The 55,209-nt window shown below is 43.9% G+C and overlaps 1 protein-coding gene across 6 annotated transcripts; it reads right to left on the bottom strand.

Moving 5' to 3' along the window:
- Nucleotides 1-5,763: 5,763 nt before the first annotated feature.
- Marf1 (meiosis regulator and mRNA stability factor 1) lies at nt 5,764-54,018 on the bottom strand. 6 transcript variants are annotated; one of them, XM_006983868.4, is made up of 28 exons: nt 53,667-53,796; nt 48,367-48,564; nt 47,076-47,225; nt 46,536-46,568; nt 45,643-45,814; nt 43,975-44,201; nt 41,695-41,812; nt 40,924-41,096; nt 38,367-38,789; nt 37,568-37,725; nt 37,325-37,483; nt 36,042-36,231; nt 34,627-34,805; nt 33,325-33,405; nt 30,018-30,254; nt 29,810-29,929; nt 29,140-29,315; nt 27,505-27,725; nt 26,627-26,769; nt 26,314-26,447; nt 24,953-25,155; nt 23,924-24,151; nt 15,819-16,049; nt 14,116-14,328; nt 11,954-12,014; nt 11,749-11,865; nt 10,303-10,473; nt 5,764-8,268 (listed from the first exon to the last, which is right to left on the bottom strand). In XM_006983868.4, exons 2-28 carry the CDS (start codon nt 48,505-48,507, stop codon nt 8,021-8,023), a joined length of 4,707 nt encoding a protein of 1,568 aa, XP_006983930.1. In that variant the 5' UTR covers nt 48,508-48,564; nt 53,667-53,796; the 3' UTR covers nt 5,764-8,020. The 6 variants fall into 6 exon arrangements, with proteins under 6 accessions (XP_006983930.1, XP_015857896.1, XP_076433927.1 ...); XM_016002410.3 differs by lacking the exon at nt 53,667-53,796 and adding an exon at nt 53,894-54,018 and having other exon boundaries at nt 46,536-47,225; XM_076577812.1 differs by having other exon boundaries at nt 46,536-47,225; nt 53,758-53,812.
- Between the last annotated feature and the right edge of the window lie 1,191 nt (nt 54,019-55,209).

Genomic DNA, 55,209 nt, shown 5'->3' with positions numbered 1-55,209 from the left:
AAGCTTAACCAGCCAAATGCTTAACCAGCCAAATGCCTCTAGTTTCTGGTCCTCACGCCTTATATACCTTTCTACTTTCTACCACCACTCCCTGGGATTAAAGGCATGATGAGTCACCATGCCTGTCTGTATCCTTGAACACATGGATTTCTGCCTCTGGAATGCTAGGATTAAAGGCATGTGCTATCACTGCCTATCTGTTATGTTTAATATTGTGGCTGCTCTGTCTCTGACCCCAGGTAAGTTTATTAGAATGCACAATATTTGGGGGAATACAATACCACAAGCCAATCTTCCAGAATGTCTATGAAAGTAGAAGGGTTTCTACCATGGCCACCTACCTGGAAAGAGACTGACCGTGAATTAGATTTCCTTTCTCCAACAGTTCTGCCACCTTCCCCGTCCTCACCCACTCCAATTTCCTTCCTGCTTAATTAGAACACTCGAGAGAAGTGGTTCTCAACCTTCGTATTGCTGTGACCCTTTAATATAGTTCACGTTGTGGTGATCCCCCCCCAGCATAAAATGATTTCATTGCTACTTTAGAACTGTAATTTTGATACTGTTATGAATCATAATGCAAATATCTAATATATGACCCTCAAAGGGATTGACAACTCAAGGCTCCCTCTTGATTTCTCTCTTCCTTCCTCCTTATGGGCCATATAGCTATGTAACACTTGGGGTATCATGGGTTGTTTTCCCTAGTCCTGCTGTGGAACTAGAAGGTGCAGAGGCAGTAGGAATGTGGAAGGAGACCTTACATTCTAGAGTTCAGATTTTCTGTGGAAGGAATGATAGGAATGAGAAGCTGAGGGTAGGTACTTTGTACACACACACACATGCACACAAGCACGCACATACAGGCTAGAGGTCAAAATTAGGTGTCTAATTACACTCTACTTTAGTTTTTGAGACAGAGTTTCTTAAAGAACTTGGACCTTACCTATGGCTAGACTGGCTGGCCAGTGAGCTTGAGGACTCTGCTTGTCTCGGCCTGGCTGCCAAGCCTAGCACTGTAGGTGTGTGCTGGGGACTGAAGTCAGGTTCTCATGCTTGTGCAGTCGACACCAGATCCACTGAGTCATCTCTCCAACTCCCTCAACTTTTTCTGCAAACTTTGCTATGGTGAAAGGTATTTTGAAGGCACTGCCCAGTGGTCGTTTGGAGCTTGTAACACTGAATTTCCCATACACTACACCCACTGAGAAGCAACTTGTCTCTTTCTTCCCAAGGGGGTAGAGGTGGGGATGGAGTGGGGACTCCATAGCTGAACCCGTGAAGGAAGTCCTTCCATCCCAGACTTGTTTATTGGGAAGGCAAGCTTGCCAGGAAGCACAAACCAGACATACAGGAAGTATATGTCTCCAAGAAAGAACATAGAATCCATCCTGGCTCTAAATGAAAGGCTCTCCTCCACACAAGGAACAGGAAGCAGGGCTGGAAAATGCAGGTTGTATTCACATGGAACCAACAGCCCAGCCACATGCCTAAGCCCCCAGCAACCCTTAAATGCCACACCATCTCACCTGATGCATTCCAGACTCAGTTTGCTATACAGCTGACACAACTTTCCTATCCTCTTGACAAATGATTTATATGTTATTGGGAATAGAATCCAGGGCTTTATGAATGGTAAGCAAGCATTCTACCAACAGGGCTACCCACATCTCCAACTTGTACACTTAACATTTCAGGAGGAGTGAAAAACTGAGGCCACTGGTGTAAGGTGACTGGTGTAAGGCCCTCAAGCCACAAGTGGTCAGGCCCTTCCCTCGAGGACCTCCAACTGCCAGGTTCCATCCACAGAACACTCTTAACTGCCCTAACTGCTGGACACAGCGCCCCCTGCCCCCAACCCTACAGACTAAAAAGCCAAAGCTCTGGATGATCCCACCAATGTCTACACTGGAAAGCTCCACTGCCCTGTAGCCTGTTCAGTTTGCTGCTCTTTCTCACCTGAGCAGAGGCAGCCACCCTCCTGGGTTTTTTTGGTTTTTTTTTTTTTTTTTTTTTTTTTTTTTTACCTCCCAGCAAATCTCACATGAGGTTTGTTTGCAGTGTGACTTTGTGGTATTTCCTGACTCCTGAATGCCAGGATACCTTTTCATCTGAGTTGTAATGGTTACATTTGGATAGGTACCACTAGTGCCTGCATTTCCCCTCATTGTCTAAGCTGCATTGTGACCCTATCCCTCATCTCCAGTTCACCAGCAACAGACTCACATTCCTGCTCATTGATTGCTCAGCACTCCATCCACCAGCAGCAATTAGGTAAGTTTCCCCTCTGGTTAGTATAAACATTTCCCTGAGTTCAAGGAAGTAACAGGTACCCCTCTGGAATTCTTTCTTGGAGGTGGAGGCACCCCTAGCCATGGTCTTTAAGGCTATGGCTAGCCTTCTTAACCTGACCCCATCCCCTCACACTTGGAGTTGCAATCCTACAGTTTTCTTAGGCTAAACCAGGCTATTGTGTCTGTTCCTGCCCATTTCTCCCATCTTCCCCACAAAGCAAATGGCAGAGCAGAGCACAGGACACAGAACAGAGCACAGGGCACAGAACAGAACACAGAACACAACACAGAGCACAGAACACAGCACAGAGCACAGAACACAGAACAGAGCACAGAACACACAACACAGAACACAGAGCACAGAACACAGAACAGAGCACAAAGCACAGAAGAGAGCACAGAGCACAGAACACAGAACAGAGCACAAAGCACAGAAGAGAGCACAGAGCAGAACCCAGAGCAGAGCACAGAGCACAGAACACAGAAGAGAGCACAGAGCAGAACACAGAGAACAGAGCAGAACACAGAGCAGAGCACAGAACACAGAACAGAGCACAAGACACAGAACAGAGGACAGAGCACAGAACACAGAACAGAGAACAGGGCACATAACAGAGCACAGGGCACAGAACAGAGCACAGGGCACAGAACACAGAACAGAGCACAGAAGAGAGCACAGAGCAGAACACAGAGCAGAGCACAGAACACAGAACATAGAACACAGAGCACAGAACAGAGTGCAGAGCACAGAGCACAGCCCACAGAACACAGAACATAGAACACAGAGCACAGCCCACAGAACACAGAACATAGAACACAGAGCACAGAACACACAACAGAGCAATCAACAGCTTTTGCCAGAGCAGAACTGAGGGAACTCCCCCACCCCACTCCTGGAATGGAGCTGTAGCACTTCTGTTGGGAAAGCCTTCCCTTCAGCAGATCTGGCTGGTCTTCACAAGGCCACCCTTAAAACGGTAAATTATGAAAAAATCCAAGAGGTCATCCAGGACAAACATGATAACCTCTCAATTACTAGACTACCTTACAAAGGCCCTCTTACAATACAGCAATCTGGATTCCAAGACCCCAGATGGAAAGCAACTCCGGATGACCTACTTCTTCTCCCAGTTTCCCTGATATTAGGGCTAATCTTAAATGTCTAGAGAAAGGACCCCTGACTCCATAGGCAGAAGTCTTAGCAACGGCCTTTAAGGTATAACATGGGAAAGATGAAAGACTCTGAAAACAAAAATACCTGGTGCTAGTGAAGGCCTTTCAACTGGCCATAGCAACTGCCCAGGCTCTTTGATGTCCCAAAGCCTGAGAACCTTTGAGTTCCTGTTTCAAAAGCAGTCAGGAGGTTAACTGGGCCTGGGCCTGTCTGATCCCTTATAAATCATCCAGACTATGTCCAAGGTGCCATCAAGGGCAATGGAGTGTTGACTGCCCCCAGGATCCTCATGGTGTGGGGATATCAAGCCTAAATGGACCTTCAGCCGACCTCCTAGGTCTGGCCATGGACGACTAACCACTGCCATCTCTCACTGGGAGCCTCAGGTAGACATCACAGTATCAGGGCGATCTCTCTCCTTCTGGACACTGAGGTCACCTATTAAGTCCTGACAGTTTGAGAGACCTACATCTTCTTGTTCCCCTATTGTCAGGGTAGGGTGATGACTTTATCAGCCTCACCAAACCCCATCAAATATATCACATCCAGACTCAATACCCACACTCCCTCTACAGCCTCAGGGGACTTAAGCCTCTTATCTCTGACCTCTTACGGTTCTTCGATCTTTCCTTGCCCCCTTTCTCTTGGAGCTACCCGCGCTCTCTCTCTCGTACTGGGCCTATGTTTCAACTCTCCTTGCCTTCCAAAAGGAGCTGCCTGCTAAGTCCCACACTTAAAACCTTCTGGGCCTCTGAGAACTTGGCCCTCTTGCCTCATTTCCATCCTGGAACTCTCACAGCTTCTCGATGCCCTCCTGGGCTTGTGCCTCTCAGCTCCCATTTGGAGTTTATACAAGCTCCCTCCAGCAGAGTTCGTTTTCAGCGGAGTTCATTTAGTGACCCTTCCTCTTCCCCCACTAACTCAGATTTTATTAAAGCCTCACTTTGTTAGTACAAACAGAAGCGAGTGGAGGCCTTTCTCTATTCCGCAGGGAGGAATGCTTCTCTGTTAACCAGTCAGGTACAGCAAAAGACAAGATCGGACAATTCTAGATGGATCTCCAAAAATGTAAAGATAGCCTGAGGCCAATGGCTCACTGACAGTCCAATATGGAATTGGACACTACCCTTCTCAACCCCCTTCTCCTTTTCTTAATCCTATGAGTCAAACCCTGCTTTATAAACTTGTCTAGATTTTTTCAATAACAGATTCAAAAGATTTCTAACCAGACTTTTAATCAGTTGCTATTATAGGATTACTGGCTCCCAGCTACAGAGTCAGAGGCCAGTTGACTCCTGATTATACCTATGGTGAAAATCAAATTTGCCCAAAGGACTTCGATGTCCCTACTTAGCAGGAAGTAGTTTAAGAACATCACCCCTCTTTCCTGTGACCTGTTTATCAATAATAAGTGAGGGAGAAGATGTAAGCCCCTCAAACCACATGAGTGGCCAGGCCCATCCCCCAAAGACCTACATTGCCAGGTTCCACCCACAGAACACTCTAACTGCTGGACCCAGGCCCCATCCTACAGAGTAAAAAGACAAATCTCTAGACATGAAATCCCACTAATCTCTAGCCTGGAAAGCTCCACCCCCCCACTCCCTGAGAAACTCTATATAAGCCTTGTATCCTGTCAAGTTTGCTGCTGTTTCTCAGTTGAGGAGAGGCAGCCACCTGTTATGGGATATTATTTTAAGGTGTATTACTTTTGTTTATGTTGCATTTGTTTAACTCTGAAGCTGTGTTACTTTGCCTGTCTAAAACACCTGATGGTCTAATAAACGGCCAACAGCAAAGCAGGAGAAAGGATAGGTGGTGCTGGCAGGCAGAGAGACCATACAGGAGAAATCTGGGAAAGAAAAGGATCGAGAGAAGGAGGATGCAAGGGGCCAGATACCTAGCTAGCCACAGAGTAAGAGTAAGATTTACAGAAGTAAGAGAATGGGGAAAAAAAAAAAAACAGAGGAAAAAGGTAGCTGGGATAATTTAAGGAAAGCTGGCAAGAAACAAGCCAAGCTAAAGCCAGGCATTTAAAAGTAAGAATAAACCTCCCTGAGTCATTTATTTGGGAGCTGGGAAGGTCCCTAAAGAGGCAAAGAGAAAAAACAACCAACATCAGCCACCCTCCTGGTTTTTTCCAGCCCAATAAATCTCATGTGATGTTGGTTGTGCAGTGTGACTTTGTGGTACCCCCTGACTCTGACTGCCAGGACACCTTTTCATCCAAGCTGTAATGCTTACAATTGGACTGTTTTTTAACCCAGCCCCACCAACAAAAGCACTCATAACAGATGCTTGCTCATAAAGTTTATTGACAACTGTTTGGTCCCAACACACAAACAGCACTTGAACCACGGGGGCGGGGGAGGGGGGGCGGGGGGGGGTGTTCAACAAAATAGTTAAGAAAAACATCTTGTCCCCAAAGCCTGATCAAAAGAAACAGTGCAGGATGGGAAAGGGAATTTTGGTGATAACTTTTTTCTTTTTTTACAGATAAATCTAATCTGGTACACTTTCTAGCCAGAAAGAGTGTCTCATCATCTCCATGTGCATCATCATCTAAGCATCATCATAGCATCATCATTTAAGCCTCTGGATAAAGAAGGAGTGATTAGACTGGTCACTGTGGGCACATCACAGACTCAATGCGCTTTCACTGAATTTTCATATCTTTAAACTGCAATGGTTAGCTACACTAATCCCAGAAGCATGGGCAACTCCAGCAAGTGGCAAAGAAACATCCATTCACTGTACACAACTATTCTCTGTTGCCCACAGAATAAACTGATCTTTGAGATGGCTCCAAGTGACTTTAGTGACACCTGGTGTTTTCAAAGTCCATAATCCCTTCTACGCTTGCAAACCTTAAGTCTAAGCAAGCAAGCTTATCCTCCGGATGTCTGTGAATAAGGCAACTCATGTTCTCAACACTATTACATTGCTTAAAAGCCTTAAAGAAATTGCACACGTGCCACCTTACTTCCTATGTACTAATCTGTAGAGGAAGTGCCATGAGGCCTTGAAGAGGAAGTGCCTGCAGGATTTGCACAGTGTGGCAAGCCTGCAGAGCACTTCCAGTGCAGCTCCATTTTGGGCAGGTCATGTGCTAAGAACTGGGAATCACTGGCTTCATTTAAAAGATTTTGGCAACAAAAATCCAAGTGGTAAAAAAATCCCTCTAGTGTCTTTAATTTTGTGACATTTTTTCAAAATGCTGGCTATGGAATAAAAATCCATTTTCTGGCTTTCTAGAAAAAACCAAATATAAACATTTCCCACCAAAGAAACTATCAAACTAGTGGAAGACTGTGTGCCAACAGGTTTTTTCTGCTCTATGAATGGATCTGCCTTTTTTGCCCAACAAATACAACCCATTGTAAATGTCAGGTCTCTCCAGCAGAAGTGAGAGGCCACTCATGAGCGGACACCTCAGGCACTCAGAGAGAAAGTCATTCCACAGGGTGGTGTCCACAAAGGCTGGCTTTTCCTAAATACCAACATCAGACACCACAAAAAAACAAAAACAAAAAACGATCCCAAATGTGTTTCCAATAGTGAGAAGTAACAGAAAAACCAGACATTATTAAAAGATGACAAGATGAACTAACACGGACACATTGTCACATGGAGAACTTCCCAGCTTTATAGCCAACTTTAAAGTCACAAAAACAAAAGGTTAGGTTGATTAATCTTGGCCTTCACATTACAGATAGAACTCCAGTCTCTTCCTATAGTGGAAATAGTATCAAACCCACTCTTTTTGAAGCACCTTGCCACTCAGCTGATTTACAATCTATGCGTTTGATGCATAGTTAATCAGACTCTTTCCAATACCACCTCTCAACACATTAGTAATGTGTGCCATCATTCAAACACTGACTTTAAATTCATGACACCGAGACCATCTCCTTTCCTTAACTTGATCCTTAGCAAACTGGGACAGACAGAGTAAGGAAGCGTGAAACAACTTTACAGAAAGCTCCTAAATGGAATCCCTAAATGGAAACACTTAAAAATTGAGATGAAGCCACATTGGTCAACCACAGACATAGTTAAACAAAAAACAAGGCACACCAACAAGTCACCTGGAAACCAGGAACCCTCCTATGTCAGTCTGAAAATGGCCCTCCTGACGCTCACTCATTCCCTAGTGTGTGACCCACAGGCTCACAGACGTGCTTGGCTTTTCCAAAATCACAACAACATTTGCTTAAGCAAAAGACAAAGATTGCTCAATGGGAGTTAAGCCACTTCCTGCTGAGTGATCAATCACTGCTTACTCCCTCCCACCCACATTTCATAATAGTTTAGAAACATTTGGTAAATATATTATGGATTCCTTAACGAAGGCCAGAGTTCTTTTGAATTACTGAGAGAAATAAAGGAAAAAAAAGTTCATCTGAAAGTTCAAAAGGAACATTGCCCTATGGACCATCTATAAAAGTGGCTTCTGGGGTCAAGACAGAAAATGAGGTTTTTAAGCCCATTTCTGTGTGTAGAGTCAGCTTCCCCCTCCCCATCCTAACTTAATTCTGTGTTTAAATGGGAGTTAAAGCTTAGTTATAGGTGCAAAAGAAAAGTTGGCTGCCAATCTGACTCTTTTTTTGGGCTGCTTTTTGGCTGGGCTTTCCACTGTGTCCTTGATGAACAGTGGTGTGGGAGCTTCCAAGGAGGGACTGGGAGGAGCAGGGGCAGGTGCTGGGCTGCAAGGTGAGCAGGAGTCACAGGGCAGTGTCCCCCCCTCCTTCACTGGTACTGGTATTTCAGTTTTTTCTTCTTGGTTTAAAACTACAATTCCTAGAAAGACAGAAAAGTAAATAGATTTAGTTCTAGGTCTCATAAGAAGCACTGGTTTTCAGTCCTTCTGTATTTAAAAAACAAAAACAAGCTTATAAAACCCTACCAGAACCAGGTGTGATAGGTGGCTTGTTATTCCAGCCCTCAGGAACTGAGGCAGGATTACCACAGTACCAGGTCAGTCTTGGCTACACGTCAAGATACTGTCTAAAAACACAACAAAACAAGCTAGTCATGGTGGCAAACGCCTTTGATCCTAGCACTCTGGAGGCAGAGGCAGGCAGATCTCTGAGTCTGCAGCCAGCCTGGTCTACAGAGCGAGTTCCAGGACAGTCAGAGATATACAGAGAAGCCCTGTCTCAAAAAACAAAAACAAAAACAAAAAAAAAAACCAAAAAAACAAAACAAAAAAAAACCCAAAAAACAAACTAACAAAACAAACCAACAACCAAAATGTCATATTTATGTCACAATTTAGATATTAGCTACATGGTCAATAGTCAAATATTTATAAATGACAGATCACCTCTCTTTGGATTACAAATTTTAGATAGGTCATATTTGGCTACCTATCAAAGGTTAGTTTTTCTTCCTCAGACTCTTTGCTTCTTCATTTCTTTGTTTGGTGACCAAAGACTCATAGGCCTCACGTGAACTTTCAGAGGCAGCAGGGACCTTTGTGTAAGTGAGCACCTGCCCATTCTTCTTACAGAGGCCACATGCTCACCATGGTGTTGACACCAGGGACAAGAGGAGAGCCACATGGAACCATGGCTACTTTAGAAGGTCAGCTGTCTTAGAGCACATGTAACCCACATATGTTTGAGAAAGACAGACCACTGTGCCTTAGATGCCTTCTGTGTGTAGCAAGGGACCCCTAATGCCAATGACACAGGCCAAGTGATGGTGACAGAGTCCCAGCTTCTCTTCAGGAGATGGGCAGAGAACTGTGTTCCTTAGGTTCTTGTTCTCCTCTGTCACAAGCATTTGGAAGAGCTCCTGTGTACATGTGCCAGAGCCCCATGAAGAAGCAACTCTCCAGCTCTACCACCCCTAAGCCCTCATTTCAGAGAAGCACCATGAGCCTGTGCTCTTACTGTCTTTCCATGTCAGAACAAACACTCTCCAGGCCCTGTCTAGGGTCACAAGTGTCAAACCCTGCCTTAAAAAGACTATGGACAGTGGAAGCCTCGAGTAGAGAAGAAAGTATGGGCAGAAAAAGGAATAGTCAGAATATAGTGACAAAGAGGGGAAAGTGAAGGGTCTTGAAGAGCAGCTGGGACTCCTCAAAGAAGGCACAATGACAGACTGACAAGAGGCCTTAGTCACTTAACCTGTGGAGGTGGATGCCCCACGTGGCTTGCATAGAATTCCAGTGTCCATTAGCCCCAACACCTGACACCAGGCTAGCACTAAGTTAGGATGTTAAGAGGTCAGCTTTCAGCCAGGCATGATGGCACACACCTTGAATCCTCACACTCAGGAGGCAGAGGCAGGTGGATCTCTGTGAGTTCAAAGCCAGCCTGGTATACAGAGTGAGTTCCAGGACAGCCAGAATTACAGTGAGACCCTGTCTTGAAAAAACCCAAAACCAACAACAACAAAAAGGCCAGTCAGCTTTCTTGGCTTTCAGGTCACAGGGCCTCAGACCAGCTTCCTAAAGCCCTAGCATCCACTGGACCCAAAGCAAAGGTTTGTGTAGCAGGTGACAGGTGTTGCCTAAGCAGCAGCTGAACCTCGACACGGTGGGAAGGCCAGAAGTCCCAGACGACCTAAGACATGACTCACTACTCAAAGGCTCTTCCACAGCCTGGTGACATTGGCCCCCAACTTCAGATTATACTTAATATATAAGTTAAATTTGTTAGTTGAAACCCCCATAAGGAAAGAAAGAGTCTGAATAATCAGCACAAGTACTTTTATACCTGAAACAGTGTCATTTTTCCCTTTGTCCATCAGACACCTTCTACACTGGCATCATGGGTCATTTGTTAAACCAACAGACAAGTGACCAGCATACACGGTGTGACCTACCCAGAGGCTCTTGAGGGTATTCCTCAAACTGAATGAGATCCGTGGCTTGCAGGATGACGGGATCTGGTCTTAGCTGAGGGGATGGCAGGCATGAAGGGACAGGAGCACAGAGGAGGTCAACAGGGGAGCTGTTGGTCAGGTGCAGGAGCTCCTGCTCCATCTGGCTGGGCCCTGCACAGGGAAGGCAGGCGGCTACATTCAGCACAGGCACAAAGGTCTGCTCCTGCAGCTTTCTTCAGCCCCAGAAATCAGCATGAAGTACTCAAGCACTCGTTATGTGTGTATATAATATATATAATAAACAAAAACAAAGCCATTATCAGAATACTCCTGGAAAACAATATCTGCTGAAGACTTGTGTTCTTAAGAATACTGGTCTCTGAAGAGGCCCCAAAAAGAAGAGCCTTTGGAAGGGAAACCAAACTGCCGAGGATTGGGGCAGTAGAAGGAGCCAGGGCAAAGAATCTTCAGCAATGTCAGATGCTGGAAATAGCTTTTCTCAAAGCACAAGGCACAGTAATCCTTCTATACACTCGTGATGTTGTATGAAGACCGCTCTTACATTTAATGATGGAGTTCAAGTCTATAGGATGCTGGAGTTGCTTCTGTGATACAGAGCTGGCTCTACATAAAGCCTGTGACTCAGTAGTTACCTGGAGGAGCACTTTGGACCACTGTATGTCACGCCCCATGTCAGGTCCCTGAGCCCTTTTCCTCATGGGGCATGTATGTGCTGTCTCCTTTCCACATCTAGTCTAGCAATGACCCAGCTCAGCATAGCCCATCAACCTTGGTACCTACTCACCCTGACCAGGCTTTAGCAGAACTCTATTAGACTATCAGCACAACAAATTCACCTACCCTTCCATCCACCTCTGTTTAGCCTTCCTGGCACTCTGTCCCTAGGTCTTTGAGGCTAGGCTTTCTTTCCTTCTATCACCACAGTTTTAAACAGTTATTTAGTAAACACCAAAACACACCTGATATTGGGGTATTCTTTAAGGGTCTTACTTAGCCAGTCACTCAATACTACCACATATAGACCTGTTAAACTACACACCAAATTGTACTAGGAAAAAAAAATTAATGTTTAGGTCTGGAGAGATGGCTCAACAGTTAAAAGCACATGTTGCTCTTGCAAAGAACCTGGATTTGGTTCCCAGAAACCACATAGTGGCTCACAACCATCCATAATTCCTGTTCCAGGAGATCCAATGCCCTCTTCTGACCTCCTCAGTAACCAGGCAGGTGTACACATGGTGCACAGATACATGCAGGCAAAACACTCATACACATAAAAATGAAATACATCTAATTTTTTAATGAATGCTTAACCTTAATTAAATTGCCCACTGTCCTCTTTCCTCCAAGTGTCTCACCCCAAGCCTCCTCCTGGAACTTTAAGGCTTTAACCTACTTTGTTGCTTTTCCTCTAGTACCCAGTACCTGTTCTGAGCTGGAGTTCTGATGCTATTCGAGATTCTGAGACCTCCAGGATCTGTCTGCTAACTGCAGGCTGGTCTTCATCACTGGCAGGGAACAGGCCAAGGGAGCTTAGTTGGTCTAGAAGAAAAGATCACCCATCAGAGAGAAAGGTCAGTGAGAGAGAGAATCACAATTGAGTTAAGAGAGGGGAATGGGGCTTACTTACTTTTCATGTCATTTTTTAACACTACAATTCTCTTATAACCATGTCCCTTTATCCAGACGACCTGTGTAAAGACATACCATCTGGTTAAGCAGTAGAAAAGGAGGCGAAAGTACACTAACATTCAGGTGAGTGGGGCTTCTGTGCCTGCTTCTCATACACCAGAATCAGAACTCAGTAAATGCCAACAACTTTTCTATGTCCTTTCTTTAGCTTAACAGATAGCAGAGGATAGAAATACCCTCCCTCTGCCCCCAGAAAAAGCTGAGCAACCAGAATCACAAGACACAGTATAAAAAGTACTTATGACTCTTTAATAATGTCTACTGTAGCTTTGGGACTTAAATCCATAAACTTCCCACATCAGAGTACCTACCATTTCTAATAGAAACTGAACTCAACCTCAAAGGACAGCATCTCCCAGACTCTACAACTAACTGCTGATCCTGACAGTAAAACAGCAGCCCTGACCTGGTGGCACTGCTCTCCACCTTCAGCCAGGTCAGGGTGGGAGTATGCTTTGGTTCCCAGGGGTCTCCACCACAGATCTATCACCAAATTCCTGTCTTCAGTTTCCAGGCATTCTACTGTTTCATCAGAGGCTGAGCATCCTATGTCTCAAAAGCTTGGAATCAGAGGGGTTTTGGATTTGGGACTATTTGCATATACCTAATGAGATAATTTGTGGTCTGGGTGCATTTAAACTAGAAATTCATCTATTATCATCTCATAAGCACTGTATACACATAGCCTGAAGGCACTTTAGATGTATTTTTCCTTGTTTTTATAGTAAAAAAGTGTCTTGACTGCAATTCATCACAGGTGGTCAGGGTAGACTTTCCACTGTGGTGTCATGTTGCTTCCAGAATTTTTGGAATATTTTGGGTTTTAGAATTTGACTACAGGTGCTCCCATGTGTTTCAACCCAGCTCACCTCCTTCACTGATACTTTCTAGGGCCTTGGCATCGATGTCAGGACCCTGCATAAGTTCTCTCCTCCACTCTAATTTCTCTTAGTTTTTCTGTGGACAGCAGTGATGCTTTTCCAAAGGTAAAACTAAGCTTTCCTGCCTTCCCCACAGCAAAGGGAAGCTCTTACCTGGAGGAGAAAGGCCCTCAGAACAGCTCCTACTCTAGCAGAGGCTCTAGCATTCTTGCATTTTTTCATTTCTATTTTTTGGAGTACTGAGGATCAACTCAAAGCCTTGCTGTAAGCCCCTTGAGCCACTGGAGTGGCCAGGCCCCTCCCACAAGGACCTCTTAACTGCCAGATTCCACCCACAGAATACTCTAACTTCCCTAACTGATGGACTCTGCTCCCACACTGCAGGAGTGGCCAAGTTCCTCCCCCACCACCCCAGGACCTCTGCCAGGTTCCACTCACAGAATACTCTAACTGCCCTAACTGCTGCCCCCCACCCTGCAGAGCAAAAAGCCCAATCTCTGGACATGAAATCCCACTGATCTCTACCCCGAAAAGTTCTAATCCCTTCCCAAGAAGCTCTGTATAAGCTCTCTATCCTGTTCAGTTTGCTGCTGTTTCTTGCTCAAGCAGAGGCAGCCATCCTCCTGGCTTTTTCCCTCCCAATAAATATCTTGTGTAAGGCTTGTTGTGTAGTGTGACTTTGTGGCATTCCTTGGCTTGTAGCTGCCAGGATACCTTTCCATCTAAGCTGCAATGCTTACACTTGCCATGCAGCTAAGCAAGCACTCTCACAATAGATTCTCTTCCTCTCACAGCTACTGGCTGTTCATCTGTGCATGCCACCTTACCTACCACAACAGCCTGTGCATACTCCTTGCCACACGGTAACTCAGACATCTGTGATGCTGCCCTTCCAGGATCCCTATGCTCAGGAAGTGGGCCCTGCCTGGGCCATTGTCCCCCTCACTGGGGACATAGCTATGCTGTTCTAGCCACAATCTACTTAGGACATCTGCTTAAGTGTCCTATCTGGTTACACAACCACTGAGCACACTTCTAGGAAGGATGGCCTGCAACTTACTTAGCTGGCACACAAGAATAAAAGTTTAGAAAATCATGAGAAACACTAAAGTCATTCATCTTATCTGGCAGCACTCTGATGGCACCTTATATCTCTGATCAGGAGTCAGTGATGGCTCTTCAGGAAGACACTTTCTCGGAAGCTGAGGAAAACACCTACCTGTGGGATGGCTCCCAATAGCTCCTCCACACTACTGTAGCCGTATGTTTTGGGCTGCAGTGTTTCTCCAACATACTTGGTATAGGCCATGGAAAATTCATGAAGGAAAATCTGCTGGTAGTGATAGGTGTGAAGCAAAGACCGCACATTCTTTGCAAACAAGTATAGGCTTGTGAGCTTTACACACTCTTCTGCCTTATCATTTGTAAACACCTGGCCCAGAAGAGAGAGAAGGATTAGAAACTTCCTGAGTGACCACCTCTGTCCCCTCTGGTTGAAGGCCTTCTGGCCAAGAACACTCTGAAGGCCCCAAATCAACTTGGTTTCTAGGAGGGGCTCACAGAAGGGTCTCCCAGGGCCCTAGGAGGGGTTCATGGCAAGGCCTTCCAGGCAGGCTAAACAACCCAGGGCAACTTTGATTTCTCTGCAGTGTAATCCTGTCAAGTTTGAAGAAACTGTGTGAGCAGGGAAGGAAAGCAGGGAACTTGCAATCCCAAAGCAAGCAGACAGGAAAGATGACACAATCTCAAGAGATACACACAGTGGCTGTGGCCACTAGCTCTCATCTCCCAGAAATAATGTGAGGCAGAACAATGGTGGCTATCCTTGCAAACACACACAAAACTCCTGTGTCTTCTGGTACCCAGCTTGTGTCTTCTGGTACCCAGCTTTTGAAACTATATGTGGAGACTGAAAAACAAAAACAAAAAAAAAAAAACCCAAAAAAACAAAACAAAAACCTAGCAGTATAAAAATGTTTCTGAATCCCAACAATCAAAAATTAGTTGGAAAGCCAAACTCATAATGAACCCAAGGTGTGTTTCCACAGCACTTCTCCACACTGTATCACACTCTCAGCGTCACCCATGCTGTCCTGCCGTGCAACACCAACAAATGCTACCTGAATGACCTCAGTCAGATTTGCATCTACAGTATGCTATTAATGTAGCGTTTTTACTGCTCACTTCAACTTGCTATTATTTAACTCTGAAAAACATCAAAGACGCTCCAGGTCCTACAGTTTCAAGATTCAGCCAAGATTCTTTTACATGAAAGCAAACAAGTACATCCATCTCAATATGCAGATCTGTTCTTTTGTAAATGGTAAAAACCGTACGCATACCAATCAGTTATTCTCCAGTTCCATGAGCTCCAAAGCCTTTTTCTGACTTCTGTGGGCACCAGGCATGCATTTGGTGCACATATATAAATGCAAGCAAAACATTCATACACATAAAATAAATCAATCTAACAGTAAATAAATAAATGCAATTTTTTTTTTTTAAAAAAAAAAGAGGCCATGAATTTGAGAGAGAGCAAGAAGGGGGTGTATGAGAGGGGATGGGAGAGGAAATGGAAGGGGGAAATGATGTGATTCTATTTTAATTTCAAAAGATAAAAAATTACTAAAAGAGGTGGGCAATGGTGGTACACGCTTTTAATCCCAGCACTTGGGAGGCAGAGGCAGGCAGATCTCTGTGAGTTCAAGGCCAGCCTGGTCTACAGAGTGAGTTGTACATAGAGTAACCCTGTCTCAGAGGGGAAAAAAAATTACTAAAAGAAAGAAAAATGGCCAGCCAATTTCAGAACCTCCAGTGTTCCTCCAGCTCTACACACACTAATGCAGACCTAACAGGACTCCAGAAGAGCTGGGCTGAGAAGCTTCCAATATGATGGGTCTGAAGACCCATTCATAAATGTACCTCCACTAAGTAAGGCAGACTCTTCAGTAGCTCTGTCAAGGTCATGAACCCATATTCACAGGGGTTAAGAGGAGTACTGTGGGTGGTTTCGTAATGTCTCCTGAGCTCATCAACAGAAAGATAGGTATTTTCTTCCCAAGACATCAACAACACCAGCAACTGGGCGGTAAGAGACCGCAGAGACTTCTTGTTGATCAGCTGGATCTGTTTGCCAGACTTCAGATCAGCAACCTAAAGAAAGGAGAATGCAAACCCAGTTCAGATCATCTCATTCTGACTAACAAGACCAACAGAGGTTCTTACACTAAACAGAGTGAGTGGGTTTCTTTGTGACAGCAACCAACACTTAGAATGACACTGGAGCAGAAACTGCTTTCACCCTCCTACAGTTCGACCCATAAGCCCAAACTCCACCCATTCATCTTTCATGTAGTATTTGGAAGACACTGTTGTGGTCCTCTGCTTCTGTGTTCTTTCTTTCTTGCTGTTTTCCCCAAAGACAGACAGGTGAACTTGTTAGAATTCTGCCTTTACTCCAGCTATACATGTGCAGTTCAGGATCTTGTGTCTTACATCATCAGTGTGGGCTAGGGACTATGTGCATGCAGTGTGGTCACACAATCTGGCCTTAAAAAAGCCAGATGCAGGCCCCACCCTTTCTCTCTGCTCCCCCCCCCTCCAACCATCTTTCTCTCTTTCCTCCCCAGGCCTGGTCCTTTTATCCCTCCTCCCCTTCCTCCTAATAAAAGTTCTCTGTAACTAGGTAGTTGTGGCCATGGCTTGTCACCTTTCCACATTGCCACTTATTCATTTCATTGGTGCCGTAGACTCAGATAGGACATTCTGCCTGATCTGTGTCCAGGGCTAAGCATTGTTGGAAACCTATACCGAAGAACTGTGACTGCCCGCTCCACTTTTTTCATTTGCCCAGCCACTGGACCGCTCTGCACACACCACACATGCCACCAAGATTGGTGAGTTCCCCTGCCATTTCCCACGAGTCTCCCACGACTGTAGCCTGAGCTATATTCCTTGTTCCAGATCCTGGGGGGGGGGGGGGCGGGGGGCGGGGCTCGGGCTGCACTGGCACCAACTCATTCTTTCTCTTGATGAAGAGGTCAATGCTGTCGGACCCCCAGGGGGTCCTCCTGCTGCGTTTGCTCCCAGCCCTTACTCCTCTCTTGATGAATCGGGCAGTAACCTGAGCTGACTCATAGATCCTTCTCCAACCTCGGGGTTGACTAGAACTGGAGTCTGATCCTGTTTCTTTATTTTAATTTTTTATTTTTCTCTCGGCGCTGCAGCCATGGGACGTAGGGGCTTCCTCCTCATGGTTCCATTCCTCCTCTGACAAATGCCTTAAATATTTCCAGATACCATTAAGTTTGGCTGCTTGAACCCTGATATTTCACAGGAATTATCTAACTTCTGCCAGTGAATGGGTAAATGAAAAGAGTTACCTTATCCCCAAGCTTTCTACGGAAGCTCTGAACCCTTCTCCCTCTCCAATTCTGATTCTTTCCCTGCCATGTGCAACCACTTCTGTCTATCTGACTTCCGCTCCACTCTCCAGTATTGGGTGGGCATCTTCTGCCCAACCCTGGTTCTAACCTTAACTCACCTTAACTCCTCCCACTCGTTCTCAAGCTGCCCTGAGAGGCACAGACGGGTCTAAAATCAGGGTCTAAAATAAGTTTATGATCAGTTTATACCCTGCCTCCTGGCAGGTCTTCCTAAAGCTGTCCTCAAGCCAGCAGACATCAAGAAAAAAAAAATTCAAGACATGGAATAAAATCTGTCTCTTGTCCCCCAGACCTCCCCGATATAAGGGCTAAAACTTAAGCATCTGGAGAGCAAGGCTCCTGACCCCACAGGTGGGAGTGTCAGCTGTGGTATTTAAGGTATACCAGGGGAGAGATGAAAAAGCCCGAGAACAGAATTGCCAAGTGCTGGCACACGCTGTCCGACTGGCTCCCAAAAGCCACTGGGTCCCTGTTTTAAGTGCAGGGAAAAAAAAAAAAGAGGCCACTTTGGCTAGTACGTGCCCTGCCAGGCCATCAATTGAGCCTTGTTCAAAGTGCCACCTAGAAAGACAACCGGTCATCTGACTGCACCCAGGCACCAAGGGGCATGGGAGCATCAAGCTAAGACCTCCAGCAGACCTCTAGGCTTGGCCACAGGCTCGCTTGCAGGGAATCCAGAACACAGCATGGAAGCGATCCATTTCCTTCTTTCTGGACACCAGAGCCACTAACCCAGTCCTGGGAGTTTTGGGGTCTCACCTCTCCTCGTTTCCCTATTGTTGGGGTAGGGAGGACAGCCTTAGATTTAATTGTACTTTCAGGGTTACTTATGGGAAAAGGTTTTCCAGCTAAGATAGGAGCTTTCATTTCATTGCTCCCTCCATGTGCCTCACTCCAGACCTGTCAGAAGTGCTTCTCCTCCTCAGGCACACAGACAGGGCCCTGATATCTGCCTTGTCCATAACTCCAGAAGAATGAGGTCTCACCCCACAAGCTTTTCTCTTCCTGGTTCCCTCTTCTAATTAACTGCTCAGCTAATGGTTACAGAATCACCACAGAACTGGAGTCCAGGGATCATCAAGTAAGAAACTCTAACAGTTAAAAGGTATTTATACCCCCAGACCCAAAAGTATCTGGGCTCTAAAAAAATTTTAATATAATCATCTATTACTGTTAAATGCTCTCAACAATTGATCACCTCTCTCTCCTGGATGCTAGACTAGTAAAGGAAACAGGTGCCTTAAAATAATGTCTCTGATAAAGCTTATCTCAGGTTAAAAAAAATTAAAAATTGTTCCAATCTCTCTGTCTCTCTTGTTAACACTAACCAATACAAGCAGAGTATTAAACACTATAATGGTCACTAATTTTCTCATAGCTGCTTCTTAATATGTTCAAAAATTTTCCCAAGCTCCAGAAACCAGCTTAAGTCCATCTGGACAGGTCGGATCTACGTCAGATAAGTGCCAAACACAAACTCCCCTGGTCTGGGAACACTCTAAAGAAAATAAAAATAATGATTCCTTTTTTCCTAAACGTTCTCTGTCTTACCAGCATCCTGTCAGATACAAAAGCAGCCAGAGTGTGAAGCCAAGAGGGATGAACGGCTCCAAGGCAGCAGGACAGCCCACCATCCCAGGACGCCTACCTCCCCAAGAGCCAACCAATGCCCACCAAGTCAGCTGGAAGCAGTTTTTCTGGGAGGAACGACGCCCCCTATTCCTATTCAAAGCCCCTTGCTTTTTTATAATAAGTAAAATGTGTGGAATGTTAGAATTCTGCCCTTACTCCAGCTACGCATGCGCAGTTCAGGGTCTTGCGTCTTACATCATCAGTGTGCACTGGCGACTACGTGCCCGTGGTGTAGTCATGTAATCTGCGCCTTAAAAAAGCCAGACACAGACCCCACCCTCACTCTGCTCTGCTCCCTCCCGCCCCCACCCCTCTCTCTTTTTCCTCCTGAGGCCTGGTCTTTTTATCCCTCCTCCCATTCCTCCTAAGAAAGCTCTCTGTAACTAGGTAGTCGTGGCCATGGCTCATGACCTTTCCACGCGGCAACCAGCGCCGCCGCCAGCGCTGCTTATCATTCATTTCAGAACTGACATGCTTCGGCCAAGCTAGTGACTAGGCTTGGTGAACACAAGGAGAACTGCACTTTTCTGAGGCCCTACAACTAATTTTAAAGCTGACATTTTCATCTGCTATGTATCTAACCGATCATTTCAGATTCTCAAGGAGACAAAGAACTTAAGGGAAGGAACCTGTGAAAGATATATGGCATCGTCTGGGCACCAAATACTAAGGCAAAGACAAGTGCTTGGTGACTGAGAGAGATATTGGCCTTCAGATGCAGGACCTGCCATAAACCTTAACTGCAGGTAGCAGAGCTCTGTGCACTTGTACCACCGGCCAGTGGATCCACTCTTCTCCCTTAGGCTTCTTCCCCATTGGCTTTGCTTTCTCTGCAAGAACCAAAGGGCTCATCACCTACATTAAGACCCAAGGGATCACATGCTTGTCCTCTTAAGGACTCTGGACTCACCCCAGCATCAGCACATCTTTATTTTTCAGATGCACTCTGGACTGAGATAAGAACATAGTGCATTCAATTAGTCAGCAGATACAAGTCCAGAGGGTTCAAGTCACTGTCTTAGGATCCCAGACCAATTACCAATACTGCTGCTTTTTAAGAAAACCAAACAAAACTGTTTCTTTGATTCTGCTGAAACCCATCTCTTGATCTCAAACATCTAGGACATGGTTCAGAAGTAACAATGCTTGGAGCACACTCAAGGCTCTTGTAGACAGCTTGGGAAGCTGTGCCTGGCATTTCCCTCAAGCTCCTCACGGGGCTCCAGTGGGCAGCCAAGATTGCACTGGGTCTCTCACCTTTTCCTGCTTTTGCTAATTGAACCAAAATTCCCATTAATTAATCTTTGGCTCTGGTTCAGAGTCTTGATCCGGTTTTTGTGGTTTTGAAACAGGGTCTCATTGTAGCCCAGACTGGCCTTTGCAGGTAGCCAAGAACAAGTCCTTCTCAACCCTTTAAGGAATGGAATCCACCTCAAGGTGAAGACACACCCTTAACTCTTCCCTCAGTTAAGAAAAGGGCTGGAGAGATGGCTCATTGGTTAAGAGCACACTGTCTGCTCTTCCACAGAACGAGGTTTCAATTCCCAGCATGACAGATCACAACCATTTGCAACTCCAGTCCCAGAGGATCCAAAGCCCTCTTCTGGCCTCTGTGGGCACTGCAAATACGTGGTGCACACACATGTAAGCAAAATACCCATATACATAAAAATACCAAATGTTCTTTAAAAACTGTTTATTCAGTTGTTCAAGAAAAAGACCCAGCTAAATGATGTGTGGGTTCATCATAAGACAAAGTACTTTTCCTTCCCAGAATTTCCAACCCCCACCCACAAGCCACCATGAGGCATGGCTGTGTCTACCCACCTTTCAGTCTTGACTTGGGAAGCCCTATATTCCTTTTTCTCTTCCGTCTTTTCTTTCGATACAGCCAGAGCCTAGGAACATGTTCCCTGGTACTCTGAGCTTCCTTACATTTTCTGTAAAACTACCCTCCTCACCATGTGGCTGACCTCTGTGCCAGCTTTTCAAATAGTATGGCTTTGTCTCCTCTCTTTTCCACTCTTCTAGGTACAGCAAAATTTACAGCCTGCCTACCTGGTTTTTCTTTTTTTAAACTATAATTGACCTCAAGCTTCCATTTTGAGTCTGTTTTTAGATTTTTTCTTCAATAAGACTAAAAACCTCAAGAAGAAACTCAGATGTCCTATTTCTTGGGGATCAGTGCTGGCTCTGCCAGACTCCTCAGGGTTTCTGGCAATACTAATTGCCTGCCTTTTAATGATGTAACAAAGGAAAAGATGGATCTGCTCCCAAACCTCTAGACAGTACTACTTTCCTCGATCTCTCCTGTTTTCTCTCAAGTCTCAGTCCTTTTTCACTTGGTTCTGTTTCTCCTTGTATGCAGTACTGAGGACTGAACCCAGGGCTTTGCAAGCTGAGCACGCTCTCTACTACTGAGCTGTAATCCAGTCTTTTTATTTTTTTCAAAATCAGAGATAGAGTCTTGTTAAGTTGCCCAGGCTGGTCTTGAATTTCAAGTATTCCTGCTTTAGCCTCCTGAGGTCCTGGGATTATAAGCCAAGCTTCTGTTTCTCAAGTGACCATCTTAGCACTAAGGGGCCACTAGTTCACTGGCATTCCTGTCAACAATTTAAGTTCTTCTGCCCCTAGGTCCTTTTTGTTTTGGTCATCTAGCCAGCTCTCACCATGAGCCCAGCCATCAGCTTCTGAACCTGCACCTGTGTGATATGCCAATGGTGGCTGTCTCTATCATCCATCTGTGAGCATCAGCTCCCCATGTGCACAATGTTCCTCATCCTTGACTCCACACATCAGACCTTCTCTGAGCTCTTCTACCTTAAGCCTTGACTCCTCTTCTCTTTAAACAGCTACTATAACCTTCCATTTAATGATAACATAGCACTCTTTTCCTGGTGACAAATGCCAGAATTAGTTTTACTAGGGTCGACCTAATAGCCCTCATTCTTGTGAAAGATTAAGGCTTCCTTCTGGTCTACCTCCACCTCCTCATCATACTACCCAGAAGCCCTTTCTCATCTGTGTCTACTCATTTCCCAGAAGCCTTTCTTGCCTGTGTCTGCTCATTTCTCAAGTCATCCTTCTTTGATACTCCCAAACACACTCAATTGCAGCACCTGAATATTGGCCCAGCTGCTCATTAGTTCCCTTCATCCCCTATATCTAGCTGCGGCCATCACGTTTTTCCTCTCACAAGCAAGCTAGCCAAAAGCTGTGGCAAATCCTGCTGCCATTTTCCCTTGACATCTCATTGCTGCCCCTACTCCAAGTGCTGTTCTCAGCAGCAAGCCAGTCACCTCCACCCACCTAAGAAGTCTCATGGAATGCAACTGGCCACTCTCCTTCTGTTTCCTCAAACCTATTGGCAATGGGTATATAGCCAGATTCTCTCTGTGCCTCTGACTGATGGTGCCACCACTTCCTGCTTCCCTTTCCATTTCTTCCTCCTGGCAATTATTCCCTAGTCCTGTGCTATAGATGTTCTGGAAACTGGCCAGCAGCTCTACCTATAAGTGGGAAAGGAAAGCATAAGAGGGCAGGGAAGAGGAAGAAGGTGCCCTCTAAAAGAGTTTTGCAGCCATAAGGGTGCTGCAAGCCATAGGAAAAACGTAATGAAATTCAGCTACTATCACAAAAGCTACTACTTCTCAGAAAAGCCAAAGACTTCTCCAAAGGTCAAGCCATGGCTTAAGAAGCCTTGGTGGTATTTTAGCTTTTGTATGTATATTAGCTGGTTCTTACAGTGATTTTCTTGTAATGCTATGTGTGCTTCCTAGAACTCCTAACAGTGTATTTATCTAAAATGCCTATCAAGCATCCAAGGTCAAACAAAACAATACCTGTCTCCTAGGTCAGGCAATAGCTTTATTTCTTGTGCTATTTAGGGTGAGACCCTCCTTTCTTATACAACCTTACTAATAAGATCCCTCACTTCTTACCTAACCACTTCTAGGAATGTAGACTGAGCACATAGATCCCCTTTGGGATATACTAACCCATCACTAGCACTCAGCTGACCTCCTCTTTTACCACTCCCATTTTGGGTTGTAAAAGAAAGCCTGGTGGTCACTGCCTGAGGAAAATTCTTACCTACCTTTATGACCCCATAAGAATTCAAGCCTGATGACCTTGCTCTGGCAGAGGATGGATATTGCTTGGGTTTATAACTGAATACTTCAGAGACTTGAGAGGACTCAGAGGTATAAGGAGATGGAGAGGAAGAAAAGAGTGGAGAACTTGAGGATGGAGAATGGAGAGGGAAAAGGAGGATTTTTGATCAGAGAGTACGTGTGGACGGGATGGAAGATGAGGAAGAACCAGACTGGGAACTACTAGCTGGGTAAGAACAAGATGAGAAGGACCAAGATGAGGCAGAATTAAGATGAGAGAAATTAGGCAAGAAAGGAGCTAGGCATGAGAATAGAACTAAAGTTGTGTTGATAGGATTTTATCTCAGAGGAATAAAGTAGACGGACAAAGAGCTTGGTGTACTTAGATTCATTTTCCAAAAATAATTCTCGCCATTTGTAGTTTCTCTCCTGAGTCCCTGGGAAGTATAATATTAAGACTGGTCCTTTTAATATTATATAAGACAAAGGCAATTCTAAGCTTGTGCTTATTCTTTAAATGACCCCTAAATAAGTCAGGATCCATGGAAGATACATGATACAGTTTCTCAGGAATCTTGGAAACAAAGAACTCTCTGGAAGGATTCAACTTTACCTGAGCATACACACCCTAGGGTAAAAAGTGACCTTGTCAAGTTCAGAATGCTCGTAAATAAAGATATAAAAGGAAGACCATGAATCTAAAGTATCAAATCAAGCTACCTTGTATTACCTAGTAAGGCACACTGCTGTGACACACAGAGTACAGAAATGCTGTGTGTACTACAACACCCCATGTGGACCATGACACAGCCTACTCAGTAGAAGGACATTGGCTTACCTTTACAACATGGCATAGCTTTTGTGTCAAAGCAGAGACTGAGCTGACATTGTAGTCTTGGAGACGAAATGTATAGCCAAAAGTTTTAGCATATTCTGTAAGCAGATCTGTCATCATAAGGCAGTTATCTTTTTGGGATCGCAGAAGCTTAACAAACTGGGCAGCTAGAGCTTTGAATCGCTCCACTTCGGTCAAAGTCAGGATTTTCTCTTCTCCACATTCCAACACCTTAAAAAACACATAGGGAGGAAGGAGGGGTTTGAATACATGATTGTATGTAGAGTTAAATAGCATGGAAACGTACACATTGGTCATTTAAGATGGGAGTGTGGTTATGGAGGTGCAGTTCTGCAAGATCAAAAAGCTCTTCCCTGGGCACTCAAATACACATGTAAGACATTCCTTTTTCTGGCGGTAAATTCTGGTATACATCTTACAACAATAAAAAGTTTTAACAAAACTTTGGGAGTCAAAGACCATGTAGATAAAATTAATAACAGAAATCCAACCCCACTTGGAAGAGTCCATCATGAATTCCCCCGACCTCCAGCCAACGAGATTTGGGAAGCATGGTGCTGCTCAAAAATACCCAGTTTAACATTTAAACAACCGCATCCCATTTTCAGTGATTACTCTAACACAAGTTGAAGATTTTTGTTTGTTTTGTTTTTTCGAGACAGGGTTTCTCTGTGTAGCTTTGCACCTTTCCTGGAACCACTAACTCACTCACAGGCTGGCCTCAAACTCACAGAGATTCACTTGGCTCTGCCTCCCAAGTGCTGGGATTAAAGGCGTGTGCCACCACCGCCTGGCGAAGATTATTTTGCTGTTTAACCCAGGCTGGCTTCAATCATAGAATTCTCCAGCATTCACCTCATAAATTCTGGGATTACAGAACAAATCCCCCATTTGTCTAAAATTACTAACAGTTTTAATGATGAGACTATTTCAAACTCATAACTAAAAACAGTAACAATACCTTCCTATACATTGCTCAGAAAAACAAAGAATTAGAATCTCTTCACTTACTTGTAAAATCTCAGGTATGGCTTCCAAAAGTTCCACCAGCTTGGTAAATCCATAATATGCAAGTTTGCACTGCCGGCCAAAGTGGTGGTGGTAACAGGGAATGAACTTGTTAAAGGGCATCCGGAAGTGGGGCTGGTGGCGCAGCAAGTCCACAACATCCTTGGAGAACTGCTTTGTCCTTTCTATCTCATCCTGAGTTCGTTCTTTAAAACACAAAGCACCTTAGACATCAGGCTTCCACTCACTGTGTTTAGTACCGGCCTGTAGTGTGTTACTGGAGTCACAGAGGTCAGCTTTGCCTTCCCCAGCCACACAGCCTAAAATCAACTAGACACTTGGTACTAGGTTCTTTGCCAGTGGTTCTTATACAGGCTCAAGGCATAATCATGAGAAGTGAGGTTGCTACTGTGGGAGGTGAGAGACACATGTCATCACCTACAAGACAGGAACAATTTATAAAACCTGTCCACTACACCTATGTGAACAAGACAGACAGAGGTCTAGGTCTTCAAGCAATACAACGTTACTTCTATGAAATCACACTTCTGAACATTCACACATTTTTTGTTTATTCATTTGATCTTCAGTTCAAAGTTGCCAGCAGAAAAGACTATTAGGCATCAAAACTTTAACAAAATTAAAGAAAAGAAAATTAAACAATGATCTTCATTTCTATTAATTTTAAATTCACTAGAAGAGAAGTGGGAAAAGACATACACTCTAAGTTTTATTTAACTCTGGAAACCTGTGACCTCAGGGACACAAAGACACTCTACCTGGTAAGGCAGGGGAGTATGATATAAGTAACAGGTCTGTTTCCCAGACTTGACTGTACTGAACAAGTGGAAAGACAAATGCCACATTTCAATGATTTGTTTTCTTCCAAAGTATGCATGGTGAAATAGTTCTCAGAGCTAAGACAGAGTCTCCATCAGGTGACATGGACACTAGAAACTGGGGCACACAGTTGGGAAGCATTTAACAAAGCTTCTTCTCCCCTTTGAGTAGATTCTTAAGAAACCAGTGTGCTTTCTTATAGGACACATGGCTTCCTTTCCTCCAAAGAACACAGGTTCTGTGTACCAGGCAGTTTTACAAACCACACTTCTCAGTGAACCATTAAGAACCATGGAAAGGGAGAGAAAAGGGCAACCTCCCCTAAAAAAACCAAAAATCAAAAAACTATTTCATTTAAAAGTAGTCAATGACTAGGATCATGTCTGCAATCCCAACACTTTGGGAGGCTGAGGTCAGAGTACTACTCTAAGTCCAAACCAGCCTTGGCTACACACTGAAGTTGGGTCTCAAAAGTACAATAAAAACAAAGACACTACTGAGATAGACAACATCCCTCCACATACCTCTTTTGCGGATACAAATGACCATGTCGTCATCTTGTTGGGACAAGCAGATGGTTGTGTCTGGTATCTCTGATATGATATCCATCAACTCACAGACACCATATTCTGTGACATCCCAGTCCTTTGAGAAACACCTATGTTTTAACATGGGAAATGGGTAAAGATGGGTAAAACTGTTGTCATAGTAACAAGCTTTACAAAACTCTGTTTAACAGAGACGTAAGAGGACTGTTTAAAGCTTGTGGGAAGAAAGAGCATTAAAAAATGTGTTTTTTTTTTTTTTTTTTTTTTTTAAAGCTTCCCATCAACTCACCAATGATAAGCCTGTGAGAATTCTTTCACAACGACCTGCTTGCTGGCCTGGGACTTGAGAAGTTTTAGTAAATTCTGAGTAAAACGTTTCACTTGGGCCCTATGTGTAAGGGTCAGCAGACGCTTGGAGCCCATTCCAAGAATCTGAAAATGAAATGTTCTGGTTACTTATACTATGAAGAACTCAAAAGATATGTAGTGTCAACCTCGTCTGTCTTCCTTGCTTTTGTTACTCTCAGAGTATCTCCCTCTATGTACAATGTTTGCAATTTGAAATGGACACAATTCAACATGTATAGTTAAAAAGAACAATGGCCCAGCTGTCTGGGGCCAGGTTCATTTGTTTTCAAAGTGCTATTGTCTCAAATGATCATGTGAGCACAAAGAGAAAGAACACATGCTCAGTCTGGATGACTAAATTTCAACTCTAAAAGATAGCTAAAGTTTTTCAGGCCTTTTTAACAAGTGGGAAATTATGAAAACACTGTCATCAGGGGAAGTTACAGGCAGCCTAGATAGGATTCAGTGCTAAACCCTAGTCCAGTGACTAATGTCCAACTTATGAAGGGTAGAGCCCTCAACTCCCTGGTAGGTACCAAGCAAATGATGATTACAGCAGTCCCTTGTAATGAGCATCCCAGAGAACACTACTGGAAAGGTACCAGCCCATAGACACTGGAAGGAAAATGCCCACAGGCCTCTAGGGAATTCTTCCAGGTTGGAAATTTGTAGTTTCCTCAAAACTTGGGAGGGCGCCTGCATTTTGAAGCAAGCTCTTAGAGAAATAAGGTTACTATTTGTCTGTGTCTTTGGCTGTGGCAGCTGAAGTCATGGAAGAACACTCCTTTCTTTGAACAAATAACCCCTCCTACCCTTTACCTGTAACACATGAGGCACTGCTTCTAGTAGCTCAATCAGCTTGGAATATCCATAATCTGAAACCCGGCACTGCTTTGCAAAATGGTGATGGTATGAAGGGATGAAATTGCTAATTGGTAGTATACAAGATGGTTGGTTCTTCAGTAAATCAATGACTTCTCTGCTGAACTGGATCAGCTGGGGATTACCCACAGGACTTTTAGAACGCAGAAGCCAAGGGTCTGGAGAAGGAAAAAACATGAAGACCTCAGGCATAATTTCACTGACACAGTGAACATAGTGTGCTCAATATGCAGCAAGCTGCTGTTTCAAGTTTCAGCTTGCACACACAGGCGCCACATAACAAAACAAACAGGCCATCTTACTATAGGCAGGCAAACTATTCCCCCTAATTCTCAAAAGGTGTCAAAGGAAAGCACAGAGTATTCTAGGGTTACGGCAGAAGTGAAGTTGAACAAGGATTTCTATATTTCACTGGCTATATTTCAAAGATCCATTTATCATTTGGACATATCGGTAATATTTTTCAGACAGTATAGATGGGCCCCAGGCAGGTGACCCATGAGAATGGAATTAACCAATAATGGAGCTGAAACATTAACCAGAAAGCTATGGGAGGCAGTAACTAGAGCAGGACGGAAAACAGACTGAGAAACAGATCTAGCTACCTACTTCCTTCCTGAAACCGTCTCACTATGAAGCCCTAGCAGGACTGGACCACACTATGAACAGCAAGCCTTCTGTCTCCTAAATGCTATGATAAAGAGGTCTGCACCATCACACCTCACAAAAACAAAAACAACCTACGTTGAGCTGGAATAGTGGCAAATGCCCTTAATCTTAGCATTAGGGCAGGGAAGGCTGAAGCAAGAGGATCCATGAGTTTAAGATAAGCCTGGGTTATACAAGTAAGACACTATCTCCAATAATTATTATTATTATTAGTAGTAGTAGTGATAATAATAATAGTAATACAAAACCTAAAAATAAAACGTTAAAAAAAAAATCAGACAAAAATCTTTATAGAAGTGAAAGGGATTTGTGGACTCATGTCACAAGACACAAAGTGGGCCTCCCATGGGTACTACGCAGCTCGAGACTGAGGGAGGAGAGGATGGATTCAGGAAGGAGCTCCTGCAGAGCTCCCCAAGAGCTGCTGACTCAAGCTCCCAGTTCCCTTCTCACCTTTCCTGTACAGGAAACAGGTGCAAGCCTAAAATGGAAGACACATTAGGGCCAAGGAGAAGGAGTGGGGGGGGGGGGGAGAAAGGGAGGGAGGGAGAGAGACAGAGAAAGAGAGAGAGAATATGTGTATGTGTGTGTATGCACTCATGGCATGGCACAGCTTGTGAAAGCTGGTTCTCTGCTTCTACCATGTGGATCCTGGTGCTCAAACTCAGGTTGTCAAACTTCATGGCAGCTGCTTCTACTCTCTGAGCCATCTTGCTGGCCCAACGCTGGTATTTTCAAAAGTCAGATTCTAACAACCCCTTAGCATCTGGGGAGTTTTAAGATCAGAGGAGAAACTTTGGTGAAAATGGTACTGCTGTTTGAAATCAAAACCACAACTTACTCCTGGCCTCCCTGTAGACAGGTTGGAGCTTAGGCCTTAATCCCTGATACCTGCCCACCTACCAGTGTTGGGAGGCGGGGGCTTGTTGTGAATCCACTTCACTACTTTGACACCATTCTGGGCAGTGGCAATGTTCACTCCTGGAATGCAGGTGATGAAGTGCTCTAAAGGGACACCCCTGGGGCTGTCTTGGATTATTTCTAGGTCACCAAACTCCGCAGCATAGCAATCTGGAAAGCTGAAGGGGGTAAAGGTTAAATGAAAATAATAAAAAGGGCAGTGTAGGCTGAACAGCAGGCTTTAATCTGTATCTGCTGAGAAATAACTGCTGTAGTACTGGCCTCTGTGACACATTCTAACAGCTCTAGAAATTCCTGGGCAGTGTTCTGTAGGGAGTTAAGTATGGAATTGGCCTTTGGCTGTGGCCTGGTGTACTCTGATGAATGATTTTCTCTCAGCCTTGGAACCTGAACACAGATGAAATGATGCACTTTATTGGCACCTGTACAGCTTTCACTATGGATGCACCTTTTCCTGCAGAGAAGAAACTGTCCTCGTTTTTTATGAAATTCAACATAAACCCTGTTTCTTGTTGAAATATTGAGTGCAGGGATCCATTTCTCAAAATTCAACCCCAGGACAGAGCCCTATTTCTAATCCTTGGTTCAGTCAGTAGGCAAACTGCAGGAATGACCCTATAACACTCGACTTCCAATGGCTAACATGGCTCACCTTAGCAAAGGCACAGTGCCCTCATGGGTCTGGAGAAGACTATGAACTTGAGGTGCAAACACTTTCAAAGAGAGGACCACAAAAGGAATCTTGTAAGAGTCTGGATCAAATTCATGTTCACTGCAGGAAAGACAGCAAGCAGTGAGCTGACGCTTCTCAGGAGTGGAAAGCATTCCTTGCTCACACTCTCTGGAGGGCGCTGATGTACCTGAAGTTCTTATTAGAGCAGTGCTGCCTGCAGACAGGTTCATGATACTCCAACTCTTCAAACAGAACTGGGCTGCAGTTTGTGGAGGAGCCATCATGTGACTGGGAAGAGCCTAGGGGGCTCTGGCGGGCCTGGCTGCTGGGTAAGAGACGCACCAGTGGCCCAATTCCCTGTTCACGGATTGCAATCGTGTCTGTTAATTTATATAAATCAGACACATTTAACTTGTGTCCATACCTAAGAACAGGAAAGAGATGTTATCTTAGAATGCTTTTCTTTTTTCTTTTTAAGATTTATTTATTTATTATACATACAGTGTTCTGCCTACATGTATGCCTGCACACCAGAAAAGGGCACCAGATCTCATTACAGATGGTTGTGAGCCACCATGTGGTTGCTAGGAACTGAACTCAAGATTTCTGGAAGAGCAGTAAGTACTCTTAACTTCTGAACCATCTCTCCAGCCCTAAAACGTTTTCTTATGTAGAAACACCTGACCTGTTTAAATAAAGAAATATAGAATGGCTTCCCCATCTCCCCAAGAGTGACATGAAACTACTGAGCTCATTCAATCCTGCAGCCATGTGGTTCCCTGCCAGCTACAACAGTACTCTCATTTGGTAGCTCCTTCCCCCTCCAGTGTCCTCACCTCAAGTGTCTAAGATGTGAGTTCTCTCAACATGTTCACTCCAACCACTGCCCTCTGAAGTATACTCCTTTTGAGAGATGTTCTCACCCACACTGACCTCAACTGTGAACCATTGTCCTCTATACCTGGACTCCTCAACCCTGGCTTGGATTTGCTATAGCTGGAGCATAATGGCCCAGGCTCTGGAAGCAGACAGATTTGAGTTCACATGCTGACTCTACTGCAGCCTCTGTAAACTTAGTCAAGATAAACAACCAGTTTGAGCCTCAATTTTGCTGTCTTTAAAACACAGTGATAACTTGTACCTCACAGTGCTGAATGAGGATAGTGTGTGACTAGGCACAGGTGGGGCTTGGCCTGGGTACTAGCAATTCCTTCCTACCTCTCCAGGTTCCATTGCCAGTTCCCCACATCCATCAGTCTTCTTTGGGGTCTCCCCACAGGGGGAGATAAACATTATCTCTACGCTCTCTCACTGTTGGTCCTAAACTCTCGTTCCTGTAGAGTGAAAATGACTGGTCTCTCAGGACTGACCCTGGCTCAGGCTCTCAACCCTTCCCTCCTGGCTCCATGTCACCAGGAGCCCCCAAACCTCACCCTGCCTCCTGCCCGAGATTCCCCATGTCTGCCATGCTCTCTTTCCACATGCTTTCCTTATCCCACCACCCTCACCACTGGGACCTCGCTTGCTTCCCTGGCCTTCCATCCAGTTATACCTCCCTCGCACCTCTTCTGGCTCTATCTGCTTCCCTGCCCATCACAATGCCTCTTCAGCAAATAGCAGCCAGTACTTTCAGAGCCAACATCTCTCTCACAGAGCCTCCAAAATAGCACTCCAACTCTCTAGATCGAGACTCCAACAGTGCCCCAAACTTCTATGTCCAAGACCTAACACTTACTGTGCCCCCACTCAAGCTTCATGCCCCTGGTTCCTGTTTAACTGCCCCGCCATGTTCCCAGATCAAATGTTTTCTACCTTTTACCTTGCCATTTGGCTTCCTACCCAACACCAGTCATCTGTTCCTGATCCACAGGCACTTGAATTTCCTCTTTCTTTAAAAAAAAAATTATTTCATGTGTATACATGTTTTGCCTACACGTACATTTATGCACCACATATGTGCAATGCCCTTGGAGGCCAGAAAATAACATCATATCCACTGGATATGGAGTTATAGGTGTGTGTGAGTTGCCATGTGGGTGCTGGAAATTGAATCTGGGTCAACTGCAAGAACCTCCTAACTACTGACCCATCTCTTTAGCCCAGTGGTTCTCAACCTTCTTATTCTGTGACACTTTAATACAGCTCCTCATGTTGTGGTGTCCCACCTCAGCCTAAGTTATTTTTGTTGCTACTTCATAACTGTAATTTTGCTACTGCTATGAATCATAATGTAAACATCTGATATGCAGGATATCTAATATTTGACCCCTGTGACAGGGTTGATTGACCTCCAAAGGGATTGCTACCCACGAGTTAAGCTCTAGTCCACCCATCCATGCCTCCATCCATTTACTTAGTTTTTGAGACAGTATCTCAGTCTGTCCTTTGCACAGCTGAGTATGTCGTGAACTCCTGATATCCTGACCTCCACTCCCAAATGTTGGAATTACCAATACATGCCACCAGGTCTCAAAGAGACTTAAAATTTCTGTAGCACATAATTCCTTGTAGTCTAACTGCATCAGCACAGAACTGGCCCAGTGCAGAACTCTTCCTCTTTTTCCCTCTCCTTGAAGATGGTTCTGACCACCATACCTCTCTGCTCACCCCCATTCCTCCATCCATGCAGCGGCTCATTCATTACTCATGGAGTAACTGCCACACCCCTGTGCTGCCTTCCTTTGGATCTCTAAAGCATTCTCTCTTCCCTGAACCTCCTTTTCACTGACATTTCTCTTTCATTCACAGAAGAATTTGAGAGATTTTCTCTTTCCTTCTAACAAACTCTTTGGACCCAGAACCATGCCCTTTGCAAATCTGCATTTTCTGCAGTGCCTCAGCTTTTCATAACACCTGTTGTGCACTGTACACTGAAGATTCTAGACCCTGTCTAAAGTATAGAGCAAGCTCACAAGTGCCATTCAAAGAGTAATAAAACTAGTTGGTAAAACAAAATAAAAGAGCTTAGCTTTGAGAACTGTGGTGGTTTGAATAAAAATGACCTTCATGAACTCATAGGGAGTGAACTATTAGGAGATGCGGCCTTGTCAGAGGAAGTATGTCAATGGGGGTGGGCTTTGAGGTTTCAGAAGCTCAAGCCAGGCCCAGTCTCTCTCTCTTCTTGCTGCCTGTGGATCTGGATTTAGAATTCACAAGCTCCTTCTCCAGCACCATGCCTGCCTGCCTGCCTGTGTGTCATCATGCTTCCCTCCAAGAGGATAATGGACTAAACCTCTGAAACAGTAATCCAGATCCAATTAAATGTTTTCCTTTATAAGAGTTACTATGGTCATAGTGTCTCTTCACATCAATAAAACAGAAGGTTGAGTCTAAATTTGCTAAAAAGGAAAGTTTAAAGAAAGTGCTAGATTCAAATTTCCAATCTGGTCAGTACTGTCTCTGTGAGAAGTTCCTTAGGGGTGAGCATGATAGTTTTTCATATAAAGTCACCAATCACTACTGACTGTATCAATGGAACAGTAAGCAGAACTTACCTCTTTTCATAGATGTCTATAAATTTAAAGAGAGGCAAACAACAGGCGGGGGCATCCTGAAGAATAGAGATTGTTTCTGCACTGTAGGACAAAAACCATGAGTTAGAGAAGGGACTACTCCTGTATATTACAAAGTATATGTATATTTTCTTCTTTTTTTTTCTTTCAGTTTTTCAAAAGATAGGGTTTCTCTGTGCAGCCCTGGCTGTCCTGGAACTCCCTCTGTAGGCCAAGCTGGCCTTGAACTCATAGAGATCCTCCTGCCCTGTCTCCCAAATGCTGGGATTAAAGGTGTGTGCCACTACCACCTGGCCAAAGTATGTTTTTTAAACGTTCACAAAACTAACACAATGTACATGCAGAGTGAACTTCCTAGTTTCTGATATGTCAGAGTTTACTTTTCAGAAAAGTTAAAAAGAAAATCAAAAGGATTTTTGGGACAAGTCAATGAAAGATTATAAAGTCATTCCCTGGGATTCTGTGGGACTCAGTAACAGGACCACATCAGTGCAGCAGAAAGACATGGGGTCTCCTGAGGACAGGGGCAGGGGCACACACTGGGTTTTAACTCAGAGTGAAGGCAGAATAGCTTGAGTTATCTCTTGCCATGTGTGTCTTATGTGTTAGATGTATGGAACTGGGATTCCTGCATGTGGTTGGATATGTAATTGCACACTGTATCTTCATCACTCTTCACAAAAAACATACAAAAAGTACTCAAAGAAAAACAAACAAAAAAGCCCAACCTGGAAGGGTGATTAGCCTGGAGCCACAGGATTAGAGGGCTTTTCTCCAGTTCTCTTACTTCCCCAAATACTGCAAAAACCTGAGTATTATTTTTATTCTAAGGAAAAAACAAAAAACACCAACAACTTCAAATACTGTCCAAATACAAATCAGAGAGGTCCTTAATATTCCAACACTCAGAGTGAATCCTATTTCACTAGCTCCCCACCACAGCGGGACAGCCAAAGCAGCACACACTGACCCAGTCATCAGAGAGACTCTACACTAGGACTCCAGCCAACACTTTACCCTTTTCAGGCTTCTGGGCGTTACTGTAGGGGAGTGCTAGTCTTAGAACCTGTTCTGGGTATACAGTATGCTACTTCACTCCCAAAGGCCTACCAAGTTCAAGTTTGAAAAAGAGCCAGAGGGTGGATTTCAAATCCTATTAATTCACAATAACCTTTACTGCATGCAAGAAGATTGGAAATGTGATAAAATATTTATTATTTTTCAAACTGTTTGTGAGTCAGTTGTTATGTCCTGATGTGAATGTCTTGGATGCTGTTTTTTTACCTTAGTAAAGATAGTGACTTGCTGGCAGCTCCGGTGGAGAGCGAGACCAGAATCTTCTTGCTGCCAATCTTGTGCCTCTGGAGGCTGGTCACTGCACAGATTGCTTCTTGCAGGTTTCCCATCTGCACAATGGCCTTGAGCTGGTAATCGGTATGGGGACTGAGCTCAACACTCTTGACCTACAATAGGACAAAATAAAACAGAGCACTACCAGTATCTACCCAGAGCTTGTCATCTTAAAAAATGAGAATGAACTATTGAGAAATACTAGTATATGTCAGGGCCTGCATGAGGTAACTTGTCTGAATGAGGTACTACAGGTGACCAGAGTGCAGGTGATCTTCAGAGAAGCTAGCCTGGCCAGTCTGCCTGTGTGCTCTGGCATATGTCACTCAGAGACCAGTGTTTCTGTGACTCTGCAAAATCCCAGGTTTATAAAAGGTACACTTTTTAGCAAACTGCACCTAAACACTGGACTGGGTACATTAAAATATAATGGGAAACAGCCAACATTCCTTTAGACCAGTAGTTCTCAACCTGTAGGTCACAACCCCTTTGGGGGTTGAATGAACCTTTCACAGAGGTCATATATCAGATATCCTGCATATCAGATATTTACATTACAATCCCTAACTATTGTTAAATTACAGTTATTAAGTAGCAATGAAAGTAATTTTATGGTTGGTGGTCACTACAACATGAGGAACTGTATTAAAGGGTCATAGCATTAGGAAGGTTGAGAACCACTGCTTTAGATTTTCTGTACTTCTGGATGTATGCAGCTCTTAGTCTCTCTATCTATTAGACAGGCACTTCTCATGACTAGCTTCATTTTCTCTGGGGTGATGTCCTAAACTGTGTGTTCTATATTTCTTCCAACACACAGAAGGGAAAAAAAGTTCAAACCTGCCTAGTCATACCCATGTCCTGGCTGTGGTTCTGTGTGTCCATTAGACCCTCTGGTTGGTACTAAACTCCACCAGGGGTAAAACCAGCAAGGACAGGAGTGAAAAGGTGGTTGGGGAGCAGAAGCTGGAGGAACCACTCAGCAGTTAAGAGTTTACATAGATTACTCTTCCAGAGGACCAAAGTTCAATCAAAGCATCCATGTTGGGGGGCATAAAACTGCCTATAACTTTAGCTCCAAAAGACCTGACACTCTGGCAACTACATACATCTGCACATATCCACACAGATACACACACATCCACATAACTAATTTATATCTTAAAAAAAAAAAGAGTGAAACTGGGTATTGTGGCTTATGCCTTTAATCAAATCAACTGGGAGGCTAAGGCAGAAGGATCTCACATACCTAAGACTAGTCTGAGCGACAGAGTTGAGATCCTGTCTTAAAAATGCCACCCACTCCCAAAAATTCAAACTAATTACCCTAATAACAAGAGTGAAGGTACCTGGCCATGCCTGGAAAAGGCCTCCTGGAGGAGCTGCTGCAGCTCCTTCCGGGACAGCCTGTAGTCCACGTTGCTGACCTGGATGTCAACACCATTTGCAAATGGGTCTGGGCAGTCATCACTGCTACTAGGATTGGCAACGTTGAAAGCAAGTGGCAAGGCTCTGTTTAAAAGGTTTGGAGACATACTCCTGCAGAAAACACACAAGATGTGAACAGTTCTAGGCAGTGGGTTCTGCCAACAGTTCTAGGCAGTGGGTTCTGCCAGTTCGGCTTTGTCTAAAACTACCAATAAAAGACCTTCCTATTTGTGTTGCAGTGGATTGTACCTTAAACCTATGCTGATTTAGGCTTACTGTCTAAAGTACTATGAGTTGACCTCAATAAAAATTATTCAATATCAAATGTTATTTCACAGAAATATTTAAAGCAAAATGGAGAAAATACAGGAAGCCTTCTTAAATTAAAATTCCACTCTGGGCATTTTAGTTTTACAAACTTAGTCTCTAATGCTTAGGTAAGGTTTAACCTCCTCTGATTTACAAGGCCTACAATCACAGTAGGGCAGGCTCTGGTGACAACTGTTACATGAAATTGTACATTCCCTTTCTGCAACGATTTAATTTTTTTTCTAAGATCTCACTAATTAGCTCTTGCTGTGCTGAGATTCAGTATGTAGACCAGCTGAACTCAATCTCATAGATCTAAGATCACTGCTTCCCAAGTGCTGGGATGAAAGGCATGTGCTACTGTGCCTAGCTTTTCCAGTGATTCTTAATCAGCTCTGCATAGCAAATGCAGTGTAAAAACAGGTCTTTGTGGCAGCTCTGTTTGCCAAGTCTCACAGCAGCCTCCCACAAAGCACCATATTAAGAGAGGCCAATGCACATCTCATTTTGGCTTCCCTCAACACAAAGAGTGTTAAAATGTTGGTTGTTTTTATTCAAGGCCTTACCAAGTTAACACAGGTTGGCCTTGAACTCATTTATGTAACCCAGGCTTGTGATCCTCCTGTCTCAGCTTCCCAAATGCTGGGAATATAAGTATGTACCACTATACCTGAATATAAGGACATCTTAACGTACTTCCCTGTTGACATGGAATCACCTCAATTTCCAAATGGAGGAGGGAACAATGGAGGAAAGCACTGCCTCTGAATGTCAGCTATGGTAACTTTCAGGGAGGGTCTGGCAGGGGAAATGCAGATCTGTCTCGGTGTCTAATATAGTGACCTGTAACCTTCCTGCTGCACATTCACCCCGTGAGTGAGAAAGCTGGACTTACCTTGGAGACCAAGACTGAGAGGTGAGCAGAGGGCTGACTTGCCTTGAGGCGATCAGCTTGCTGAATGCAGATGGATAGCTCACTTGGAAGACAGTTTCCTCTCTCTCCTTCTTCTCTACAGGAGAGCTGGCAACAGTCCAGGAACTGAGGTTCTCTTTTCTAACAGGAAGGAGAATTTGTAAATGTCACAGGTCTCCCATGGTTTCATAGAAGCAGTGACCAAGAAAGAAAAACTGGACATACTTCTGACTGCTTCTGTAAAGTGGCTCCATCAAGCCTGTGTTCTTCAGGGTGGGCACTGAAGTACTTAGACTACCATTAGGTAGTGCTGCCAGCCTCCCATGGCCTTGCTGGTGCTCACTGTTTCTGCTGCCAGTCTTTGACTCCATTCGGCACAATTCCTTTAAAGACACAAGTAGAGCCAAGCGGTGGTGGCGCACCCCTTTAATCCCAGCAATCAGGAGGCAAAGGCAGGCGGATCTCTGTGAATTTGAGGCCAGCCTGGGCTACAGAGTGAGTTCCAGGAAAGGTGCAAAGCTATATAGAAAAAACCCTGTCTCGAAAAACCAAAACCAAAACAAAACAAAAAAGACACAAGTGCAATGGCCTTAAAACCTAAGTACCAGCTGGGGGGTGGTGGCGCACGCCTTTAATCCCAGCACTCAGGAGGCAGAGCCAGGTGAATCTCTGTGAGCTCAAGGCCAGCCTGGTCTACAGAGTGAGATCCAGGACAGGCACCAAAACTACACAGAGAAACCTTGTCTCAAAAACAACAACAACAACAACAACAACAACAACAAAAAAAAAACCCAAAACAACAACAACATAAAAAAAACCAACCAACAAACAAAAAACCAAATCAAACCAACCCTCCCCAAAACAAACACCTAAGTACCTCAGATGGGTTAGATACTATACAGAGAGTAAAGCGACTAAGTCTCAGCAAAAACAAAAGGACACAACAGGAACTGGCAGGCACAGGACACACAGAAAGAAACCAAACCTATCATAAACTTCAAAATGCAAGAGATATCAAAATTACCTGTAAACTTTTAATGTTTATGTTTTTTGTAGCAGATCCAGAATTTGCCTGCAACCCTTTTCCAGGCATGGCTTTGGCACTGGGTGACTGTTCATTTGTGTCTTTGATGAGGCACAACTTTGTGTTAACTTTTTTCGGTGACTTCACTTTATCGGCAATTGCATTTGAATTCTTGGCTTCAAGGAATTCTCTATGCTTTGGAGTTAACGACACAATGATCCTGTTACCAAAGACATCTTCATTTTCCATTCGCTTCTGGGCCCGCTCTGCACTGTCTTGGTTTATGAAGCGGAGAATTGCACTGCAGCCTGTGATACTCAGCACTTTGCCACCACAGTTATCAGACAAGCGCCTAAGCCTGTTGCTGATGCTCTTGCCATCTTTATTGGCTGGTAGGTTATAAACATAGAGCAGAGTGTGGCACTGCAAGCACAGGGAAAGTGTTACTTCAGGGTCAGTCAAAAGCACACATTCAATTTCAAAACAAGAACAAATGTGATCTCCACTTCCAACTAACTCACACAAGAGGTAGGGACAGCAACTCTGACAGGAAAGGGTAAACCTATTCAGTGTAACTAAATGATGTTTCCAAACATCAGTTAGGCATGGATAAACTGAGTGACTCTGTTTCTATACATTGTCCAGAAGAGACCAACCGAGAGACCAGTAACTAGCTGCCTGGGGTGAAAAGGGAGTCAACACCAACTGGCAGACATCACATGGAAACCATTTCAAACTGCAAGTGCAACTTAGTAAATATTAAAAACCAATGAGCCGGGCTGGAGAGATGGCTCAGAGGTTAAGAGCACTGACTGCTCTTCCAGAGGTCCTGAGTTCAGTTCCCAGCAACCACATGGTGGCTCACAGCCATCTGTAATGAGATCTGGTGCCCTCTTCTGACCTGCAGTCATACATGCTTTATACATAATAAATAAATCTTCAAAAAAAATAAACAAATAAAAACTAATGAGCCTACAGAGCGAGTTCCAGGATAGGCCCCAAAGCTACACAGAGAAACCCTGTCTCGAAAAACAAAACAAAAACAAAAAAACAAAAAACAAACTTAAAAACCACACACAAAAAAAACCCAAAACAAAATAAACAAACAAACAAAAAAAAAACCACAATGAGCTGTACATATCAGTCAATAGCTGGTTACTTCTGTGGTCAGAACCCTTCCAGATATCTTGGCATGTATGTATCAAGAAATAGGGCCAGGCAGTGGTGGCACGCACGCCTTTAATCCCAGCACTAGGGAGGCAGAGACAGGTGGAGTTTGAGGCCAGCCTGGTATACAGGGCAAGTTCCAGGAGAGCCAAGACTAGAGAGAAACCCTTCTGGAAAAACTGAAAATAAATAAATAAATATAGAAACGGGGGTTGGGGGTTTAGCTCAGGGGTAGAGTGCATACCTAGAAAGCACAAGGCCCTGGGTTTGGTCCTCAGTTCCAAAAGAAAGGAATAGAACTGTGAAAATGCTAGGAGAATGAAGATATTCAAGGGCAACAGCAAAAGAAAAAGATTTGCTAAAAAAGGTTTAGTAAGGCCAACTATAGGCAGATACCACTTTTTTATCTGTCACACTGGTAAATATTTTAAAGAACATTCTCACTGATAAGAATAGGAAGAGACAATTCTCACTGATAAGTGTAAGAATCAATGCCACCTTCTTGGAGGACAAGAAGGACCTTGCCAGTGACTTCTGACCCAGAGCCACCACAGGTGAGAATGACAGCCTGGGTCAGCTGCTGGAGACAGTAAAAACTGAGTAGGAAACTTGTCCAATAATAGGCAGACTGCTTTAACAAATCCAGGGCCAGCCACAGACATGCTGTCAGTCAGCATTCTTTTTTGTTTATTCATTCTATTTTAAGACAGGGTTTCCTTGTGTAGCCCTGGCTGTCCTGGAATTCACTCTGTAGACCAGGCTGGCCTCAAACTCAGATCTGCCAGCCTCTGCCTCCTGGGATTAAAGGTGTGCACCACCACAGCCTGGCTTGTCAGTTAGCATCCCAATGCTTAAAATTATGGGCAATTTGTATCAGTATTCTATGTGGACATGGAAATACATCCAAGTTATGATACTAAGCTTTAAAAAAGACAAGTGCTTATCTCTGAGATAAAAACACAAGTTGGTTCTCTAGGCAAGTTTGAAAAGCACTAAATTTTATTTATTTATTTGTTTATTTATTTATTTACCATATTTATTCAAGACAAGGATTTGAGGTTTCCAAGTTTATTTCAAACTCTGATCAACCTCTTGCAAAAAACAGAACCTCGACCTGGTGACCGCTTGCTGAGGGCTGTCTCTCAGCCTCTACAACCTACCACTAGAAACCAACAGAGGCAGCCAGGCGGTGGTAGCGCACACCTTTAATCCCAGCACTCGGGAGGCAGAGCCAGGCGGATCTCTGTGAGTTCGAGGCCAGTCTGGGCTACCAAGTGAGTTCCAGGAAAGGCGCAAAGCTACACAGAGAAACCCTGTGTCTCAAAAAACCAAAAATAAATAAATAAATAAAAATAAAAGAAACCAGCAGAGGCAACAGAAACCCACTCACAGGAATCTTCAGTGGTAACCTGGGGGGTAAATCAGAAATGAACTCTTCAAATCTGATCAGCTCGTTAGCATGATGCAGCAAGGCTTCAGAGGCTTGGTTTTTGTGCACCAAAATGATGTGAAAACCGTGCCTGTGCCTCAGGTCACTGAGTTCCAATGCAAAGTTGACATCAGCTGAAAAGAAATGACAAGTTATTAGAAACATTCAACAGAAACAGCCCTGAACAGCTAGTGACATGACCAAGGAAACAGGCAGGCCTGGCTCAACCATTCTCCTCCTCCTTTTGAACAGGAGCACATTTTTTTTGTGAAGAATTAACATGACAGGGCAATGATACCACACACTCAAGACATAACTTTTTTCTAATATTAACAGGGAGCAGGTTGCAAATCTGAAAATTATTCATCTTGCATTTTTTAAAGTTATAATACTCCCCCCAAAAAACCATTTTCTTAAATAAACTGGCCTGCAATATCTCACAGAAAACATAAACAATCAGACTCTTTTTTTCTTTCTTAAATTTTTCAGACAAGTGCTCACTATGTAGCCCAGGCTGGCCCTGCACTCATCCTCCTGCCCTAGTCTCCTAGATGCTGGGATCAGAGGGGTGAGCCACCACACCAGGCTGTAGACTCAGCTGTTTCCCTAAACAGTTGTCAGCAATCATCACTGTATGCCCTGTGTTCACCTCTGTGGTTCTTTGGCTTGTACATTTCTGGTAATTCCCATGCAGTGATTGTGGCTGAAACCAGCAGATGCTTTGACACTTACTTGACACAAGAACCACAGTAGCTGGAGCAGTGTGTGTATTTGCAAACCTTCGAAGGCTCTGACGGAGTTTATCATCAGCAGCATTCTTTGCAGTAGCGTTTATATGAGCAACGGTTACCTGTGATTATTTATCAAAAGGGTCATTGAACAAGAGCTAGGGTTAGAAAACTGTCACACACTTGGTCCACATTTTTTTTTAAAAAAAAAAAACAAGGTCCCACTGTGTAGCCCAGGCTAGCCTTAAATTCTTGATCCTTCTGCCTCAGCCTCCAGAGTGCTGGGATTAAAGAAATGCACCACAACACCTGGCACCTAGTGGATAACACACAGGAAAAAAAGCTCTTCAATTACTGTTGGGAATATGGAGGTTACAACTAGATCTCAATAACTTCAGAACTGGATAAATAATATAAAAAGTTGAGAAATTAGCCCAAGTCTCATTTCCAATTGCTTTTGAACTTCTTTTATCCCCCTTTTAAAAAAGAAGAGGGAAAAGAAAGTCAAATTCTAAGTCATCATGATACATTTTTGTCCACAATCTGCATGTGATATGGTTAAGGTACAGTGTAGGATTCATTTTATCACCCGTCTATGTCATTCACTGTCTGGAGTCTACTGGACCTGGGGCTACATGACAGATGGAAGAGGAAATAACATTCCGTAGGAAGGCAAAAACAATGACTCCTATTAAAATCCTATAGACTTACACAAAGCTGTCTCCAAAGCAAAGTGCCTCAACCACATTAATTTTCATTTGGATTTGACTTTCTCTCTCTCTCTCTCTCTCTCTCTCTCTCTCTCTCTCTCTCTCTCTCTCTCTCTCTCTCTCTGTGTGTGTGTGTGTGTGTGTGTAAAAATACATATTTGTACGTTACATGTGAATACATAATTCTAAGCAGAAACATGGAATGTCAATGGTATTATTTATCTAAGAGTCAAAACATTTGGATTCTATTTTTAGCTTTACAGCAGACTTTAAGGTCAGACAGCCTTGATTTAAATTTTAGTTCATAATGCTGTGCACCATGCACACCTTTAATCTCAGCACTCAGGAGACAGAGATAGGTAGATCTCTGTGAACTCAAAGCTATCCTCACCTACATACCAAGTTCTAGGCCAGCCAGGGTTATCTGGTGAAACTCTCTCTAAATAAATAATTATTCCAGTTCTTTCATTTATTGGCAATATAACCCTAAGAAAGTGGTCTCCCTTCTTAGAGCCTCAATTTAATCTGTAAATTGTAAACAATACATCCATGCTGTATGCCTGGCTCAGAGAGCAGAAAAGAAGCTGAGGCAGACAACATACAGCCACTACAGTGCACATCGCCAAGGAACAAGCAACTTACTGCAAGAGCAAATGTCTCAATTTCAGCATTCTAAAAAGAAAAAACTGTGTGTGGCTTTCTCTCATTTGAAAACGGCGTAAAACATCACTAAACCGGGGGGGGGTGGGGGTGGGGGGTGGGGGGTGGGCTGGGGGGAGGGGTGGGCGAGAGGGGGAGAACAGGGGAATCTGTGGCTATTATGTTGAACTGAATGGTGTTGTATAATAATAATAATAATAAAAAAAAAAAAAACATCACTAAACCAAGCTGGAATTGGAATTTTAAAGAAAACACCCCAGGTAATCAGGCCAGCTATAGTGGCACATTCCTTAATTTCAGCACTTGCGGAGCAGAGGCAGGCAAATCTCTGTGAGTTCGAGGCCAGCCTGGTCTACAGAGAAAGTTCCAGGCCAGCCAGGGCTACAGAGAAACCCTGTGTCTTGAAGAATGGTTAAAAAAAAAAAAATTAAAAAAAATAATAATTTTTTTTTTTAATTATGTGTGTGAGTATCACATATGTGCCTGGCACCTGCAGAGACCAGAAGAGGGGTGTCGGATGCCTGAACTGGAGTTACAGATGGTTGTTAGCCATCTTATGGTTCTGGGAACTGAACCCGTTCTCTGGAAGAGCAGCCAGCGCTCTTAAATGCTGAGCCACTGCTCCAGCCCTCAGCAGATTACAATTCTTTCTTTCTTTCTTTTTTTACATTACAATTCTTTTTTAAAAGATTTATTTATTTATATGAATGTTCTGTCTGCATGTAAACCTGCATGCTAGAAAAGGTATCAGAACTCACTATAGATGGTTCTGAGCCACTATAGGGTTGCTGGGAATTGGACTCAAGATCTCTGGAAGAACAGTCAGTGCTCTTAATCAATGAGCCATCATTCAGAAGATTACAATTCTTAACAAAAATAAATAAACAAACAAATAGATAAATAAATAAATTTACCTGGCAATTATTTAGTTCTTGAATAACTTCCTTGTTTTCTTTACTGATGTCACACACACAAATAAACTCTGCTTCTCTGTGTCCTCTAAAAAACCTCTCACGGATTCTCTGTACAACAGTCGTTGCTGAACGGCCAGAGGGGACTGAGCAATTTTCAATATCCCAGAAAACGCCAATTGGGGGAAGAGCCTCCAGTACCTGTCCGGTGACTGCAACTTCTGGTGACCCTTAAAAAATATTAATACTTCCAGTTCCAGTTCCACATAGTGAAAAAGAAAACATATATTGCTAATATATGCAATAGGTAACAACCCATCATTCTAAATAGCAGAAATATCAAGTCATTGCTTGCCATTAAGCTTAAAGATAACAATTTCACTGGCCAACCCAAGAAGCAACCACAATATCCCAGTGACATACTGGGAGCGTGCGCGCGCGCGCACACACACACATACACACACATACACACACATACACACACACACACACACACACATACACACACACACACACACACACACACACACACACACATACAAGACAGGGCTTCTTTGTGTAGCCTTGGCTGTCCTGGAACTCGCTTGGTAGACCAGGCTGGCCTCAAACTCAACTCAGAGATCAGCCTGCCTCTGCCTCCCAAGTGCTGAATTAAAGGCATGCACCACCACCTGGCCACTCCTACTTTCAATAACAAACCTACAAATCAGTGGTGCCAAAACAACTCTATGTTAACATGCTGACCCATGATGGCTGTCTGCTCGGTATGGAAGAGCATGAAGAGACCATCAAAGTGAAACTGGCACTGATTCTCACTTTAAACTACTCTAATATGTCTCTAATATGTCATTAACATCTGTTTTAACCTTTCAGAGATGTTTTCGGATGATAAAACATCACAGTAACTACTTTTTAGGGAAATAATTTTGATTTCAAACTCTAAGGTTTCAAATACTACTAATAATCAGCCATTACTAAATTTTTCTAAATACTAAATATGTCTAGGGAGTATTAAGAGCCAAAGCTGAGTTCAAGCATGGTGGCCCATGCCTTAAATCCTAGCACTCAGGAGGCAGAAGCAGGTGAACTTCTGTGAGTTCGAGGCAAGGATGGTCTATACAGCCAGGGCTATATAGAAAGACCGTCTCATAAACATTAAAGTAAACATACAACCTAAGTGAGCCCCAAGTTTCCTACAGCACTTAATCTCTCCAATACACTCTCCACATTCCTATTCTGGTCTCAAACAGCCACAGCTCAACATGAAGTCCTAATAATAGTACAGATATTACCCAAATGAGGGAAAATAAGACTCACATACACTTTGAAATGTAAATGCACAAGGAAATCTTTATAGGCAGTTAAATACAACATTTGTGTCAGATATTGAAAACTCAAATGGAGGCTGTATAGGTGGCTCAGCAGTCAAGAATACTTGTTGCTCTTGCAGAGTACAAGGGTTCAGTTCCCATAATACACATGGTAGCTGGCAACCTTTAGTAACTCCAGTTCCGGGGGACCCAGTGCCCTCTTCTGGCCTCCACAAGCACCAGGCACACATAAGTACACTTACATACATGCATGTAAAACACTCAAACACATAAAAAATAAATGAATAAACGTTAAAAAAAAAAAGACAAATGCACTCTTTAATGCTACACTATTATTTACCAAATTTCGAAGTAGCATGGCCTAGACTGGTTGCCAACAACGAGGTCTCCTTCTCCATCCCTTTTGTTCCACAGCCATTACACAGAGGGATAGCTCGAGGTGCAGGCTGAGTACTTGGAGGTAGTACATTTGGCCAGATTTTAGCATCATCAATTATACTATTTCTTGCTGGCTGTTTTAACATTTTTTTTTAAAGGAAGAAGTTTTAGACACATCAATAAAGAACTCAGATTCATATACAAGTGAAAACACCATTCTAAGCTTTTCACCTTCCTCCTACCTGATAACCTCTGATAAACTGTATTTTCAAATCTTTATCAGAACTATCAGCTACCAATTCACAGTCTCATCTCAAGAAGCAACTTGAAATGATCAGGGACCTGTTTAAATACTCAGTCGTTTCCAACCTGGGACATGCATCTGTTATGAAAGAGATTTTACATGCACCTCCCATAAATAGCAGAAAAACCTTCCTTTGAATACTAGTGTGAATGGGGCCAAGCTTCACGTTCCTCATATTACAAAAAGAAATGAAAGGGCCAGTGTATAAGCTGAGTTTAACTTATAAGAACTCAACCAATTCTGTCCTAGAGAAGGATGAAAGAGATCATGGACTTGGCAAACTAAGATGTCCTGTAGGACATGGCTTTTTTGTGACCAGGGGCTCTAAAAGCACAAGCTACACACCTAAGAACACTACTTTTCTAGATGGTCTCTCATTTTAACCTTTGCATCTTTCAGTATCAGATGAAGCTATGCTAAGGGAGTGCGAGCTACACCATGAAGAATCTTCAACCCCATGCACAGTAAAGATATGGCAAGATAAAGACATTTCTAAATAGAACCTCAAACTTCATTATCTGCCCCCAGGTTAAAGAATAAAAGATACATACCTTGTTTAGACAGTCTTCACAGTAAAGTGAGCCCTTTAAACAAACCGGAGGTGCCACATTTAGGTGAAGAGAGTTGGTGCACAAGTGAGGTGTAAGCTCTGACTGGGAAAGACGATCTTCCAAACGCCCACAAGCCCCACTTGGGAAATCAGAACAGGGGAAATAGCCAGCAGAGGTGCAGCCCTGGAGAGTCGGGAACTGATGCAGCTTGTGCATGTTACTATGACATGACTGGAAATGGAGCTTCCCACAACATGGTAGGTGCTTGCAGGAAGGTAGGTTACTCTCTACACACATGCTGGGAAAGCCACTCGCAAGGCCCACCAAGTTGCTCCTAGCAGAGGCATTCTGCAGTGAAGATACAGACTGGAAAGCAAACCCTGACCCTACTTGACACGTGACTGTCCTGGTGCTTGGTGAGTCTAAGAGTGAGCCCGTGTGAATCAAGCTCCCAGAACCTCCACTACTGCCGCCACCACCACTACCAAAACGCATGGGCGAAGTGGAGGGTTCATTAGGGCAATGAACACAGCAGCTTACTTTGGGAACAGCTGAGAGCTGTACTTTTGGTTGCTGAAGAGAATGACTATCAGGAAGTGGGACTGCTGGGAAAAGTTCAGAGTCAACATGAAGAGGTGATGGTATATCCTTTAACTCCACAGCAGCTTTCTTATTCTCCATGTACTCTTCCTAAGGAGAGATCAGAACACAATTGCTGGAGACCACTGTATTTTGTTCTCTCATACACTACTGCAGTAAACAATGAAAAACAATGTTCAACTCTCTTTACACCACTTAATCATAACTGAACAAATATAACAGCATCCAGCTAAGACCAGGGACAATCTTCAGAGAGGTCTGCAGGAAGGCAATACAGAAACATACAACTAAAATTAATGCTATGACAGAATCTTAAGACAATTAGGCAGGGGGCTCTGTTTAGTTTCGGCAAGCCAGGTTAACCACCCTACCTCAGAGACTATATGTAAATTCCCCTTGCTTCAAAGCACTGTCTAAAGAAAACTGGGGCATACAAACAATCATTTCACAGCATTAAAGGAAGGTGGCTTATAAGCAAGTAGCTTCCTTTTATTTATTCCTGTAGTTGTTGAGTAAAGAGTTTTAGTTGGGTTCTCCTAAAGGAGGAGAGTGACATTCCAAACACTATGAATGAGACCAGCCATCTACCCAAAGTGGCCCAGCTGTGCTGCTGATAGTACTGAGGAAACACTGAAGCCTTAATGCAGCTTTTATACTATGGCCAGTGCACAGATACAGTGATTAATTAGAACCACCCATTCTCAGTTCAAAACCCAGCACCACCAAAAAGGAAAAGAAAGAATATACTTAATGTTCTCAAGAAATCCTGAACAGAAAGGTATTGTCAATATTTTCTAACTTAATAGACTTAAAACTAAGAGGGTAAGCCAGGGACAGTGATCACATCTGTCTGTAATCCTGCACTTGGGAGACCAAGGCAGAAGGATCACAAATCCAAAGCCAGCCTCAACTGTATAAGAAAAACTTATCTCCAAAGCCACAGGCCAAATCCACTTGAGAAATTTATAGTTAAATACAATTTATTTTATACTTTTCACTGATTTTACGATGCAAGCTTTGGAATTTGGGGCTTTAACAAGAAATCAAATTCCCCCCAGTTTTAAACCTTAAAACCTGTTACTCAGAGTGGAATACAGAGTTGAGCAAGTGTGTTTCTTGTTGAATGAGAGATTATAAAAATGTGCAGGGTGTTATATGGGCAGGAAAGACTGTCCCAGATCACCTGTACCAATTATCTATTCACAGCATGCTAAGTCTTGCACATAGTTACCGTTTGGGGACTAAGAGGCAATGTCTGCTCAGAATGAGAAAAGCAACCAGAGAATTTCCAAAGCCACGGCTTAGCATCATTATCTTGGTGAAGCCATCTAAGTGTTCTACTGCAAGGGTTCTCAGTTCCGTTCCCTTCCATCACATAGCCAGACAATGTGGTTCAACATTCTTTCATCTTTCTTTTCTTTCTTCCACCCTGTTAAAAATGAGTTGTCTTAGTTAGGGTTTCTATTGCTGTTGACAAAACACCATGACCAAAAAGCAAGTTGGGGAGAAAAGGGTTTATTTGGCTTACACTTCAGCATTGCTGTTCATCACTAAAGGAAGTCAGGGCAGGAACTTAAACAAAGCAGGATCCCGGAGGTAGGAGCTGATGCAAAGGCCATGGAAGGGAGCTGCTTACTGGCTTGCTTCCCATGGCTTGCTCAGTCCACCTTCTTATAGAATCCAGTACCAGCAGCCCAGGGATGGCACCACCCACCATGGGCTGGGCCCTCTACCATTGAAAACTAAATGAAAAAAAAAAAAAAGCCTTATAACTGGATCCCATGGTGTCATTTCCTCAGCTAAGGCTCCTTCCTCTAATGACTTTGGCTTGTGTCAAGTTGACACACAAAACCAGGCAACACACAGGTCAACGTCTGTTACTTCTTTACGAAAGTACCCATTTTATAATGTTAAAATGAGACCACAGCTGTATTCACGGCACAATGGCTCTCACATTCAGACCTTAAAGAACAAGGGCAGCATGGATATCACAGCTCAGTACAGGCTACTAAAATTTGGTACACTTGATTGGTTCTAACTATTTAAATTTGATTTAGAAAAAAAAAAATCTATGATCTGAGGCTGGGAGATGGTTGAGAAAAGTATTTGCTACACAAGGATGAGGACCTGAATTCAGATCCCACTCTTATAAAAGACAAGCATTCGACTGTAATTCCAGCACAGGAGAGGTGGAAATAGGCAGATGCCTGAGTTCAATGGCTACCCTTCCCAGCAAAAATCAGTCAACTCCAGGTTCAGCAAGACTAACTCAAAAAATAAGGTAGAGGGGCCAGTGACAGGGTTCACTAAAGGTGACTGCCTCCAAGCCTGACAACCTTAGTACCATTCCAACATATTAGAGAGAACTGACTCCCACAAGTTATCTTCAAAACTCCACATTTAAGCTATGGTATGCACGCGCGCACACACACACACACACACACACACACACACACACACACACACGCACACACACAAATAAATGTAATTTTTAAAAAACTAAAAGGGGCTGGAGAGATGGCTCAGTGGTTAACAGCACCGACTGTTCTTCCAGAGGTCCTTGAGTTCAATTCCCAGCAACTACATGGTGGCTGACAACCATCTACAATGGGATTTGATGCCCTCTTCTGGCATGCAGGTATATATGAAAATAGGGCACTCATATACATAAAAATACATATTTTTTAAATTAATAGAGAACGAAGAGGGATATACTCAACATCAACTTCTACATATAGGTGTACATATGTGCACCGGCATACACACCCACATGAACACGTACATATACCACACAAATCATTTATAAACTGCCATTCCTCATATCCCAGTTTTTTTCTATCTGTGCAAATGAATAGGCAAAGGAATCTCTTACATGTGTGTACAGGACACAGGTCAGCCTTGGGTGTTTTCCCCAATCTATCACCTTTTTTCTTCCTCCTCTTTTTTAAGGACAGGAGTTCTCTCTCTCTCTCTCTCTTTTTTCTGGAACTCACAAAGATCCTCCTGGCTCTGTCTCCCGAGTGCTGGGATTAAAGGCGTGCGCCACCACCGGCCGGCTTGGACAGAGGTTCTCACTGAACCTGGAGCACACCAATTTGGCTAGACTGGCTGTCCAGTGAACACTTGAGACCCTCCGGTCTCTCTCCATGACTGGGATTACAAGCACATGTTATCATCTCACCCAGCTTTTACACAGGTGCTGGAGACTGAACTCAGGCCCTCATGCTTGTGCAACAAGCACTTTACCTACTGAGCCACCGCCCCAGCCACTAGGACTTTACAAATGAGAATGGACTATAGACACATCCTATTTATTTTTAAGACACAGACATGCTTGAAGGACAGAGCCAAACCATGGACTCTGCACATCTCTAGGTGAGAACTCTCCTCTTCATTTGGCTGAAATAAGCCTCCAGGTTCTAAACAGGTGTGATGGCCTATAGCTCTTCTTAATTTTCAGATATTCTTCCTATAAGTTCTGCTTAGGAGAACAGAGAAGTTAACAGTAGGAAGCATCTAATATAAAAAAAAGAAACACAGGATCAGCCTTTCTGCTCCTGATATGAGCAAAGGGACAAGTTAAATGACCTCTGAGAACTTTGAATTCTATTCTACCAGAGAAGCCATCCCATTGATTTCTTCATTTGTTTATAATGAAAGTGCAATGTAACAGACTGGATCACCAAACATCCAGCAATTAAGAAAGTCACAACTCACAGAGTGAGATCCAGGATAGGCACACCAAAACAACACAGAGAAACCCTGTCTGGAAAAAACCAAAAAAATAAATAAATAAAGTCACAACTCACAGATGTATTTTATACCAGCATGACTTCACTCTTAGAGTATTAGTAGACCAAAGGGAAAGCCAACACACACTCTTTGGGCAGGAAGGAAGCTAGTAATAGTGAGAACAACCATTAAGGTTTTTAATTTGTAAGTCCTCACCACAACAGCCCAACAGTGGGCATTTTCAGTGATTATTTTATCAGAAATTTCATCTGTGCATGTAGAAAATAGGTTCTTTCAGCTGTTATCTCTGATAAGACACTTCTAAGAGATTTTACATCTCTATGACAGGGTGAAGGGAGAATGGTTCAAAATGTATGTCAAGTATGGGTGGACTGATCACATAAAGAAGTCTGCCAGCCAAAACCAGCCTGCCACCTGTATGCATGTGTATGTTTGTGTATGTATAACTAGTGCTTCTTGGACAGGATCTGATTCTGTAATCCTGAAGGCTAGCCTCAAACTTTTAACAATCTGCCTACCTCAGTCTTCCAAATACTGAGATTACAGGTGTAAGCCCCGGCACACCTGTATTTAAATGGCCTGTGAACTAAGAATATTATTTTGCACATTTTAAATTCCTGAGAAAGCATTCTTAAATATGAAATTTAAACTTTAGTATCCATAAAGTTTCACTAGGACACAGCTATACTCCTTCATTTAAATATTATCTATGGCTGAGTTGAACTGTAATTGAGACTTGAGTCTTTGCCACATAATCTGGTTATAAAGCCCAATATATTTACTATTTAGCCAGTGTGCTGAAACTATAAAGCTTAAGTTTCTATTTGTAGGCTGGGGGTGGGTGGGTATGGAGCTTAGTGGCATATGGAAGGTTCTAAGTTCAATCCCAGACAGACAGAAAGAGGGGAAGGGAGGCAGAAAAGGGGAAAAAAAGGAGAGAAAGTAGGAAGAAAGAAAAAGATGTTTGTTTCCTTGTCTGTACACTGTCTCAATCTGCCACAGCACTATAAAAATGAATTTAAAAATGCATGCACTGTCCATTTTCACCACTGTATCTTGTAGTCAGCCCAAGGCCTATTCCATGTAATCACAAATTATTGGTTGAATGAAGGAATTAACAGAATTAACCTAGTACACAACTGAAAATAATCTGGAGACAAAGTTAACTGCTATCACTGTTTGAATTATAATGTTTTTAATTATTAAATCCAGGTTGTGCCAGGTGGTGGTGATGCACTCCTCTGCACTCAGAAGGCAGAAGCAGGTGAATCTCTTGTGAGTTCGAGGCCAGCCTACAGAGCGAGTAGGACAACCAAGGCTACACAGAGAAACTGTCTGGAAAAAACAAAAACAAACAAAAACCCAAGTGTATCACCCAACAAGCTCCACTCTTACTCATAAGAACTTGTGATGTTCAGTGTTCATAATTTCAGCATGCTCAGACCTTCCAAAGCCAGGTAGTTCCTAAAAGTGAACTACCACTTTCAACACTTCACCGAGAAACAAACTTAAGTTTCATAGCTAGCTTGAGGTCAAAAGGCTCACCTACCTCTTTCTACTACACCAAGGTGCCATCGACATTGTTCAGTCAAAGAACCAGGAATAGTGGCACATGTCTGCTATCCCAACAATCAGGAGGCAGAAACAGGAGGATATCTGCCAAGTTGAAGAGCAGCCTGGGCTACATATAAAGTTCCAGGCAGCCATAGTTACACAATGAGACTTTGTCTCAAAAAAAAATTAAAATTAATAGATGTATTGTTGATTTTTTTTTTACTCTTATTCTTTGCTTTTTGGGGGCCCGCCACCCAGCTCCCAAATAAACACACAGAATCTTATTCTTTCTTTCTTATGAATGCTCAGCCTTAGTTTGGCTTATTTCTAGCCAGCTTTTCTTAAATTATCCTGTCTACTTTTTGCCTCTGGGCTTTTACCTTCTGTTTCTGTATACCTTTTCTTTACTTCTTACTCTGTGTAGCTGGGTGGCTGGCCCCTGGAGTCCTCCTCTCCTTCTCTTGTTCCTTAAGCCTCTCCTCCCAGATTTCTCTTCCTATTTATTCTCTTTGCCTGCTAGCCCCATCTATCCTTTCTCCTGCCTAGCTATTGACAGTTCAGCTTTTTATTAGATCAATCAGGTGTTTTACACAGGCAAAGTAACACAGCTTCACAGAGTTAAACAAATGCAACATTCACTTATTCACTACTGTATTCACCCTGAATCTACACTCCACTGTGCCTCACAAATGTCAATAAATGACCGCTGGACAAATGTAGAGCTCACGAAATGTGAAGGGAGACCATTTAGCTGACCGTTTCCTTGTATGCAAAACAGAAAGATCCTGGCAAGTCCAAAGATACTACTCGTACAACTAGAAAGCTCTTGGTTCCAACAAAAAAATGCTTGGCAAACTCGTGCTAGAATTAATGGGGGGAGTGGCTGAAACTGAAGTTGCATCCAAAGAGGCTGCTAGGAGAGCGCTCCGGAGGGCTGCAAAAACAAACAAGCCAAGGCAACTCCACCACTGTCCCTTTTCTCAACTTCGTAACTTTGCACACCCTGCGAAGGTTGCTGCTGACACCTGGAGGGCCCGGGAACGAGCAGGGAGGCAGGCGCCGGCAGGGAGCCAAACGCCCGGAAGACACCGCGCGGCCCCTTTGGCGGGTCCCGGACCCCACAGCATCAGTCTGGGAAAAAGGACGCTGTTCCCGGGCCAGCTAAGCTGCTGGTCGAACAACCCGAGCACCTGAGTGGAGTCCCGGCACTGACAGAGGACTCACCTCAGCCGCCAGGTCCTTCTCCGCTCACATTCCGACCCCGCCGTCTTCCCCCCGCCCCCCAGGCCCTTTGTTTTGATTCCCGACTCCGCACCTCCCGCCGCCGCCGCCAAGCGCACCCTCCGCTTCCGCTTCCGCTTCCGCGCCGCACCTCCCCTGTCGTAAAACCCACTCTCTTATCCAGTACTAGCCCCGCCCCTTTCTCATTCCCCCCCACCTCACACACTCACCTCTTCCTCCATGTTACCACACCCTTCTCGGCACCTCCCCTATAACCACGCCCTTCCCCCGCCCATCCCCAATGCGTCTCCGCCTAGCCCCGGTCCTTCCTCCTCTAGCCCCGCCCACCTCCCCTCCCGCTCTTCCCATCCTCTCTCTAGCTCCACCCCTTCCCTCGTCTCGCCCAGTCTTTTCTTCCGCCCCGCCCTCGCCTTCGCGTCTTCTCCGCGCGGAGCACGGTGGGAACTGAGGGGGGGGCGGGGCCTCGCGGCCCTGCAGCCTCGTCAGGCTCAGTCCCCTCCCGATAAACCTCTAAATAGGGTCTTTACCCGGGGGGCGGCCCCGGTTTTTTTAGCACGAACACCCAGTTTTGGAGTCCTCTCCCCTGGCTTGATGATGCCAGGTCAAATGGAGCCTCCAGGCGGAGAACTGAAGAACTTGTGTGATGAAGGCTAGAAAAACCCTGCCAAAAGAGATTTGCTAAGGTCCAGCCGTTAAAATCTTGGGAGGGAAGACGAAGGAGACCAGATTTCTGTGAAATCAAGCGTGTGGTGGCTTTTTAACGTCCTGACTCCTCAGGTGATAGTCCTGTTTTATTTTTACAAATTAAATTGTGTATGTTGCACAGCACATCTGCACAACCTAGTGGCGAGTACAGACAGAACAATAAAACCTACCAAAAGAGCTTTGGCAAGATCTGTCCTGCCTGCCGAGTTTCGGCCCAGCTGGCGCCGATAAAGTACATGCAAAGACTGCTGAATGTTGTCACCAACAATAAAGAATACATGATGACCTATCCATTTTTTTTTTTTTAAATTTTTGGATGTAGCATCTCATCTGTATAGCCTTGGTTGGCCTGGAACTTGCCGTGTAGACCAAGCTGGCCTCCATCTCAGATTCTCTTGCCTATGAGAAGGCACTGAGGTGGTAGGATTAAAGGCATTTGTTTCACCTGGCAAACTTTTCATTTGAATAAACCTGGTGCTTTGTTTCAAATGAATACTTTTCAGGTGTCAGGTTGGGAACGAAAAAGAAGATGTTAAAGTTATAAAAACTTAGCGAAACCAAACTGTGAGCGGCCATGTGAGTTCTGGGAATTGAAACAGGGTCACTCTGGAAGAGCACTCGGTGTTCTTAACAGTTGAGCCATCTCTCCAGCCCAAATACTTAATGTTATAAATGGATAAACGATGCTCTATATTTTCTCCCCCCTCCCCAATTGAGCCTTGCAGTCTTCACTTTTATTTGACCTAAATATAAGTTAGGGCTTCCTGCTATTGTTTGTTTTTAGAGACAGGGTTTCTCTGTGTAGCACTGGCTGTCCTGG

The sequence above is a fragment of the Peromyscus maniculatus genome, chromosome 8, assembly GCF_049852395.1.
Source record: "Peromyscus maniculatus bairdii isolate BWxNUB_F1_BW_parent chromosome 8, HU_Pman_BW_mat_3.1, whole genome shotgun sequence".
Classification (NCBI taxonomy): Eukaryota; Metazoa; Chordata; class Mammalia; order Rodentia; family Cricetidae; genus Peromyscus; species Peromyscus maniculatus.
The sequence above is the reverse complement of the archived record's forward strand: the minus strand, read 5'-3'. Positions and strand labels throughout refer to the sequence as shown.

What these genes read in the sequence shown, in the direction of transcription:
- Marf1 (XM_016002410.3), bottom strand. Translation starts at nt 48,507, where the DNA reads ATGGAAGGGAACGGAACTGAGAACCCTTGCAGTAGAACACTTAGATGG. An exon ending in CAGTGCCTCATGTGTTACAG is followed by an intron (nt 26,770 to 27,504) that starts GTAAAGGGTAGG and finishes TTTCATTTTCAG; the next exon opens with ATTCTTGGAATGGGCTCCAA. An exon ending in GTCTGCCTTACTTAGTGGAG is followed by an intron (nt 14,329 to 15,818) that starts GTACATTTATGA and finishes CTTCTGGGCCAG; the next exon opens with GTGTTTACAAATGATAAGGC.